Below are 72089 nucleotides of genomic sequence, written 5' to 3'. Positions count from 1 at the left end.
AGATATATAAAAATGAAATTATAAAAAAAATAATAAAATATAAAATTCTGACTCACCCTTTTAGACGTAGAAATATATATCAAGGCAGAGAGCGCCAAGATTTTTTTCTGAAAGAAAGAAAAATAAAATATTTAATTTTATATTTTTATATATTTTATTAATTTATCTTACAACCTTCTAATTAAATATCAATTAAGTATGCTAATTAACCAAATTAATTAATTTACAATTTTATAGCAATAAACATAGGCGCTGGCAAATTACTTTGCCATAAAAGCCTACAATTAAAATTCTCCGCTAGCCAAAGTAATGAAATCTAATACGAAGAAATCTAACATAAATATCACGCTAATTGCGCGACAAACTTAATTTCTGTCAAAATTTATGTCACCACACGCAATTTAATGTGCAGTTGTTGAATTTATAATTTTCGATTTCGATTTAAGCCAAAACCACATGAGTGTGAGAGTTTCTTCGCTTTCAAGCGAATCATAAATGTTTTTTTAGTAAATATAAAAAAATAATGTGAAACACCAAGAAAAACAACAAAAACAATCATAAAAAAATTTTAAGTGATACAACAACATAATGAACCGTGACAAATGGCAATGATTAAGCATTGATTAAAAACCGGTTGAAAGTGATTGTGGCAATACATATTGGCGAATGGAACTGGGGGACCGTTGAAGAGCGAGAAGAAAAATGCAAATGAGCTGCAAAAGAAGACAAAACTAAAATGTTGAGGAAGCGAAATTGAAAAAAAAAAATGTTTTTTGGTATTTAAAAAATATATATTTTTTTTAATTTATTAACCAAAAAAACTTTAATTTTGAGGAAGGAAATTTGAGAAAAAATATTTTTGTAATTAATATTTGTAAAAATATTTTTTTTTTACATAAAATAATTAATTTAAAAAAATATTTTTCTTAATTTATTCAAAATAATATTTTTTTTATTATAAAAATGAAAAAAAAATAAAAAAAAATAAAAAAATATTTCAAAAATCCCTCAAAAAGTTATCCACCAAATTTAATTATAATTGCATTGCGCATAAAAATTACAACAACAACAATGACAACAGCGACATGCAACAAGCCCGAAATGTCTCCACGGCAATCAAATTGAAGCCAAACGATGAACAGGGCCGATAAAGTATCAGCAATAAAATTGTTGCTGTTGTTGTTGTCGCCAATAACACGTAGCCGTCACTCATGTCCAAAAAGCAAAAACAAAAACAAGAAAAAAGTGGAAATTTAATGAGTAATCTCATTACAGCGAACGAGTGACAGCACAACACGGCGTAAAATACTTGAGAATTATTGAATTCGTTGCAACGCGGGAGTGGAAACGCTTGCCACAGCCAAAGCATATATTAAAATACAATAAAAATAACAAAAAGTACAAAAAAATATATTTAAAATTAAGCAGCCACTGCCTTGTAGAAAATTATAAATGGACTAAACGCGCCGGCGTTGTGACTTTTGACTGACAGCTTAGCCAAAAAAGACACACGCACAACAACAGCAACAGCAATAACAAGAAAATGATTTTGACTTCAAAAACACAGTCATGAACGTGCTGAGAACATGGACAACAGTTCAATACTTCATTGGCTATTTTTGTTTTGTTGTTATTATTATTGTTTTTTGTACGCTTCCAACTCTCCACACACCGAAATCACCGAAATTCATTGAAATTAGTTGTGTATTCAGAACACGTGTCGCGCAAAAATTGTAATAAATTTAATCGTTGTCCAACATTAGCTTGATTTTCACAATATTTTTGACGTTTTTTTTCCCTCTTTACAGTAATGTCAAACGCAGCGCTCAGTGTCACCCATGTCTGTCATGTGCACGTACAATTTTATTTCGTTGATTTTTCTTTTCGACTTTAACTGAATTTTAAATAATGTTAATAATGATTTTTTTCTTCGTTTTCACTTCTTATTAGCGCTCAATATTTGGCAGAAAGTCATTAAAAGTCTTGTAATGCGTAAATTACGCGCAATTAATTTAATATTTGAGCGGGTAATTAAAACATTTATGGGCCATAAGGAGTTCTGCGAAGTGCTAACTGGTTTTGGTGAGTGTCGGATTTAGCTTTCTTGAGCTTTAACTTGCACTGTTTTGTGCTGTTAATGTATAACTTTCGGCGTAAATCAGGCGCTTAAGTAGGCCAGGGGTGTTAAAGATATTATCACTTCCAAACAATGAATTAAAGAGCCCTAAAGATAAACGAAATGAAACGTAAATGAAGAATAAAAGCTTAAAAACAATCCTGTGTTTCGAAAACCTAGTTCAAAATCCAACACAGAAATTCACTTAACCAAATTTGATAACCGATTAATTAGGTTAAGTTACCAAAAAAAAGTTGGGTTAGGTCTGACATGCTTAAGTTTAACAATACGATTCTTTATGATATCTCAAGAAAATTAAGGAGAGAATACGGTACAGCAAAAGGAATAAATAAATGTTGAGAACAAAACTCAATCGAAGTTTCATAAGCTGCTACGATGATAACCTAAAGTATTTCTCCCTGGTTTCTTTCTGAAGTTCAGAATGGATAATTTGTTGTTCATCAGATTTCTGAAGAATAATGGTGAAATTAATTGCAATCGAATTCTTTGTGTGTTTAGTTGAGGTTCATCCGTAGTTTGGGTAAATTTAGTACCTGACCTTAAATATAGGTAAAGCCAATCAAATGACCCGAAAAGTTAAAGCACAGTAGGAAAAAGTAGGTAACTTACTGGAAACCGCTGGAACTTGAAATATACTTCCTCAATATAGGTTAGGTTAGGTCGTTTAGAGGAGTATAGAGTAGTCAAAATTTAGAATGCCAGGGCTTGGCTCCTATATTAAAAGGTTATGTAACCTCACAACTGGACAGGAGTTTCTTGCAGTTTCTCATTCTGTAGTCCCTCCAAATGCTTGAGATGCTCCATTTTTCCTGGTATCGTGATTTTAACATTTCCCGTAGTTTTTTAGATCTGTCAGCCACATATTACAGGTGTGTGCCACCACCAGACTGTGACCAGTTAGTATACTAAGCATGCTTCTACAGTCCGTTCTATCAGGGGAAATAGGAATTTCGGTAATTTCTGATCTACCGCTTTACATTTGACTTTCGCGGTTTGGTATCCCGGTAGATCCTTTGAAAGCACTTTGATCTTCTTTGCCATATTCCTGTCCAGATCATCATATATACAATGTATGGGATTACCAATGTCGGTCACGTTTATGCAACACACTTGGTCTACTATCTCCATACTTTCAATACTTTTGTATTAGAAGTAGAAGTGAATTGTTATTTACGACATTCACATTTGACAAGCTGATATGAATGCCCGATTAACGATTCTCAATACAATACATTTTTTTTCTAAGTTTTGGGGCTCCTTAATTTAAGTGCTTGTTCTATAGCCAAGTAGAAGAATAAGTGTCAGGAAACTGAAATAGATTGTTGAGTTAAATTTCTGAACAACTAATTTCGAATTAGAGACCATACTCAAAATAATAAATGATTATTGGCTATATTAAATATGTATATCGAAAAGAAGAGGTTTTTTAACAATCCATTATCCAATCATTGTCTGAACATAAAGAACTGAGCAGAAACTCAGTGTGGTATATGCTCAGACGACCTTTACTTTATCTTTGAGACTAAGGTATTAAGAAATACAGAACACAGCCTCTACACCATGGCAGGCCAAAATGTAAATAAGGGTCTTTAAGTACCAAAGAATCTTGCTTCAAGAATAGCATGGAACGAGCCCCCTATAATGGTTGGTTAGAGGGGGAACTGATAGTGGATGAACCCAAAAACATATTAAAATAGAGTAAAGTCAATTATAACTATTGCTATAAGAGATATCTTTTGAATATTTCTAAAATCAAAATCACAACCAACGACAATTCTCCCTCTGAATCTAACCTGAATAAGTAATAAATAAGTAATAATGATATCTATTGAATCTCTGGGAATATACATAGTATAAACCATAACCCTTAAATCAAAAGCTAAGTATTTTCAATTTTTTAATGGGTTTATTAATAGCTTGGTAAAGAATCGGTGTTTTAAAAATGTTACCAAGATAAAGAGAAGAATATACTTTTGATGTAAGTGTTATTTTTTCGACTTTCAGCCTATTTCTCTACCAATCATTATACTTATATATCTACCTACCGCCTATATGTATATATAACGCCTGTAACCATGACCACCGCCTGGAGACATTTTTATTGTAATTTAAGCCTGATATCTGACTACACGCGTAGTATACACTCGTTTCGGCTTTTGCCGTTACATGTGCGTGTCTGCTGCTGTTGCTGCAGGCAATATTGTTGCCGATATCATAAATTCACCATAACATATCATAAAACTCGGCAGCGAAGTAAATAAAAGTGCCGCAGCTGGGGAGGGAGAAGGTGGCAATCAGGAGACAAGAGTGGTAGTGGAGCCTACTTGATACAGTTACAGGATATATTCATACTTATACAAATATATACCGTTATAGCAAATAAAGTGTGTAACAGATCCGACGGAAAGCGATGATAAAAGAAGCTATAACTCGACAGTACTGGCACTACGAAATTTATATGGCATTTTTGTTTTGTTTTTAAGGGAAAAAAGTGAAGAAAATATATTATTTTTCACTCCAACCGCCGCTTAAGCTCCGAGCGCTTGAGCGAGCGTGTGTGTCACTCTGTCTGGAATCAGGAAGCGGACATTAAATTATGTAAAGTAAAAATTATGAGCGTATTAAGAACGCAAGCTCACACGCTGGCTGGCAGACGTACGAAGCGAGCAAAGCGGAAAAGCTGCAATACACAGGCAGGCAGGCAGACACGGTAGACCGCCAACTGGAGCTAGACGCAAGGACTAAACTCCTGTTGTGCGGCCAGCCACCTAGTCAGTCGTTGGCAAAGCTTGGGAAATTCTTCACATTTTGCGGCAAGCAGAAAATATTTGTGGCATGCTGCAGTGCCTACCCGCAGCGGTGCCGAAGCGTAGCTATTTCAGTTAGTTACAGTTATTTTATTTTTACTTTTTGTTGCTGTTGTTGTTACTTGTGGCAAAGCAGCGGGTAGGCCGCCATGAATGCGCTGCTGCTGTTGTTGTCATTTGTTAGTATTACTGTTATTACAGTTGGTACAATTGTGATGTTGGTGGTACTGGTGCTGGTGGTGGTGGGTTAGGCGTTTTTGACAGTCGCAAAACGGGCGAATGATTTATGCGTCCAGGAAGTTAATTTATTAATTTTTGTTAGAACAACTGCGCCTGGCTGCTGCTCGCACGGCGTTGCCAACTACCACTGCGGCTGCTTATAAAGTAGAAAGAGTGAGAGTGAAAGCTATAGAGTGTGAGAGTAATAAAGTCGCAGACCTTGAGGGAATGAGAGAGGAGGTAGAGTGTGGAGGAGTGCGTTGCGCTTAAGCGTCTCCGTGTGTATGTGCTCAGCTGTTAAGTGTCTGTGGGTTAGAGGTCAAAATTAATGGGTTCGGCCATTAGCAGCAGGCGGTAATAGAAAGTAGTTGATGTGAGAGTATTTTTCTTATTTACACTTACGTAATTTTTTGGAAATATCAAATTTAGTGTGTTAAAAAATTAATTTTTTATTTGATTGCAATTTATTTGTATTAAGAGGAACATTATTTTTTATAGCCGTCTTCGATTCGGCACTTTTCTGTGAGCTCTGCATTATTCATATACAATGTGAAAGCAACACTGGGTTCCTATCCAAAGCGGAAACGCGGAAAATTGTAAGGCTGATGAGCTTGCAAGCACGCCAGTCTGCAAGGAACGTCAGTCTCACTATTGGTGGCATGGAAACATATAGAACACCGTTGTCCTATTGTGGTTTACTACCTACCCAGATGGACCTAGTCTTAGCTTGGAAAACGATGGTCATTTACTAGTACTTGCGCAGTCGCCAGATCCTTCTAGCCTAAGATGAATCGCGCTCTTTACCGAGCTCTTCGTCCTCAGTAAAGTTTACCTCGTCTTAGTCGTAGGGGTTCTAACTGACCATTGTCCCAGCGGGATCCACGCTGAAAGGTTAAAAATCGTATTGGATGCTAGCTGTAGCAGCTGCAAGGAGGAGGACGAGGTGGAACCATCTCATCACATTCTTCTGGAATGCCCCGCCTTTGTGAGATCCAGAAAAATATTTTTCGGATCTCACTTTTTCGAAGAACCGCGCGAAATAGCGTAAATAAGTAAATAAGTAAGTGAAAAATCTTCGGAGATTTGTAGTAGGTTTAGGGCGCTTTGTCGACTCCTAATGCCTAATCTAGGCGGGGTCCTGGGTTTACAAAGCACTGACTTTCATCGTCCACGTGTTTCCCTCGGGAACAGTCAGCCTTACAAGCTAACCTAACCTAGTCCTTAAGAAGGTTTATTGTCGTCGGGTGCTTACAACTTTTGTTTTTTTTTTTTTATAGTCAATTTTGTTTCCATAAAGGACGGATCTATGGATTTGGGAGGAGTTGAGATTTAGTTCCGAAGAAAGATTGCAATCTCAGCTATATTCAAGCTTTTTTTTAGTATTTTGTTCCTTTACAACAACAGCAATAACTGCCTTATATGAACCTTGCATTATAGGAAGGTCGAGCTTCCTGTTTAAAACCTCCGGTACAACTTCTGAACAATGAAGTAAGAGCGTTCTGAGAAAACTGTGCTACTTTATGAAATTTGAACTTCTTCGAGATTAGATTATTGATTAGATACCCGATAAGGGATCCTATATCATCCATATATGTATATGCTAGAAACAAAACGGGTTCCACGGTTGAAAGCAGGCTCAAAGTTAGAATCTAATGAACATAATATTGGCAAAGTAGATGCTTTCCAAAGAATTTGTGTGGTCTCTTCATTAAAGACTTTCACGATCCACTTCTCTATGCCGAGGATAGTGAGATTTAGAAAGGCGTATTTTGGTTTAAAGTCATGAGTTGCTATAGTTTCTTCTTTCCTCTTTTCCCTCGATCAATGGATAGTCTCCAAAGGAGTTAAGGAAGCGAAATGTATATGTAGTAGTTGCCATATAATGAATATACAAATCCAGGAAAAGTACAATAACAACAAACTACAATAGTAATCACCATGGGTACATAACGCACCATGACTCATTACTTGCAACATCCGCCATCTTTCCTTCCGCATCATTCCATAACTGCCACTTTAGCAGCGACATGTGTGTTTGATAAGTGTGAAAGGTTGCCTGACACCATTGTTAACTGCTGCCACAACAGTATGTACAACGCCACTAGTGGGCACACAACGAACATACTATATTATACAAGCAATTGTTGTTGTTGTCGAGTCTATTAAAAGTGCATAAAAATAATTTCCCGTTTATGACTGTTTATTATGTGCAACAGTCAAGCAGTGTGGCAACAACAAACAAACGACAGTAACAACAACGGCAGTTATGACTAGTTATAGTTTACACAGCGCTCGAGTGTAGTATTTGCTTGTTACTGTTGTTGTTGTTGTTAGTTTTATTACAGCGCGACGTCTCGTCAACATTTTGTGTGTGATGAGTGCAGATTGACTAGCGCCGTCAGTGCAATTTAGCGCGCAACAACAATGCATGCATGCAGATGGGGATTGAAGCAATAAAATACTTGTAAATGCAACACTGCGTGCAACAAACACACAGACATGCATGCAGATGTGTGCAACAACAAGTTTACGGCGCGTGCGTTTTAATTAAATGACGCCAGTTGAGTTGGCGTTCAACACGTGCGTTCCGTTGCATGCAACGTGCATTTTTTAACAAGCTTCTAATTGTTATTGTTTTTCATTGTTTTTGTTTCTGTTGCAGTTGTTTCAATTGCTATTGTTGTAATTTGAATTTGAATTTATTTTGACTCTGCCACATGCAGCGCCGCCGTTACAGCGGTTCATTAAGCGTACACGCTTACGTAAGTGAGGCGTCACTCGCACTGTGACGGCATGCAACTTTTATCGCGGCGAATTAATTAATGAATTTATTTACTCCTATATATACATACATAGGTAAATATATTTGCATATGTGATGTTCAGGTGATAAGATATGCCAACAATGGTTTCGCTTGATGAATATTCATTTATTTATTTGTGGCTGTTAGTTGAGCACGCACATTTTAAATAATTAAAATTTCTAAGTTGTTGTTGTAGTAGTACTAGCTCTAGGAAATCCGGAACCATTCTGATAAGTGTACCACCGGACTGATTTTAAACCATAAACATATCTTCCTCCGGGACCTCTGCTCTCTGGATTATAATTTAAATAAGACGAAGTGCCCTCCGATTTTTTCTTGAAAGAACAAGTCTTCTTCTCTTCTGGAAGGTGGCTTTTTGAGACAAACAAGCTAGATAGATGAAACACAGACTAAGAACTTGCTGAATAGATCTGAAAAACATGTATATATTTGTTTTCCACATAAAGCTGGCGGTAATTAAAGTAGTTGTACTTGGAAACCTGTAAGGAAACCCCTTCTTTCTGACCAAACCTTGGTCTCATACCATATCAAATAATCCAGGAACGATCGCCTTGGACGAGACACAAGGAGTGCGAAGCCAAGGGTATGATAGGTATAAGAACCGATGATTGAATGGAAGACCAAGAGAGCGAAGCACTGTAAATATTGTCCACAAAGAGGTCAGCAGTGGACCTAATGGTTTCGAAGATACAATCGTAGTTAAAGTAAAAACTGTCTAACTTAGATAGTTAAATTCCAAAATAGGATGATGTAAACTACAGAACCTCACGACCGCTCGTTTAAATATCACAGTTGAGATTTTCCACTGCTTTTTAATAAATACTACATTTGATTAATCTTTAATATCTAAAAAAGTTTTTACAAAAAATACAGCAACAATTCATTAAAAGTTTCTCTGGCGTTTTAGCATTCAGCATTCGTTTTCTGTAGCTGAATAGGTTTTGAAAGGCTAAAACCAGCAAAGTTTGATGTGGACTCCGGCCTCGAAGGATTTTTGTTGGCCAATTGAAATGTCAGCTGAGAACGAAACCTTGCATCTTTTGGTCTACTATTTTGAGAAAATTTGAGAACGACAGCCATTCGTTTTTCCAGATTCTCATTCATTTTTATTAAAATCTGAAACCTTGGAATACCTATATAATTCCATTAAAATAATGCTAAATAGTCATAACATCAATCTCTATGAAAGTTAATCTAAAATTTTGTCTAGAATACTAATATGACCTATGTGAGTACAAAAAGATTAAGACACTGGGAGCAGAAGTTAGTTCAAGGTCAGAAAAATAATTTCTCTTGAAGCCACCGATAGTAAGGTTAATATCTGATGAAAATAGCATTTATCATTTCAGTCGATCAAGAGTTAGTGGAAGATTGCCATAGAAATGTACTAAAATAATGTCAAAATTTAGAGATATGTATGTCTCTGAATCGGTATGATTAGTACGAGTAATGTAGGATATCTCATATAGATCAGTTTCTAATGATGTTATTTTGTAAACCCATTATAAAATATTTTAAAATACTTTAATATTTGTGGTATATTATACAATAGATATTTATTATGTGTGAACCCGGCAGAGGATAGACTATTTTTAATTTATTCAATTCCCCAGTTTATGAGTCATAATAAAGTGTAAAGAGGTATCTATATCCTTGAAAGCAATTTATTTCGTTCCTACTTGGACGTTTGGTTATTGAGAGTTGAAGACTCTGGCACTTTATTATTAACTTTACGAAATATCCAACTAGTCATTTAGAAATTTCGTACAATTTCTCAACAAAAAAATTTGCAAATAGGTTTTGAAAAATCTTCCGACTACACACCAAAATAATTATGTATGCAACTGGTCTTCATTTACCCACAATTCACCACTTCAAATGGACTGTCAATCAAATGCATGTCAGCAGAAAAATTGATGGATTTATTAACCTACCACAAACAACAGCAACAGCAATATCAGACGAGAGGCACCCACAGCAAAACAGAACCGGAGGCACGCAAAAGTACTTGACATATTTTCATGTTTTGGTTTTAAATTACAATGGTTAATGGAAATATTGATTTCTACAACAGCTTCGCTTTTGTGCGCGTTTTGTTTTGGCATTTTCTCACAAACAACAGCAATCACAACAGACGACGACGACAACGAAACACTCCACATATTGGAGGCCTTACGAAAGTCCATGATATGAAGAAATAACCCATAAAGAGCAGCTAACTTAATGTTTTGACTGGTGGCATAACGGCGAAACGGCATAAACAACAACACAACTCAAGCGTATTAAACGCACGCGAATGTTTGTGGTAACCAACTGGCAGATGGCTGATGTGCTTCGTGCGCGGGCGGCAAGTATTGTAGGGTGCTCCGTGTTGCTGCTGTGTTGCATGGTTTTCGAAAATGTTGTTTGAAATCAAAATAAATACAAAATTTGCTGCCTAGACTTTGCAGCTGAAGAACGTGACTTCCTTTGGAATGGAGTCGTAGTGAAAAGCAACGGCGCACTGGCACTACTAATAAAAACAACAATTAAAACTATGAAGCAACAAATAAGAAATCACACAAAATGTGCAGCAATCAGCATCGGAGTGTCTGTAATGTTCGAAAAATGCTTTATTACGGGTTAAAATAATACACTCGAGCAGATGCTGTAGAAATTATGGAGAAATAAATGGAAATAAAAACAAGCAATAAAAATTTGTATATTGAAGAGAAGAAGTATTTGAAAATGACAAGGGTTACGAAACACGGATTTTTATAGTTCATGTGGAAATCCTTTTAATTCGACCAGCTTAGAATTGTATTGACAGTAGTGTTAATAATTGCTATATACCATTCAAAATTTTCGTCTTTAAATTCAATGAGTAGACCATAAACAGCAACTCATGTGAGGCTCAATCACTAATAGGCTCGATCCACTGATAATGTATTTTAGCTCCTTCGATTGTCACTTTATCATAATATCGACATCCATTCGATGGGTTCTGGATTCTAGTTCAGTTTCATGAAAATCTGAATCCTTCTTATAAAAATTCTATGGAGGGAGTGCTAAAATTTGTAGAAACTATAATAGATCTCTATGAAGGCGAATCCAAAATATGGTCTAGGAACCTATTATTAAGTGAGTACAAAAAGTATAAGATACTGGCATCACCTCAAATCAGGACATTAAATCAGTCTATCAGGTATTGGATCAAAATCGTTTACTCATTGAAAATCGTGTTGAAATTGCACTATAAAAAACCAAATTACTTAGTAACGACCGAAGAAAAATGTTTCCTCAAAGTCACAGATAGAAAGCCTGTAAGCATTTTAAGATCGGGCAGAAATGGCATTTAGGATGGCAGTCAACCAAGACTAATTGGAAGATTAGTAATGATAAGTTAATTCCCCTGTTCTGGGACAACTGAGCTGAGACTATTCTAATCCAACTGAAACTGAGCAAAGTTTTACTCATGAGATCTAGTTTGATCAGATCCCTGCTGATCTTTTGAATAGATCGTTATACAGACACTAAATGCCTTATAATTTTGGAGTTGGTGAAAAAGTTTTCTTGAATTCTCGAGCGTACAGTAGAATGACCTGTCCAAAGTTGAAAGGGTCCGAAGCTTTCTGTTCGAAGTACAAGCTGGAATTGAAGATATATCGCTATTGTGACTGTGTCTTGCATTATTTTTACAGAATCTAATCTAATGTCACTCGTCGGCCGGTCCTAGTTGAATTATCAGCATAAACCAGTTGTTGTTGTTTTAACGATTATCCAGTCCTGTTGAAAAGGTGAGTATATACCTAGTAGTCGTCGAGGTCATCTAACGGTAGACCCAGGAAACTTTCTGTTTCGACAGGATCGCACCAAAGGGATAGGTGTGAGATGAGTTAGGTTCGTTGATCATGCAAAGAGGTAGCTAGTATCATATAGGGACTCATTACATGCAGGACATATATTCTGTACGTCGGAATTCAGTCTTCTTCAGAAAGAAGTTGCGTAAGTTGCGTCACTCTGGTTTCACATTGCAACTCGAGCTATGGTTGGCCGTTTGACTCCAAGGACGTAATTCAGTGGTAAGGTGGCAAGGAAAGTGTTAATGGCCCCGTTGTGAAAGGCGTTAAGGCGTGTCTGAAACTGTTCGTGTCCGCAGTCTGATCAACGTCGACGTATTGTAGCAACGACCTCTTTGTGTACCTGAGAGGCGGTTCCGCTTCCAGCAGATGACTACAGATTACAATCACAGGGAGATTACATAAACCATAAAGGTGGTTTAGCGGAGTCCACTCATAAGACACACTTGTCGAATTTAGATCTAAATGAAAGTCGGCTTCATGCGCTGTAAGCTTTTTAGTACGAGACTAATGGAACAATTAACAAATATTTGAATGATAATTTACCAATATTTACTGAATACAACTGTCCAACAAAAAAAATATTTTAGTAGCTGGGTTGATAGCTAGCCCTATAAGACTAACCTAACCCATAAGTAAAGAACTCTGTATTATTTAATAACTTAAACAAGAAAAAACGTTAACTTCGGCTGTACTAATATACAGCTAATATACCCTTCACAGGTGCATTTCTTTTAGTAACTATTTGTTTAAGCAAATCTAAAGACGTAAGAAAAAGTAAGTAAAAAAAATTACGTGAAGATATGTAGTAAAATGCGGAAGTTTTCCATACAAGCCCTTGATTCTGATCGTTCAGTTTGTATAACAGCTATATGATATAGTGGTCCGATATCGGCAGTTTCGACAAATGAGCAGCTTCTTGAAGAGAAAATAACATCTGCAAAATTTCAAAACGATATCTTAAAAACTGAAAGAATATTTCGTATATATACTGACAGACGTACACACAGACGGACACACAGACGGACATGGCTAAATCGACTCAGTTCAACATACTGATTATTTATATATATACTTTATAGGGCCTCCGACGCTTCCTTCTGGGTGTTACAAACTTCGTGACAAACTTAATATACCCTGTTCAGGGTATAATGAACAGTTGATTAGTGAACATTCTCGTTTGTGAGCAACTACGAGATATTTTAGAGCTCAATTCTTGTCACACTCCAAGTGGCAAAACTAAGCACATCAAACAACCAATCAGCAAACCAAACAAACCAACGAAATTTGAGTTTCCTACACTAGAAGTGAATCAAATCCGTGCGCTTCTCCGGCGTAGACCGCTTATCATACTTGCATACTCAATTTAAAACACAACTTGCGGAAGTGTCGTGGAATACTTCTGGTGCTAATTCATTAAAAATGCAATTGGCTGCGAGCTGACAACGTCAACACCAACGCCAAAAATTAAGAACACTACACCGTGCAACAAAACTCAAGCGAAATTGCGAATTGCGCAGCTTAGACACCACCAACAAATGCAAATATGCAAAACGACACAATCTGCTTAGAGAAAGAGCAAAAAGAAAAGTGCAACGGAACTAAGCATGCAATGGAAAACGGAGCGTTGTTGTTTTAGAGCGACAGCAACAAAATTTGAGTGATGTCAGCGAATTTGTGGACGTCGTCGATTGCATTGGTTGGTTGACTGTGGCAGTCTAAATTTCAAATAAAATTCAATTCAACCGTACCTACATATTTATATAACTGAGTTGTCAGTGTCTATATACCCACGTTGCAGGTTTTTTTGTTGCTCTGTCACATCAAATGCTGCATAACGGTCTCTCGTTGGTGTACTTTTCTAACGAGCTTTGCAATTTTTATAGAATTTTATATTATATTTCAACATTTTATATTTGCATAAGTTTTGTTTAATTTTATTTCAACTACTCCCATCCACCGTTGTCCATCCATCCTATGTAAACAATGTGGCCGCAGGCGTGTTCGGGGCAGCCACAGCATCCGCTGTAGACCGCAATGTCAACACTTGGATTTGGGATTTTGTGAAATTTGTGGAAATGTCAGCTATGCTGAAAATTTCAATTAAAAATTCAAACCAAAATTAAATACCATGAAAAGTTTAAGTTTTTTCAGGTGTTTATTCAAGCTGAATATTCATGTAGTAAGTGGCTTGTTCGGGTGTATGGAAGAAATTCTCTGAAGCTGCAGCTAATTGGGACAGTGAAGGGTCGTGTATTTGAGTTTCGGCAATGTTATCGTGCATTCAAGCGTCTAACTACAATATATTAGCATACTTTGTGGCGATTTATAGTTGTTTTCATTCGCAAAGCTTAAGTTTATGGAATTCTCAGAAGGTTCATGGTATTTGTCGCATTATATTGGAGAGCAACCAACATTGCAGAAATCGAAAATTAAATACTTGCTTTAGAGGAGTACAACTCTATACACAGCTTTCCAGGATTTGTTATCTCAAAGGGTTATATTTGAGGGTGTAACTAACGGAGCAGTATTGATACTTTCAGACCCTGACTTGTGATAGGCCTTTTATATTTTTTTGACCCAGCTCTGTTAGCCTGTTTTGATACTAGAGGATCTCTAAAAAACGGTATACTTGTGTATGTTCTTACATATTTAGCCCACTATAGATCTATTATAAAATAAATATTTCACTATATTTCTTAAATTGATACCTAACTTTTAAGGATGGTCCTGATCTTTATAGTATTTGAGATCTCTCGAAACAGTCGACTAATAAATATTTAAGATTCTACAGAATAATATAACTTGCTGTAGGTCATCTATCAACCGTTTAAAAGAAATTTGTAAACGTATGCTGATCGTCGGTGAAATCGTAGAAAAGACGAAGGCGAAACATCCAATAGAGGATAGTTCCTTGACTTATCCGATAGAGTTAGAACGTCCAAAGTAGAAGACCTTGTGGTCCTCAATAGATAACGATGTAAAAGTATGTATGTGCTGAAGAAACTTTATTTTCTGGACTGTTTAGGATATTCAATGTTATAACACCTTCTGTTGGATGAAATCGAAAAAATTTAGAAATATCGAAAATATTGAGGAGAGAAATATTTCAAATTGGTGAAAGTGTGCAATGATTTGACAATTTTCTCGAGCTTTTGTGAAAGCTTAAGAAGATAACTAAGCTTTGTCGAGCTTTAGCGAAAGCCTGCTAAGATATGGAAGCTTTTTAAACTCTTGTGAAAGCGTTTAAGAAAATGTTAAGTGAATGTTTAATGATCTTCAATTCTATATGTATTCCTGGATAATTAAGAGAGAAACAAACTAATTGGCATCGAAAATATTAAGAAGAGAAATGTTTTTGTGAAAGCTTGCAAAGATAAGTGAACTTTGTTAAGCTCTGGTGAAAGCTTTTGAGTCAATTTTAGTGTAAGTTTTATCACTTTCACTTAAGATAATAAATGCTTTGAGTTGGTTCGAAGTCAGCCTTTATGAAAGCTTGCTAAAATAAGATTACTACGTCGAGTTTTTGTGAAAGCTTTTTAAAAAAGTTTAGTGAGTGTTGAGGGAAAGTGGTGGTTTGTTGAAATTTTTTATCGTTCGCATATTATACATATATGTGCTTGCTTGTAAACAACAAAAAATTATATATATATATTTCAAGCTGAGCACAAAAAGCACCCTAATTTTGGCATATTTAATTATTTTAATAAAATTACTGTGTTTTGTTATACGATCACAAAATCCCATATAAATTTTCCTCAAATCAGTTTTATGGAAATCCGGGGTATAGTTTCATACACTTTAAAAATTAGGTAAAAATAGTCGAAAGATTTATTTATATTTATACTTTGGGGATTACTAGCAAGAGAATAATTGTATATATATTCCACCTTCCGTAAACTTCCTCTCCGCCTAACTGTAATAAAACTAAATTTGTTTCTAGCTTAGCTCCTCGTAGTGTGCGCCGTAATGACAATTTAATGACAGCGTCAATATAAAACACATTTACGCATAATTTTTATTACATTGATACTCGTATCTAAGCACATAAATACATAAGTGAGCATAATTGAGCATGGGAGCAAGCGCAGGGTTGGTTGGCTTTAAATGGCTGTCAGACTGAAATAAATAGAAATGCAGTAGTTTCCAGCGCATATGTAAGAGAGTGTGTGTGTGTGTGCGCGCCATTAAATTAGAAAAATTCACATAAATGTCAAAAAAAGACAGGCCCACAGAGTGATGGGTAAATTTACATATATATATGTATGTGTCTGTATATGTGTAAATAAAAAAATTGAAATGCACATTCCAGCAAACGATGAATGTGAGTGAGTCATATATGTATGTATGTATGTATATGACTTTTCGACGGGGTTGAAATTACCACTTTCAGTCTATCTAGGGAGCACACTTTAGTTATATCCCGGTGTCATGTTAGTCTAAGCAGGGGATTAAATTGTTGAATTTTTATTTTCACTAAGCGTTTTTAAATTGAATGAAATTATTATGGATTTTTATGAATTAAATTTAATGCCATAATAATTGTTTAGCCATAAAATGTGTCAAGCGCTTGATGCGATTAGCTGTGAGTAGAATAGGCATTCAAATATGTATAAGTGGATGTGAGCTGAATTTATGTTGCTGATTAATATCAACATATATTTTTTTACTGATTGAGGAAATAATAAAAATTTTAAAGGCAGATTAATTTATATAAATTAAAAATTTTTTACGACAGAAATTATTCTAACGAAAATAAGCTAAGCGAAAACGTGTGGTCTTCGTGGTTATGCTAGCTATTCATAGCATATTCTCTCTATCGAAAGATGAATACTGTTGACGAAGGTTTATGACATGTCCAGTACTCTTAGTACCGATGTAGTAATTTGAAGAACAAGATTTAAATCCAGGACCAAAAATACAATCTCAAAGGCTTGGAAAATCTATAGTTCACATTTTTTGAATAAGTGCAAAACAGGAATAAAAGTTTCTGCCATGAATGTATTCTGTAACTCTTCCAAGTATCAAAATCTTAAAAAGTTAACACTGCTCTGGAAATAAGTTATCGAGGTATAGAGCGAAATATGAAGAATATGTCTTATAGCTAAACGCTATGTAGAAATAATGGTCTACACCTATACTCGTATGTATCCATGGCCCGTTGTCTTCAACTTTAATAATGAGATCTATCTCTCAAATAAGACATTAATCATTCCTATAAAGAAAGTTCAGCTTTAGTCAAGATAACATCATTATTGATTATAGAAAAGAGAAGTGCCTTTGATTGAGTTCCAAAAGGATTATCAGCGTTTTTTATGTACCTCTAAGACCTCTCATATCCTTTCTTCCGATCACGCACTTAATTTCTCTTAAGAGCTTAGCTTTTAGAGAGAGTTTTAGACCCGTTTCAAACTACCGGATCACTGCAGTATATTTCAAGCGGAGGTGTTTGCAATTGGAAAAGCCGCTGAGCTATCCTTAAGCGCACCAACAAGATACTCCAAAGTCAACATATACGTAAACAGTCAGGCGGAAATCAAGGCAATATCCCCCTTCAGCATATCGGCCAAAAATGTCTCGTATGGTAGCTGTCCTAGTGGATGATATCGCCAGAAATAGGCGACTTCAATTCTACTGGGTGCCAGGCCACAAGGACATAGAGGGTAACGATATAGTGGACGAGATTGCCAAACGAGGCGTAAAACTGTCATCTGAAAGCATGATCAACGTAGATAAACCTATACACTGTCTATATGATGATCTAGACAGAAACTTGGTAAAAAAGTTCAAAGCGCGCTGGAAAATATACCAGGATGCAAAACCGCAAAAGTTATGTGTGAGACGGTAGATAAGATGTACACGAGATTTCTATTGACGCTCGATAGAAGCAAATGTAGGAATATTGTCGGCATACTCACTGGTTACTGTTTTGTGGCGGCGCACGCCTACAAGATTCCATCGCTGATAGATCGCGAAGACTACAGGGAATGTCAAGAGCAAGGCACCAGAGAAACAATGGAGCATCTCTTCTGTGAATGTACCGCATTTTCAAAACACCGGCTTCAGCATTTGGGGACATCACGTTAATCTGAAAGAGATTTCGTTGGTGAAGCTACAAAGCCTTTTGAAATTCGCAACAAGCGCAGGCATCCTAAAGGATGACTACTCCTCATTAACTACGTGACGACATTCCATCTGGTATCGCAAAGGACCAAAACTGGTTTATGTTTTGCTTTATAGCCTACCAGAGTAACCTAACCTTTAGACCCGTTTAAGTTCAGATTTAAATCGGGCGTTCTTTGCTCTTAGTAAAGTCCATCAAAAACAAGAGATTATGTTACCGAAGTATTAAAGTGACAATCTCTTGGTTGTATTTAGTGAGATAGATTCTCTCTCTTTTTTTTAAGATTTTTCTGTCTCTATCTCACTCCTGTTGGAGCGACATAAATCCCTAAAATTATGATATATACGGATAGTATTATGAAGCTCCCAAAAAAACTTCACCATATAGTGGTTTGTAGACTCAAGTGTATACTTTGAATCTCTTTATGTTTAATTTGTCTATCACTTATTAAAATTATAAAATTAAATTATAAATAAAAAAAATGTTTAAAAATTCTTGAAAAATAAATCTAAAATCTCATACTTAAAAAATATTTTTCTAATCAAAAAAGTGTTTTTAAACTGTGAAATTCCCATCCAACTGCCAAAAAGTTCACTCAACAAATCTACTCAATCAAACGGTCCATCAATACGCACAGCAAGCATAATTATATACAACAACAAACATACAAACATACATAAATATAAGCAGCTTCCATTCCTGCCTCCACCCCCACAATTACTAACCCAACCGATTTCCTGCTTTCTTTGTTCTCTGCCTCATCATTGGCAAAGTGATCCATCAAGTGTTGGGCATCCGTTGATCGATCATTCGGACGCACTTGCAAGCAATACAAAATGTTAATCTTTAAATGCTTTGTTGTTGGTTTAAGTGTTTTATTGTTTCTTTACTGGTGCGTGTTTTTAAATATACAGTTTTAGTGGATTTCTTTTTGCTTTCATATAGGCCGTTAGGGTTTCGTGTTTTCAATTTCCGCCTTTTATTTTATTATATACACGGTTTTATATATTTTTGTTGTAGCTTCCGCATATAAAGTTTTTTAAAGCTTAAAATCGCTATTTTATTTTAAATTCTCTAAATGCTGCAGAAGATCAAAGTGATATCTGTTGTTGGGCACTCAAGAATTGTTGTTAATGTATCTTACTTAAATGGTGCTGTCCATCTACGTGGCAGATTATTGATTTGCTCGGATTTAATATTCAATATGATTTCGAAAATATTTTAAGTATTTTGAAATAAAGTTATAACGAGTGGTTTACACTATACACTTAAATATACATTTCATTTTAAAATCCATATTAATACATAGGTTAAAGCTCAGCTACGAAGAGAGCTGAAATTGTGTAAAAGCTTTTCCCTGAAGCTTTCACATTTTCTTAATCAAAACATGAGTAAAACCCTCGAGTGAATTTCTAACACATCCTCATTAATAGTAATAACCATATATCATCTCAGACGGAGTGAGCTTTCAGAATAATTTTTCATGCAGATAGAAGTTGTCGATGATTCCACTGAAAGTTTGGAGCTGAAGTATCAATTATAAATTTTCTGCAATAAGAGGTTTTGTATTTCATTGAGGGTCTCGTATTAAAAGTGAAGCTTAAGAAAGCTTCTTATCGTCATTTTTATCATGTCACGATAAATAGTTTTAAAAGCTTTCGAAATCGTATACTTCTTGAGCTTTTATAATAGTAGCTTTCGTAGAAAAAATTAAGCTTTGGGAAGTTTTTCGTTAGCTTTGTAACTCAAATCCCTATAAATAGTTTTAAAGATTTTCAAACCCGTTTTATTTGCCCTCTAGCAGAAAATGAATACACTTTTTACCATTTTCAGAAGTAGGTTAACCCTTTCAAACCCTTCTTTCAAAGCCTTATAGCAAAGCTACAGCATGTTTTTCAAATCAAGATATATTATTTTGATATTACTCGAGCTTTCATGAGCTTTTTGGAATAGTAAGTTAACCGTTGTATTAAAAGTGGAGCTTTTGGGAAGCTTTTCGTTAGCTTTGTATCTCAAATCTCTATAAATAGTTTTAAAGCTGTTCAAAACCGTATATTTTGACCCCACAAAGTTTGTATATTTTTAACCATTTTCAGAAGTAAGTAAACCGTTTTAATATCTTTCTTCGGAAGCTTTATCGGAAAACAACTTGAAATTCAAAAAAATTAAATGTTTCAAGATATTAGAAGACTGTAATTTACTTCTGTGGCCTCTAATAGCATGAGAACTCTTCTGAGTATTAAAATCTTCACAAAATGTAATGTGATTCCTCTGGCAAAGAAATCTTATTTAAATGGTGGTGTCAGACCGATGAAACACGTAGTACGTTAAAAAATAAAAGCTAAGACTTCACTTCGCTTAAAAACCAACAAAATTAACTAAATAAATATGCGACAAGAAAAAGCTCTAATCCAAGCAATAAATTACATTGCAGTCAACTTAAAGCTGGAATAGAATAAACTAAAAACAGTGCGACAAGTTTTTTGAAACGACCGACTGTCGTACTTAAGGGTGACAGTTTCCTGGTGCCGTAGAAAAAGTCTCTCCGACTAAAAACAAATACAACAAAACTTCCCTTAACTACTTGCTGCATTATCTAAATTTCCTTAGCATTTCACTATTTCTTACGCAATTTCGTATTCTATTTTTGTGCTACCGTGTTGCGGAGTAATTTTTCAAGGATAGTAGGGCTGGCATTCTATCCACAGCAAAGACACAAGGGTGAACCCAAGTGCAACTACTTTCGCTGGATTTTGAATATCCGTGCTGCAAGTATGGTAGTGAGAGAAGGCAAGGAGCGTTGTACCGTTAGGCAGCAATACCCGCGTGCCACATTTGGAACTTCACGACGCGGAATGCCATCATCAGCGTCATTATTGCCGGTCTTTCACGCTCTTAACCCCCAAACACTGCCCAACTCCTTCATTGTTTTTGTTCTACTCGCTACCTATGCCACCGTTGACAATCAGTCATATCCCTTACTCACCGCTCGTACGTCTCTCAAACGCTCATGTTGTTTGTTTCATTTCACTTCAATTTTCATGACCACCATTTTTACTCGACTTCATTGACATTGAACTTACTGCTTCCGCCTTTGTCGTTTACCACTGCCACATCGTCGGCCACGTCGTCTTCGGCAAAGATTAATGACTATTTTTTGACAAGGAAAAATTAGTGAAATGTGATTTAAGGGTTGGCAGCGTAAATGACACGAAAAGACAAATAAAAATCAAAAGTAAATATACCGAATTATTTTGAAACAAAAAGCGGTAGAGCGACAAGGAAATCACGCAATTGGGGACCTCAAGTGGGGGGCAGGAGTTTTGGTAATTTCGCTTTTTTGTTCTTGGAATTTTTGTATGCTGAAGGACAGTTGAAAACGCGTTGTTTAATTAGTTTCTTGGTGACAAATAACAACCAATTTTTTTAATTGAACTCGTAAGTAAGTATTTTAGTACCTTGGGTAGGGGTAATAGGTAAGCTAGAATGTATTTAATATTATATACTAAGCTTTGAGGAAGTCAAGTGCTCAGCCTTACGAAAAGAGAGAGGATATTGGTAGTATTTTTGTGGCTCCAACTTAATTCGACTAGAAGCACTTCTGATATCAGTAGTAATATCGTTCGCTCTGCTGATTTTAGAATTGATTTTCACTCAATTAGAAGACAAGAGAGCTCATATTGAGAATTTCACAAAACTCTATAATTTAGTCAATTAACAAATTATCTAAATTTACACCTACAATTTAAGTCCTTCTTAAGTGTGACTACCTTCAGCAGTAGTCTAAAGGAGCCTTCGGTAAACTTTTTAATAACATAATTTCTAATTAAGTTAGAGGCTATTTAATATTTAATTTAAGCCAAATTGAAGAAGAGTTGTAGATGAACCGAACCCATTTCTCAGGACAGTACAATGAAAAGCAATATACTGTACTATATATACTAAAGTCCTAAATGGATGTCATCCCATTGAAAGCTACACTTTTCCCATGATTGGGAAGTTCCAATCTACTTTTCCACGCATAAAATACTGATGGAAAATATGAGAATAAAAAGGTTTGAAATCTCTGAAGTTCGCATTCAAAAAGCCTCGGTCTCTTATTCACTTATCGAACCTATATTTGATGGATTTCAAGACTCCCGCATCCCTGCAACAATTTTCTAGTTCCCTCTTCGGTTATAAGTTGGTTATAAAATATTAGATGAATAATAATTCTAACAGTAATGTGAAGGATCTCCTTTAGTTGGTGATGTTAAGTTGGTCTTCAATGACTGGAACAAACCATTACATGATAGAAATATACTTTGATTTTATTGACTTAGGAGAGCAAGACCTGTACAATTTATATGTTTGATCCGACTAGAATGGGAACCATTTTACTAATCACCCTCGTCGGCTCATAAAGCTGGACTTTGGCATAACCGTTGATTTTATATATGCCATCCAAATATACCGCATAGTCATCGAATATACTCTATTCCTATCAACCTTAAGGACAGTTTAATGTCATCGTGTATTATTAGTCGTCCACTAGATAGTCGGTTTTACACTATGGGAAAGGATCCCAAATTCGTAGTGAGAAGGATTATACAGAACTGCCGTCAACTATTCCAGACTTAGAAATATATGAAACCTATGTTCAGAATCACTAAGGACCAAAACTGATATATACATATCCTATTGGTCTAACAGATCAACCGAACCTATGTTCAGAAAAACGTTTGTTGCGACTGTAAAAGACAGTTCAAGTTCTCAAGATTGTTGGGTCTACACAATCAAATCTGTATCGGATTTAATTGCAGAATATTTTCTGTTCCAAGGTTTAATAAAACACTTTAAGCATACATATGTCAAAATTCTTTAAGCTCATTTAATGCAAAATTTGTTTGAGAGAGCGAACCGATACTTGAATAAGTAATTCGAAGGTCTCAGAAACGAATCTATTAGACTCCAAGGTTAAGAAATCGTCTTTATTTCAGCTTTCGAGTTCTGGAATAAAGAAAGTTTTTCTACACTGTGGGTTCGCTCAAAGTGGATTGGGTTTGTTTTAAGTTTTATATTAAGAAGGGGCTTTTAAGATGGACCGAGGGAATGAGCCGAGTTTTATATGTCTTCTATAGAACTGACTTAATTTCAACAAACTCTTATATGAAACGGAAACTCGGTTCGGTTTTCATATACAACATCTTCTTTACCTAACCGCTGAAAACATCAACTGAAGTTAAAGCCAGACCAAGAAATGTTGTCTACAACAAATTATTTACAAGTTTATTGATTATTTCGAACAACCTTCCAACAACCAATCCAACCTCATTCCAACCACCTCCAATCACACAAATATTTCCAAATTCCATATTTATTTAAGGAATACAAGGGTGTAGGACCTTATTTTACCCGCAAACTGGTACAAATTCTTTATGAGACCCACAAATACGCCTGAACTTTATGCAAGCAGATGTATATTTTCTTCAGGGCATATTGAAGACCAGAATTTGCGCGCATAATTCAAGGCTAAGGCGAGGGCTAAAGTTTAAGTAAGACGAAGTTGGGAGTAAAAGAAAAAACTTGCCGTTCGAGGGTTGTTGCAATGCCAAAGGAAATATACAAGCATTAGAAAGGACTGTATGTTTGGCTGCCGATTTTAAGTGGGGGTGATTAAGGTGGATATTGCGGTGCTTATGCGCTGTCAAAGAAAGCAGACTACAGTGAGAGAGGGTGTGGAAGGAACTTCGTACAACTTTTGGGCGACTGCTACTTGGTCTGCTATCGACATTTCATATTTATGCGATATGCCGCATTTGTGTTTGGAATTTATAATCGTGCTATAACTACAATATAAGCAAGAACAACATATACTATATAAGCAAGAACAACAATAATAACATATAGCCAACAATACGATGCGGGTGTGCGCCACAATTGCGGCAACGGGTCATACTCTAACAGAGAGATATGTACATACAAGCCTCCACTGAGTACCGTTATTCCTGCTTCGGTTCTTCGTTTTTTGCCACTCGCATTTGTGCGATTATTGCCGCCATTAGAACGCTTGGCATTGCGCCCAATTGCACAAAGGCCAGCACATTCATATTTCGATTTTCTGTTGTTGTTTTTGTTGCTTGCGCTTACTCAAGCTGTGGGGAAATTTGTAATTGAGTAATTAACATAAATTACCGTGCATTATTTCTCTGTGTGTTTTTTTATTCACCGACACTTTGGAGGAGATTTTTTGGCGCGCACACCAACCAGGGTGCGCCGCGAGTTTGAGTATAATTAATGCGATGGGCTAAAATTTCACACTTATTAATGTTGGGCGCAAAAAGCAGTGTTGGCGTGGCAGCTGGGTAACTTGAGCAGCGACCGAGTACCAGCTAAGCGCCAAGTGCCAAGTGCCAATTTCACGTCAGCTGGGCTGAAAGCTACTCTCCGGCGCTGCTGTTGCTCACGAGTACATTAGGGACAGCGCGCCGAGTGGTAAAAAGCAGCGCCGAGAGTTGGTAGGAAGTAGTTAGCTTGCCAAAATTGTTGTTAAGCAGCATGTGTTTTGCTGTCATACTATTTTTTGGGCTAATGCCAATTTTGGTGCTTGCTTTGCATGCATTTAATTGTAGAGATTTGAAATTGTTTGGTACATTAGGCAGCTGTCAAGTCTTCTAGTTAGTTACTAGGCTAATTGTGTGGACATAGTTTTTAAAACCCATTTAAAGTCCTGCTAAGTCAGTAGGTAGTCCAACCAGAATTTACGGTATTCACCGTTGTCAATGTTCAAAGGACCATGCATTTTCTCTCGTCGAATGTGGACATCGTCCACGCTTCTGCACCATAAAGTCGGACGGGAACTTGTAGAGTTTGGTTTTAGATTGTCGATACTCTTCAATTTCCTCCGTCTTCCGAGGCATTATTCTATTTTCATTTAGGCAGGGTCTTAAACAATCATCGACGAACTTTACATACTGGAAAATTAACCCGGCCAAATATGTAATGGAAGACTAAAGGGTAGGCTCATGGCTGAAAAAACTCGGCAGACTATACATATAACCCCTTGAACATTTTCTTCATTATACTTTCCCTTATGAATGATTACAATCGCGACCAGACGTGAGTTCTTAACAATCTTAAATCCAACTTCATTGTTGTTGGATTCGTTCTTCACAACTTAATATAATATATGTATAGACATTGGATTAGGATAAAGCGAGAGGTATATTCATCTCAGATCATCGGCGAGAGGTTTGTGTTGGAGATTGACCATTTCGATCATTGACATATTTGGACGGTTGTGAAACCGTCATTGCGGAATTGGGACTTGAATATGTAAGATGAGGTAGTTTTTGGCCTGATAAAAGTCAAAGACCGATCCGGTTACGTAGAATCTACCGTCTTGACAACGAACTTCAGTCAATCTATGGGTCCTAGTGGTTAACTTTGTCTGTTAATAGTCTTCTGATATGATTAATCACCAACGAAATGGCTTTGCTATAGTAATCTCAAGTACAATTGGAAGGCTTTGGTAGGTTAGATAATTATAGACATTATACGGAAGTTAGTTAAGAAGAAATCCAGTTGAATGGCAAAGTGTGTCAAGAAACGTTATAAAGTGACCTTACAGAGTTCCGTTGTCTGGGGACTGCGAAACTACTGATAAAACGAGACTTTACATAATTGCTTATTACTAGACTTGTCGAAGTGTTTAAGAATGGAATGGTTTAAGAGACTCTATATAGAGAATTGGGAAAGTTCCGATGACAGAGAACGGCGAAACGAATAATATCACGTCATTTTATGAGTTTGGGGAGACAAGTAGATTGAGTATATGAGCTTTTCTTCTTGGGTAGCAAAGAATAAAGTATCTTTCAGCATCGCAGGCAAATCTAACATTTGATAATATCTACGACTTGATATAAATTAAGAAAAAGGTATAAATAAATCGGAGGAAATTTTTAGCTCGTGGAATATTTAAAATTTACAAGAAAATTCTAACAACCATAAAAAATATTAACAAATATATTTTTATGAAAAACTTTTTTTCTTCTAATTCCATTTCCATTACAACTTATAATTTCTTTGCAAAGCCTGCCTATGTTTACAAGCGCCGAGATATGAGCCACCTAAACGCTCCCACCGTTTTATTTATTTACTTCTATATTTACTTATTTATTTGTAAGCAAACATGTAATACGCACATTGCTAGCCGACACTTGAAAAATAATCAAAAGCGCCGCTTTGCATAAATCTCTACACACTTCACGGCGAACAAAACAAGGAAGAAGCTACAGAAGAGCCAGCAAGTGGTTGGCTCGGAAGACTTGAGAGACGGGCCACAGGCGGTGGCAGAAGTAGCAGCAGCAGCAATGTGATAAATACAAATGAAGGTATCACATATACGTACATACATATTATGTGAGAAGATAAACAAATAGATATGCATGTGTATGCGTGTGTGTGTTTACTTTATCATACATATGTTGCAATGAACTCATAATAGAGCTGCACATTGTCAACGGCTTTTAAGTACGCTTGCACCCAGCCAACCAACGAAGCGGCTAACACTGCAGGCATGTTGCTGTTGCTGTTGTTGCCATTGCCACCTGCAACTCGCCACAGATATTGTGTGCCTCTCGACGCTTTGTCGCACCGACACCGCTTTGATGTGATTGAATGCAGTAATGTTTGCACATTGCTTACGGTTAAATATGTGTATGCTTACTTTTAGAGAAACAAAAACAAATGTTGCCACCTACCGCCTACTGGCAACCTATGTGCAACATACACACAATTAACAGCAACAACAAATATCAACAAGCGCACGAAGGCCCGACAACAAACGACTTTATTCACTCGTTTGGCATAACAAATGATGGACGAGGGGTAAAAGAGGGGAAAGAGCGCGGTTGTTGCAACAAAGTTCAACAAGAGTCAGCCGGCGTAGTCGGTAGACAAATAGACGGACGAACAGACGGTGGGACAGACAAAACGGCAAACAAATAGACAGACAGTGTCAGTGATAAAAACAAAAACAGTCAATACAGACGACAAAGTAGAGACAGCTAGAGAGATACAAAGAAGGAAAGAGCGCGAATGCATGAGAGAAGTGATAGCTACAGAGGCTTTTCAGGAGTCCACGGAGTTCGAGGAAAATTGTAAAAGAAATTACCTAACAACCCCAACAACTTTGTTGCAACAACAGCGCCAGAAATAACTGGCTAAATGCAACAGCAACTGGTTAGATAAGCAAAATGACTGCTGTGTCCTTTCGAGGAAGAGTTTGACTCCCAGTTAGAGTTATTAACCGCCGACAAGCGGCAACTTTTGAGAATAGACGCATTGAAATATTGGCGCGATGTCAAAAAAGATAAGGTAGAATTCAGCAAAAGTTGTGCGAGACTGAAGGAAGTATTTTATGAAATTTTGGCAAACAAATTATAGAAAAGATAAGGCTGGGCTCATGGAGGAATGAGTGCGGATCTCCGAAGCAAGCAAAGTCTGAAAATGTGAGTAATTTTACTTTCTGATAGTAAGAGAGGTATGAAGCTTCGACTTCTCTTCGAAGAGATTTCACTCTCCTGTCTGCTCTGAGCTTGAAATCTTCTTAACTTTCTCCAAAAGTATCGAATAACTCTATAACTAAGAAATGACGAAATAATGCATCAAAAGTTGTCCACCCCTGACCCTGAATTCTCATCATTCAGCATCAAAAAAAAAACTGCCGTTTTGGTATTCCAGCGAGCTTGAGCTTATTCCTTGATTTTAGGTTGCAAAAATTATTATGAGTCCTTAAAATTTCGGTCAGTTCCCAAATTGAGACATATCCCAAATCATATCAACTCACAGATCTCGAAACTTATATTATTAAGTCCCTAGGAATTAGTAACCTCTGAAAGTTCTGCACTTGGGATCGTCAGTAGAATCATACAAGTAGTGCGGTCTTTCCAACGGAGTGGATGCTTCCTCTTCTTCTTCTTCCACCAGCGGGTACTGCATCGGACTCTTTCAAAACTTGAGCTTTTCGTTCATTCGAGGGATGGGGTCATATGTAGAAGTTCATACAAGTGAGGGAAGTTTCTGACTGTCATTCAATTAGAAGTGGCCAGGAACGATTCTTTTGCGTATGGTTCAAGCAGCTCACGACTTCCGGGTTTAGACCAAGACCAAGTATTCTCTTGGTAGCCAATATACATCCGTTTGGAGGTGAGCTAAAGTGAGAAGGCGAACCCCGCTTCTGCGGTTTTGGGTAGGGTTTGGGACCCACCACATAAAAAACCTCCCCAATAAAAAATCAAACATATCCAAGTTTAGAATAGAAGAAAAACCTAGCAACTCTGGAAGACGTAAAGCACTTAAGTAGGACTGTTAAAGTACCAATCCATAGACCTGTATACTGATGAATGAAAACTTCTTAGCTTACTCATCGAGCCACAAAAAGTGGAGTGACTTTGGGTCGAAAGCTTGAATCATAATGGAAAGAATTAAAAATAAGAAAGGTGATGGAAAAATTTCATCCCAATAGATACTGCAGATCAATCTCAAAGGTCTAAAAAATTAAAACTATTTCGTCTAGAAGAAAGAAAATATCAAATTTATAATCTTGGCAGTATCTAGTAAAGAATAACAGAAAACCAGGGACTAAGAACAGCAATGACACCCTGTTCAAACCTCCACGCAGAGAAATAATCCGTTATTTGTTTCGACAATAGATGCAATCCTTCACTGACTTCCTTTATTAAGCTCCATATAAACTGGCATTAAATTTAATACACAAATATCACCAACTAAACCATAAAATATTTCTTACCAAATCAAAAATAAGATAATTCATTAATCAAACCTCGCACAGCCTCTAGAAAGTAGCACAGAAAATAAAGTCCCTAAAGAATTTCAACACAAAAAATTTTCAATTTAAAAATAAATGATTTTTCTTTACATTTCACATTTTATTTCGCCGTTTGAGGATAGTCGAGAAAAACTTTCACACGCACCCAAAGACTCTACCCAAACGCGAACTCTTCGCTTTCACTGAACCTATTGGATGATGGCCCCATCAGCATGCATCACACCATCATTGTCACAACTCGCATTTATTTCCATCTTTAAATGTCAGTAATACACTACAGTGCAGTGCAAAGAGGCAGATTCGCTGTGTGTTCCTTGTATTCCCTTAACGCAGCGCATGAATCATGTTCACAGTTATCTAACGGTGGAAATTAATCAAAAAACTTTTCATCACTTTCAATTGACAATTTAAACTTTTCATCAAGAGTTTGTTGGGCGGAAAAGTTTTCTTTGTATCTATGGAAGTGGAGGAGTTAGAAAGAGAGAGATGGCGGTTAGACAGAGCAAGCCAGCAGCTGTTAGATTTATTTGCGGCATGTAATGTGTAAAAATTTGTTTTTGTTGTTTTAGTTTGTTTTCGGTTGTGTTCGCATGTTCATGCAAAATAGCACAAAAACAATACAAATACATATAGTGTATGCATGTAACGGCACAAAAGGCCAAACTCGCTGTAATGACAATTGTCTACAAAACCACAAGACATGAAAATCGACAGAAAGACGCACAAAAGTTGGGTTCAAAAGTTTTTTTGTGTTATAGAAAATGAGGAAGAGCAAATATGTATTGGTTTTAAAGTTACAGTTGTGTGCAGAAATGTTGTAGTTGTATTATAGATTAGAATCCCAAGTCAATGCTCTCCTGGAACTAGTTACAGATCAAGTGATTTCATTGACAGTTATATATGTAAAAAGTTCCCAAAGATGGGTTCCAAGACAAGCTCTTGAAATATATAAGTTCTAGACTTGGAAATTATCTCTTTATAAACATAATATTCAAATGTCATGAAAGGGAACTCGGATTACTACTAAAAGTAGCTAATTGCCACATATGTTTACAGATACTAGCAGAATGCATGGTACAAGGAAGAAACCGAACAGTTTCAAGGGAGCGGGAACCGAATTTGATGAAGAAAAGGCTGACAAAGTTTCAGTTCATCTCAAAAAGGGGTACAGGCGAGGACCATTTACGAAAGTAATTATTAGATGGAAACTACCGAAGATTTGAGAAAAGTATACCGACAAATAAGAATTCCCTGTCGGAAACTTAGCCTGATTTTGAAACACCATTATATAGTGTGTGACTGATTTGGAAAGATATTGACCTTGAGTTTTAAAAGTAAAGAATATATTTATGTAGTTCTTTAAAGTAAGCTATAGTTATTTCTCACTAATTGCCAAAGTTGCTTAGAGGAAGGCGAAGAGGAATCAGCCAAGCATTTCTTCCTGCAATGTCCAGCATTCGCCAGACTAAGGATAAAACACCTCGGTAGGCAAAAAGTACAAATTGCTCTCTTTTTTGGATTTTGGTGATCCCAGTGAAGTGACTGGAATAGGCATTAACCGACTTAAGAACTTTATAACAGATTCCAAGTGCTTTGTTGAATCATACGGGTCTTGGCGATACGTGAGGAGGATAGTTGATTCTGTCTAAGTGAGATTCGCTGTAGATGCGGATATCTAACCCTCGACCTAACCTAACCACAAATTGGTGGCGGCGATACAAATAGCTTCAATACTGAACGAAGTTCTAATTTCCGATTCTATTGTCTAAATCATTAGCGCGAAAAATACTAATATATAAAGGTTTAAACATAAATCCTTAAACCTTGAACCTATTTCTTCTTACATTCTATAATAAAGTTATTTTTGAATAATTTTTCGTTATGAAGAGGGGGCTTATTCCCTTCCTGAATTCCTCCTGGAAAGTTTTTATCATATTGTGAGCCCATCCATTTTCTGCAAATCACGTTCTCTTCTAAGCGAGTGTCAAACGAACACTCTCGAATATAATAAAATAAATCAACAACTAATAACTACAAACTTTTCAAATAGTTTTTAGCATAGCTTGAATATCGAGCGGAAACACTTATCTTCTGCGTTTTAAAAGGCCTTCTTCTTCTAATTTAAATAAATCTTATTTTTGATTGTAATCAAATTGTTTTGATATTAAAGCTATTAATGGGATTATCTGACAATTAGACGATAAAACTGCAATGTGTTCCAGACCACAGTGACAATCCGGGAGACTGTGAAGTGGATGAACTAGACAGACTATGTAGCACTTTACAAATAAATACGATATAGGGGGAATATACATGCTTCTCGCCAGGTTGGCTGATGAAAGCTGCTACCAAAAAAAATTAAATAACTTTTTTTCTATTTAATGAATCTGGTTAATTTTATTTTATTTTGCAGATTGCCTTTTACATTTAACAAAAATGGATAACTGGGACACTGAAACAAGAATTTGGATTGTCCGCCGCTATCACGCACTGGAGTCCGTAGTTTCGGTTCAAATAGAGTATAGGCAATCCTCCGAGCAGATGGACCATAATGAGACTTGTAAACAATGAAACAATTTTGCCGAGCATGGGACAGTCAACAGAAGACCTTACCATCGAAACCCTTCAGTTCGAACAGAGGAAACAATCGCTGCTGTAGCTGCTGCCATACAAAAGAAAAAAAGGTAAGATGCCGCACATGCATCAACGGGGCATTTAAATTCCATTATTTTTAAAACTAATTAAGCTACATATATTTAAAAAAATATAATGAGTTTTAACATGAATAAAAGAAAAATGAATTCCATACACTGAAAAAAATTATTTGAGTTTCTTAATGTAGCGTAGCAAAATTTATCAGCCACCCTGTAGATATTTAATCGCCAAATACGTCGTTGACATAGCCGAGTCCCGGTGGAAACAATCCATAACTTGCTCAACAAGCATACAAACGTGAACTGGATGGAATAACGGCCGCACATTCTGACTATTGAGATTCAAAAGGAACGACTTAAAGGCTCTAGTAAAAGTGCTAAGAAGTCAGTAAGAAGACACCATGCAATTACTATTGCAGAAGCTGTCAAGAAGTAGAAGAGGAAGATACAGTAGAACATCTTCTATATGAATGCAAGGCCTTGCAAAGGAAAAGAAAAACAAAGATCGGGCATGATTTTCTTTAAGATATCTCCGGGTTGTATTTATAAAACTTGTTGAATTGAATAACTTTATCAAGGTCGCAGGATGGTTTAAAGAGCACATGTTAGTTTGAGGAGATTCTAGTCCCGGTGGATTCATAATGGGCCTCCTAAACATATTTCTTTACGGCACGGAGATTTTTTGAGCAGTCTGACGAGCTTTTTATTAAAAATTGGTATCTGAAAGTCATTCTACTTTTAAATGACTTGACAAAATCGCTCGAAAATCGTTGAAAACTAGTTACCTCGAAGGAAGTCGAGAATAATCATAGAGAGTTAATGAGTTTCGAGAGCTTCGAATAGTTTACAACTTATTTCTATTCTATAAAATATTGAATAATTTTAATTATAGAGTTGTCTTTTAAAAAGCATAGATATTTCAATTAAAATTGGATTTTACAGCAAAACATCTTTACTGCAACAAATTACAACAAAAAGGTAAAAAATACCGTTGCAAAAATAGCAAAGCTTGTATTTATAACTCTAAACTTTCAAACTTTCACCACTGGCGAAGTAAAGTGAAATATCATACAGGTGTTAATACAATAAATTATTAGAAATACTAAAGTACAGGAATTGGATAAATCAGCTGCAGCAATGCAAAAGCATGAATGAATAACGGAAGTTAGCAAAAGAAAATGAAGATAAAATTGCATTACAACACAGAGAGGGGTGAACACAACATGAGAGCGGAAGTATGAATGCCGTACGCCGCTTATTATGCTACATAGAAGTATACAAATCAGCTGAAATGTGGCAACAACGCAAAGCAAAAAGGCAATAACAACAACACAGTAAGGCAAAAGCGACAGCAACAACAACGCAAAGCAAAAAGCGACAGCAACAATAATGTAGACAAACCGTAAAAAACAGCAGCGAAAAGCTAACTGAAATCAAAGCGAAGCAGCTGAAACATACAATTGCGGCAGTAGCTAACATTATAAACAACAATATTGGAAAACAAAAACAACACACACATACATATGTATGTAAAGTAAAAAGCAATTGAACACAACAAAGTTTTTACACAGTCAAAGCGCCGCAATGTAGGCAAAGGAAAAGCGAAACAATTTCATAACAACACACATACATTCATACATACAAATGCATAGATTTGAAGAGGGAAGTGAATGGTGGAAAAAATGCGGCGAAATGCCAACGCATGTATACAAACATATTCGCCGCTTAGCCTACTAGACTGACTGTCACATTGTTCGACGCTCAGTCGATTGGGCGTTTTGACGCTAAATTGCGCTGTGGTTGCGAGTTGTTGTTGTTTTCATTATTGTTGTTGTTGCTATTTCGTTTGAGACCTTTTCCTTCTTTCCTGCATGCGTTGAGGGTTGCATAAGAAAATTTATTTGTTGCGTATTTATTTACATTTAGAGAGCGACATTAATGCTGAGGCGACGCATGGAACTGCTGAAAACGCCAAGGCACACACATACTCATACATATATACATACATACATACAGGAACGCATACTGTAGTCTGGAAATGAAAATGTGGCGTTTGAAGCATAAAAACTTTGGCAACAACAACCCCGAGATGGTGGAAAGACATACTGTATACATGTATGTATGTATGTATGTATCTATACATGAAGGTATGTATGTATATCTGAAATCCATCGTCGGCGAACTTTGTTGCTCTCTACAGCAAATGCGTTTATTTTTGCCAAGCATTTTTCCTCCATTAACTACTGTAGAGACAGTCGCGCGCCAGTGTTGCCAGACGTACTTAGTTTTCCAACCAACAAGGGGAGAGAGCTCATAAATACTACAACAATAACAAACAGCTACTACTAAACAGATTTCGCATGAAAATATTTGCGTGTCCTTTGTGTTTCTATGCTTCCATATGTTGTTGTTGTTTATTTGTCTATATACATATTTTATTTTGTTGTGTTTTTGTTTCTGTTCCTGCCAAATGCGCATATATTTCTACCGTATTTTACTCCATTGACTGTTGTGCCATTGCCGGCATTTGAAATTTATTGTTTTGGTACACTTTTCGGTAGATACATGGTCATAATTTTTGGATTTGTATGACCAATATATCAGCGTGTAGTTATATGCAAGCGCATATGATTGTATGTAAGTGTATGTGTGGTGAAATTTTAGATTTCTATGAGCGGCAATAAATTTGGTTACGAATTTTATAGGCCACTAGTCATTTGGAATTAGCCAGTAGAATGTGGCTGGGAATTATCGTATTGCTCTACGGGGTTTACTGGAAATATGTTACTGTGTTTTTAGGAAAATTTTCGTACAACTGTAAGTTCTGTGCGTACCAGAGTGTCAGACTGTTGATAATTTGGGAAATAATTCTTTATTTCACTAACTTTTCTTAATTATTATGATAAGTAACAATATACAATAATAATTGCCATGTATAAACATGTATGTATCGAATTTACAAGATTGACAGTACAACACTCAGTAACCTTACTAAAAAACTTGTGGTTCCAAAGAACTCGTATTGAAACAAAGAAATATAAATTCCTCTCCCATTTCTTGCTTAAATTTTCGGTATCACAATCTTCTATATCACCAACTTGGATATAAGATAAGGTTAAGAAGACTTATCGGAGCAGTCTTATAAAACTATTTATTAGAATTTCATTTCTAGAACCAACTTAAGTCGCTGTTTAGAAGGATAAGATAATGAAAGGCTGCTTTGGAGAGTCCGGAGTTCTTTCTTAACGATAGATGATTTAAATTATAGAAGCTTGCCTTCATACAGGGGAAAGATTTATGAGTAGTAGAGTTAAATTGAAGCTTTAGGAAGGTTTACTTAATGTATTTACATATCATCCATGTACAAGTCAGAACTTTCAAGAAACCTCAGACTAAGAAACAGTCATCCGTACAAGAGATAGAACGTATACTCGTTTATGATGATTAATATAAAGAGCGTTTCAAAAAGCACGTTGCAAAAGTCGACCGATAGGGACAGCAAATGATGCCATATTTTTTACAGCGGTTTGCCATTTCATCGTGGAAAAATATACGTTCTAACAATGAGTCGAAATTATTAAAATTTACTACCAAAATTCGGAGTCAGTGGCCTCAACATTAAGAGCTACGTCCAATAAGCAAAATATACGTTAATGTTCAGGAAGCAATCCCGTAATACAATGGCTCGATGAGTCACCATGAACCCCAAACAATTTACGGTTTGGTGCGGTTTATGCGCCGGCGGCATCATTGGGTCGTACTTCTTCCGTCCTTCCGTGATGATCAAGACCGGCACGTTACTGTGAATGGGAATCGCTACCACTCAATGATAACCGAATATTTTTGGCTCGAATTGGATGATATGGACTTGACAAGTTTGGTGAACGGGTTATCTCACGAAATTACCGCCGATAAGCTGATTTATGCTTGAAAACCGTCGAAAATTGGTTTCAGCTTCTGAACTTCTGCAAGCATAATGGCATTTGTAGCGATCTCATCGAAAACCCCTTTACGTATACTCGTATACGATGGTTAAAGGACCGATGATTTAGTCCAAAGATCTCATAATTAGATGACAATTAGAAAGAAGAACCAATAAAGGAAAGCAATTGGTACTTTTGGGAAGATTAAAAAGAGGCCACGAGGCTCATGGGATATAAAAGTTTCTGGAACATAACAGTAATGACATACTTCAATCTTGGTAGAAAGTATAAATTTACGAATTACTCACAACACAAGAATCATTGCCAAGTTAGAAGGAATAAAAAATTTAACTACGGAGATGATACCTTTAAAGAGACTTGATATGATTTTTTTTTTTTTTTCTTTCAATATACATTTATTTACTGAATTTGCTCTTTAAAGCCTAACAATAAGTTATAAAATCTTAAAACTAACTAAAAACTAGACAAGCTCAACCAGGTGATTGAGTTGTTTTGGTGAAACGTTGCTTTTTAGTGTGCTGGCATATCTCTTCTTTTTAGACGTGATTGATTACAGGATTGTATTAAAGCATTAGCCAATGGGTTTGGGTGATCACGGAGTTTAGATATATATTTCAATCTGCTGTCCTCTACTTCTTTCTTCACCATTGGGATACCAAGATCTTTATGGATATTTTCATTGCGCATGTACCATGGTGAGCACGTGATTGTTCTAAGCATTTTCGATTGGAACCTTTGTATTATATCGATATTTGTTGCACAGGTCGTACCCCACAGTTGAATGCCGTACATCCAAATCGGCTTTATGACCGCATTGTATAAAAGTACTTTGTTGTCTAGGCTAAGTTTAGAGTTTTTATTTATAAGCCAATTTAAATTTCCAGCTCTTATCTTCATGCAAGTTATTTTACTAGATATATGTTTTCTCCACGTAAGCCTTCTATCTAGGTGAATACCAAGATAGGTAACTTCATTCGCTTGGGGCACCAAAATATTGTTCATTTTTACTGCCGGACACATTTTTGGTCTTAGAGAAAATGTAACGTGCTTACACTTTTGTTCATTCACATTTATACGCCAGTTGGCTAGACATTCTTCGACAGATCTTAAGTGCTCCGCTAATATTCTTGATGCTATAATGTGGCATTTGTTACGGCTCACTAAAGCTGTGTCATCCGCGAAAGTTGATGTCAAAACATTATTAGCTGTTGGGAGATCAGCAGTATATATGATGTACAGAGTTGGCCCCAAAACACTGCCTTGTGGTACACCAGCCCTTATTTGTCGTTCATCAGATATGAAGTCTCCTACTTTAACCATAAATTGTCTATTATTTAAATAAGACTCCAATATTTTATACAATTCTAAAGGTAGAATGTTTTTAATCTTATATAAAAGCCCTTCATGCCACACCTTATCAAATGCCTGAGCAACGTCTAGAAATATAGCTGAACAGTACTCTCTGTGCTCAAATGCTTTTCTTATTTCGTTAGTTAGTTATTCTATTTACTTGCTCTATCGTGCTATGTTTTACACGAAACCCGAATTGATGCGCTGGTATTACATTATTTTCGTGGAGGAAAGGAGACATCTTTGATAGTAACACCTTTTCAAATATTTTAGAAAGGCAGGGTAGAAGACTGATTGGTCTGTATGAAGACAGCTGTGTCAGGTCTTTCCCAGGTTTATCTATCAGGATAATCTGCGACTTTTTCCATGAAATCGGATAGTATCCAAAACTAAAAATCGCATTAAAGAGCAAAGAGAGCACCTCTACAGCAATATTTGGTAACTCTATTAGCATTTTTGGGGTGATATTATCATGTCCCGGCGACTTTTTTTGATTTAGTTCTTTTATGATGCAATTAATTTCAAAAGGTGAAGTCTTAAAAGACTCGAGCGACTCATTTGCTGTGTTAGGTAAGATTGACAACATAAAGTTGTTCTTTGGGCAATTAGGTTGAAATACCTTTTCCAGGTGATTTGCAAAACAATTAGCCTTTTCCTCGTCACTTCGAGCCCAAATTCCACCCAAGTCTCGTATAGGCATGTTGGAGTCGACAGGAGGCTTCATGGACTTTTGGGCTTTCCACAGGGAATTTTGATTTCTTGAGTTTGGACATAGCTTCTTTATATACATTTCGTTGTTGAATTCTTCCTTGATATGATTTGGAAAATAATACACCAAAAGAAACTCGAAAAAAATAATAAGCTGATTATGAAGAAACAATACAGCGATTTAATGATAAAAATGGGAAACTTTTCAGAAAACAACTCTCAAAACATCTGATGGTTGGGAGATAAATCAAGGACATCGATGAATAAATACAATGAAAAATCTGCACAGTAACTATTCTGGATTCGAATATACAAAGTACTCCAACATCATGGAACAAGAAGACCGTTAAAGGATACACTGAAGAAAGTTTAACCGTATGGGTTGAAAAATCAATTATTAGACCATGAAGTTCATTCTTCTGCGTTATTTTGATTTAGTGCCGAGGGATTGTTGTATTAGTAACTTAAGACACCCAATGCTTCGAGGGTTTCTTTTACTAAAACCATAACAAAGACTTTGGAATGATCTTTCGTTTGTTTGAAAGTACGAAACAATTTATCTTGATGACGATTCAAAAATACAGAAGAGACAAATAACAATTCAGCATGTTGTATTGAAAAATCATAAGAAAACATGTACAGGACTTAAAAGAAATTATAATGCTGGTTGCAACTCGAGAACAAATTGAATTAGCACACTCTGAAACATAAACCATCTTCAATGGCGTACTTACAACAGTATTGAATTGGTCACTTTAAAATCGTCTGTCGATTAAAAATCCTTAACTTAAACCGCTTAATATTTCTGGTCACGCTTTAAATTCCCTTGAGCAAATATTACAATTGTGCTTTGGGAATCGCCACATAAGTTATCCTTAGAAACGCTCTAACGAACTTTTCACACCAAATGCAACACTGCAAGCAATTTACGAAAGTATTTGTTCAAGCTTTTTTTTTATATTTTCTTTACTGTTATATACGATTTGCTACCGAATGGTTGCTGGGCGAACTTTAAGGTCATTGCTTTGACCACTTTGTCATAATTCAGTGGTAATGTACGAAAGAAAGAGGGTTGCAAACGAAACACCTTTTTTTTGGGGGTAGCAAGAAATTAGAAACGGCACATATTTGGCACGTAAACTGAAAGAACAACTGTGGAAGCAAAGAGTGGAATAAGTAAATATTGTAGATGGGTGTAAATATATATGGAGTATATACACAGGGTTAGGTGTTGGTATTTATTTTGTATATTATATATATATATATAGATTAAATAGGTATGAGTTCAATTGTCTCCAATTTGTAGTCCACACATTTCCGTAGCTTTTTAGTCATTATTACTTAATGCTAATGGCTAGCAAATTGCTAATGTTGTTGTTAGTGTTCATAATTGTTGTTGTAATTGTGTAATATGAGCTAACTTGATTGCATTTGTGCTAGAAAACCAGTTGTTGTGTGTCTATATTGGGGGTTCCAATGCGTTTTTGTTTATATCTCGAAGTGTTAGTTAGTATATGAGGTGTACACAGTACTAATAGCAACACAAACATCCTTTATTTTGGTTCGGATTTCAAATAATAAATGCTTACGTGCTTTCTGCGATATTCATTACTCTATATGTGTAGCTATATATTATAAACTACACTCTATCATACAATACTGCACTGTGTTGTTGTAAATTACAAGCTACAAAAGCTACAACAACAACAAGTTGGCAGCAAATACAATTGCAAAAGGGTAAAAGGTGTGGTTAGCCGCAACAAATTTCGAAAGACTGTGGTGTGAGCGCTCCAATGGGTTCACAAAGCAATATATACCGTTAACCCCTCTAAGCTAAAAGAGAGAGCGCGTTAGAAATTGTTTCTGTAGGGTAAGTGAAGCTACAGTATAACCGCAACAAAATCCCTTTATAGCAAAATTAGTTAGCTGCAATTTCATTTGTACCGTTTGCAAATATACATACATACACCCACCAACAACAAATACTAAACTAACTGTCAACTAAAGCTGGCGACCTTGTTACACTGCGCTATACTTCTGCACCACCAAAGGACAGGACATGACCATCCGTCAGCTACAAAACTACAGTTCAACGACCAGTCCAACACAGAGCAGGTATGCCTGTGGCAGCAGATACGGATACAGAGATATTGTCCCACAACCTTTGACCTGCTACTAACTCACTAACTAAGCAGAGAGATAAAGGTAGTAGTAGTAGCTAGCCAACCAACTAACTGTTTGGTGTGCCAGCCAAGAGCGTAATGAACCTAACCAGCTAGTATTTGGCTGGTCAGTGTTGGCTGGCAAACATCTACCACATTGTCTCCCGTACAAATATATATATACAGAATTTAGTATTTTGTAATTCGCCTGCAGTGCTGCTGCTTTGAAGTGTTGCACATTAATTGCCTGCAATTAGTGCTGAGCATGATTTTACACACTCACACTCCCACTCTCGCGCTCTCTAACTCACTTTACAACCAGTCTGACCGACTCCTTCATGTCCCTTTTCTCTATGCAAGCTCATTATTCTCTTCCTCACTTTGTGCTTCGTACTTTTGTATGAAATAATGCCGAAAAATTGGAGCATAATGTAATTAAGTGTAATTTGTAATTTAAAGTAATAATCATAATAATAATGGCTTCTGGTTTATATATGTATCCACGCACCTACCTTTGTTTTTGCACTGTGTTGTTGCAGGAGTTTAGGTTGCTCCTTGAAACTGTTTCTCGTTTATTATTGCTGTAAATAAAGAATATGAATGGAAATTATTGCAATGAAATAATTAAGATTAATTTATTTTACTTTCACAGCTGTTTTTTAGCAGAAATAAATTATAAATTGTTATGGAGAGAATTGGTGCATGAGAATTGTTGGTTGAGACCTTCGTGGGTAGACTTAGGAAATAAGGTACGACATAAACTGGAGCATAAATTTCAATTATTTTATTAATATTTATTTAGCTAAATTATTTGGCCGGAAGATGACCCCATTGACATTGCTTAAGAGTCGCTGAAGAGGATAAATACTTGATGAGCATTATGAAATACAAGTTATATTTTATAAGTTTTATATAATAATTGGTCCATTTATCTTTTATTTATTTATGATATTTACAAAATATGGTTAAAATGACGGACAATTGTTTAAAAACATACAACATATCAAAACATAATAGCATGAATTGGTGGAGAACTAAAAACGCGTAGGCTTGATAAAAAAAGAAGGCTTCTGAAGTTATATGAAATTACTTCAAGAGCAGCCTGCGTAGGGGTTACCGGAGCTATTAGGTCCTGCCCGACCGAGGCTCTTAATGTGCTTCTATACCAACTACCCATAGACATCTATATCCATAAAATAGCTGCATGTTCTGCTATAAGAATTAAGGAGTTAGGTGGATGGAAACAGAAAATCTATGGACATAGCGACATTCTGAACAGAGTTAACGTTAATGCCATTAAATCAGATTACATTATCCCAGAGTTAGATTTCAATAGTGAACTCCAGGTGAGGATACCCTCTAGACAAGAGTGGAGAAGAGGCCTAATAAGGGAGGAAAATACCATATCAGTCTATACCGACGGGCCAAAAATGGACTGCGGAGTAGGCACAGGTGTATACCCGGATGACCTTAACATTTCTCGCTCCTTCCGTCTAACGAACTTGGCTAGCATCTTCCAAGCGGAAGTACTGGGTATAGAGAAGGCCTGTGAAGCTCTATTGGCTAACTATCAAAGGATACAAAAAGCAATAATATATACCGATAGTCAGGCGGCGCTCCTGGCCTTGTCGTCGCCACTGACTAACTCCAGCGTAGTCCATAACTGCAAGAAGGCATTGAGCACTCTGGAAGACAAAGTACAATTAGACTTGGTCTGGGTTCCCGGCCACAGGAACATCTTCGGTAATGAAAGGACAGAGTTGGCAAAAGCAGAAGCCGTTCTAGGCGAATCCGATGCTGAGCTAATACCATACCTGCTAGGAACGATCAGAAGAGAGCTCAACATACAATTCGAATAATTAGCAGAGAACAGATGGAAGAATACAACAAAATATAAAATAACTAAACAGATATGGCCAAAATATGATAAGACTAGATCTGAGGTATTAGTAAATAGGTCCAGGAAAAGTATTTTCAGCTACTCTAGCGGGTCATTGGCCATTTGGAGAACATACAATTAAAATGGGCTTTTATATCATGGGTCCTCACAATTTTAAGTTGACCACTCCACAAATTATTTCGGTGGCTCAAAAATAGTCCTATGTGTAGCCATCTAGAACCTATTGTTGAAACCTGGAACATACACAAAGTAGTAAATACGAAGAAATTAAAAAAGAAATCAGCTCAGACAGATGTCTAGAATTCTTATAGATAGTACTAACATATTATTCCGTCCAAAGAATTTGGACGATACCGATTTTCTTAAGAAGTCCAAAAACAATTTTGGTGGATATTTTTGTATACTATGAAGCAAGTTCCTTCAGTTCTCACAGAATCTCAATATATGTATATGTATCTCAAGGATCAATTACTACATTCGCAACTGATGTTCGAATGTAGAAGGGCTTTAAAATTACAACAAAATAAATATGTTCCGAGAGAATCTTGAGAATGAGACGACCTTGGAGTATATATTTCTTCAAAATTTTTTTTATAGATAAAATATGTTTAAAATGGCGTGAAAGGCAAAGTTTATATTTTACATAATTTACCAACTTTTTGATTTTCTATAGACTGATCAACAATCAAAGATTCTAAAATATAAATGAAACCATAATTTCAGCGAATACAACATTTACTTCAACTCATTTCATTACATTTAATCGCAATCAAACAGTAAATTGATTGTCAATAAACGACAAATTCCGCTAACAAATTGCAATGCTGACAAATGGACAATCAAGTGACAATTCGATGCTTATAACTTTGCGCAAAGTCAAAATGACAGATGAAGCCTGACTGACTGAGGGGGAGAAAAATATTATACGGAGAAAAAATCATACGAAAAGCAACAAATGAGCAAAATGAAAATGCCGGATTACTAGCGAAATTAAGCGATAATTTTGTTGCAAAGCGAAGTTAGAAAAAATTACACAGAAATAAGAAAAATGATTATCTGCGCGCAGGCATAACTTGTGAACTGACAAAGTATTTATATGGGAAAAAATGCCGAAAACTTTTCACGCGTTCAAGCGACGCCGAGTCACTCAGCCAGTACAGTCAATCAGTGGCGCAATCGACTCACTCACTCGACGTTAATGAAAACATATTTAGTGCAAAAGTTTTGCAAGCAGTTCGTCTATAATGTACAGTTATTTAACATATGTATGTGTGTGTCAGTTTGTGTTTGCTTGAAGCAGCTGTGGCATAAACTACCAGCGATTTGACTGCCCATATGCTTAAGCGCCTGTGCGTATACTTCATTTTGATGGCAATAAATAACAGTAACTATGGCTGAAAGCCATCAAATACAATGCCACTCAAGCAAAGTTCTTGGGAAAAGGACAACAACAACACAAATTGTATAGAAGATGGCAGGAAATAAGCGGACTTGTGCTGAAAGCTTTATTTTTTCCAGCAAAAATAAAAAAAATATTTTTTTTTTTCATAATTATATATATGTATGTTTATATGTTTGTGTCGCATATCAAATGACAGAAATATATCTTAAAACTCTCAAAAAGTCGTTTGTGTTGCAAGCGCGCCTATATGCTATAGTTGTGCCTCATAATTCATACTTGTTGTGCTGTTGAAGCCGCTGACGCGCTTAGGCTTGTTACGCCATTATATCCGGCTGCAAACTGTTATATTTTTTTCTTGATTTTCTTTTGGGTTAATAGTTAGTTGACTTTCATGCTTTTAACGGCATATTCACAGCTATCTATATCCAACTTCTTCTATCATACTCTTCCTTGTGTATGTCCTCCAACCAGTTCCGGCCTTTTCTCTACTACTCATTTGCAATTTTTTTCTTCTGTTCATTTTCTCTATCACTTTTCGGCTGCTGCTGTTGCGCTGTCCATCGCTGGGCTTTGTTTATTTATCTCTATTTTGCCAGTCAGCGTCCATAACCTCAATTGTAGGTTCAATTTACGCGCAGTTACTCACTCTTATTGTATTGCTCGCAAGATTTATTGCCGCTTGTCAGTTTTCATAAACACACGCATACACTTATGCCGACCAACAAAGCAAGATATATGAAGATATATGCAAGGACATTTCCCTATGTGTGTTCGACTTCCGTTTCTCTACGCTCGTGTCATTGCTCTGCCGCAAATGTGTTTATTTTTTTTTTCTTCTTTCGTATTTTTTCCAAGAGTATCTTCAGTGCCCATTTTCTTGTCATGCTTTTGGTCATTGTTGTACATTAAATAGCAAGTGTGACTTAATGGCCAGTTTTTTGGTACTTTTTACCTCCATTTTTGTTGGCAATAAAACCGTTAGTACACGTGTTATGGTCGTATATACATAACGGTATTTTGTTTTGAGAACCATTATTCTTCGCAAGACATTATTTAAACTATAGCACCGTGCACGTGCTATCAGTTTGAAGGTTAAACCAAAAAGAATGATTTATTGGCATATAACAAATTAGTACAATAGCATAAAAGATAATACAAAACAAAACGTCAAAATGCATGGTTGCATTAGTAATCAAAAACTTTTAAGCTTTATGTGGTGTTGCCACAGATTGATAGTGCTGTCCTTGGGTGTTAGGTGTGTTCGCGTACTATACTGCCACAACCAGCCCCCCTTTCAATCTGTGTGTACTTACAGACACAGACGTTTAGGGAATCGAACTCTTCTTCCCAGGCGAGTTGTGGTTTTTACTTGAGAGTCGCTGATCTCAGCTGGAGTCGGCCCTGCGTTCTCGTCGATGATGTTGTTGTCGTCGGTAAATGCCGCTTTCAGCCTGTCGATTGAAATTTTTCTAATTTTGTTTCGGATGTCCAGCGTGAAATATTTCGGATGACGTTTTATTACTGTGAATGGTCCGTCATACGGCTGCTGCAGTGGTGGTCCCATTGCGTCGTTTCGCACGAAGACTTGCGTACATTGATGGAGTTCCTTTTGTATGAATGGTTTTGTTTTTGTGTGTGTGCCGTTTGCGTCGGTCGTATCGATTCCATTGCATGTCTGAATTCTTGAACAAACTCTGCTTCGTTTGGGTACGGCTTCGGTTCGGTAAAAAAATCTGCTGGTAGTCGCAGGCTTTTTCCGTAAACTAGTTCCGCTGGTGTTGCCTGTATGTCCTCTTTAAATATTGATCGAAGTCCAAGCATGATGAGCGGTAACTCGATTGCCCAGTTTCGCCGATCTTTACATTTTAGTGCTGCTTTTAGTGTACGATGAAAACGCTCAACTAAACCGTTGGCTTGGGCATGATATGCGGTTGTGCGCAGGTGACGTATACCTAGTCTTTCGTTGAGCTGCTTAAAAACTTGACATTCAAATTGTCGCCCCTGGTCCGTTGTAATTTTAGAAGGTACACCAAATCGCGTGATCCATGTATCTATGAGTGTGGTGGCGACAGTTTCAGCCGTTATGTTCTTGATAGGTGCTGCTTCTGGCCATCGCGTAAATCTGTCGACGATCGTTAGTAGGTATCGGTAATCGTTTGAAGGCGGTAGTGGGCCGACTATGTCGATGTTAATATGGTCGAAACGTGACTCTGTGGTATCGTAACGTCCAGGTATGGTCTTATTATGCCGCTGAATTTTCGATTTTTGGCATGGTATGCACTGCCTTGCCCAGGTTGCAACGTCCTGGTGAATGTTGGGCCAGACGAATCTTTGTTTGATGAGTCGGGTAGTCGCTCGAATACCAGGATGTGCAATGTCGTGTATAGCGTTAAAAATTGTTTTGCGACATGACTTCGGAATGTAAGGTTTGCATTTATTGTTTGAGATATGGCAATATATCTGTTTTGCTGAATTGAGCACGGGCATCTTAGTCAAAATTATGCTGTAGCGGTCGTTTCCTTGAAGAATGGATTTCAGTTCACTGTCCGCATTCTGTTCTGCCGAAATGACCTCGTAGTCGATAGGTTCGCGTTGCATTACATTGATGCGTGAAAGGAAATCAGGAACTGTGTTTTCTTTACCCTTTACGTAACGTATATCGGTCGTAAATTGGCTGATGTAATGCAAGTATCGGAGATGTCGTGGCTCTGCCTTTTCGGGTTTCTGTTTAAAAGCGAAAGTGATTGGTTTGTGGTCGGTGTAGATCGAGCAACATCTACCTTCGAGTTGGTCGGCGAAGTATTTAACGCTTTTATACACGGCGAAAAGTTCTCTTGAGTATGTACTCCAATTACGTTGAGATGTTGTTAACTTGCGGGAAAAAAATCCTAGGGGCTGCGCTTCGTCGTTTTTTATTTGGTGCAGCACGCCTCCGATACAGTTGTCTGATGCATCGTCTGATAGTGTGAGTTGTGCGTTTTCTTGTGGATGCGCAAGCAGGGTTGCATTGGCTAATTTTAGTTTAAAATCGTTGAATGCTTTTCGCGACTCTTCGGTCCATTGAATTTTGCGTTTGTCGTTTTTGATGTTGCCCGGAATAAGCGCTTGCAGGATATCTTGGGTACGTGCGGCGCCGGGTATAAATCTTCGGTAAAAGTTGATAATTGCTATGAAACGTCGTAGGTCCTTTGCGATGGTTGGTTCCGTGTAAGCGTTTATTGCCTCTACTTTTTCAGGCAGTGGCAAAATACCGTTGGGTGTGACTAAATGACCGAGATACCTAACGTTTGACTGGCCAAAAACACATTTATTGCCATTAACGGTTAAGCCGTTTTGCTTTAAACGCTCGAACACAATTCGAAGGTGTTGCTTATGTTGAGCTTCGGTGCAGGACGCGATGCAGATGTCGTCTAGGTATGGTACGACAAAGTCTAATCCTCGAAACACACTGTCGATGTGTCGTTGAAATGTTTGGCCCGCGTTGCATAACCCAAATGTCATGTATCGAAATTCGAATAAGCCGAACGGAGTTGTTATGGCCGTTTTTTCGATATCGTCGGGATGCATGGGTATCTGGTGGTACGCCCTTTCTAGGTCGATAGTGGAAAATATGCTTTTGCCCGCAAATACTTGATGAAATGTCTGGATATTTGGAATGGGGTACCTGTCCTTTTCGGTGACGGCGTTTAGTGCCCTATAATCCCCGCACGGTCTCCAGGTATTGTCCTTTTTAGGGGCCATATGAAGTGGCGAAGCCCATTGACTTTTGGACGGCTGGCAAATACCCTTCGCCATCAGGTATTCGAATTCCGCTTTGGCGGCTTTTAGTTTTTCGGGTGTGAGGCGACGTGGTTTTGCGTTCACTGGTGGACCGCTCGTGACGATGTGGTGGAACGTTGCAGTTTTGGCAATGCGTTTATTAGGTGACGGTGCGAATAGTTCCTTAAATTCTGAGAGTAATTCTGTGTATTTGTTTGTACCCGTAACAAGTTTAATGCCAGTGGTAGCTGTAGCTCGCGTTATACCATATGTATGTAATCTCGTCGTTTTATCGATTAATAATTTGTTTTTTAAGTCTACTAGCAGGTCGTAGTGCGCTAGGAAATCCGCGCCGATAATTGGCGATTTTACGTCGGCTATGCAAAATGTCCATTCGAATGGGCGACGGAGACCGAAATTTAGTTTAAGAGTTTTCTGTCCGAATGTTTGTATTGGCGTTCCATTCGCCGCGTAAATTGACTGGGTAATCGTCGGTTTATGAGTGTTGTTTGTTGCGGTTGCTGGGATCACCGATATATCTGCTCCGGTGTCGATGAGGAAATGTTGATTGTCGTAAACGTTTTTTATGAAAAGGCGGAGGTTGTTGTTGCCGTGGCCGAGCTGGCAAGCGCCTCCAATGGCTTGAGCTGGGGGTACTAGTTTTTTGGGTCCTCCTGTGTGCTGCCGGCCGTACGGTCAAACTTGCATGGTGGCCTGCACTTACGAGCGCTCGTCCCGTATTTGTAGTGATACCAGCATGTGTCGTGGTGTTCGCGACTTCGTGAACCCGATCGTGTAGGTGTTGGTCTTCGTTGGTTGTCGCGGCGTGGCCATTTGATGTCTCGGAGATCCCGTGAGAGCGCATTGATCTGGCGTTGCATTTCTAGAATTGCTTGACTTGCAGGTTCATTGCCGGCGCTTTGCTGTGGGTGTTTGTTTACTGTCTGCTGAGGGCTTTGTTGAACGGCGTGTATGAATGAGTTACTGTCTTTAGTAGCCTCCATGATACGATCGGCCATCGTTGCTGCGTTGACCAATGTTATGTGCTCGTCTGCGGATAGAATTGCGCGTATTTGTTCAGGCAGATTCCGGAGCCATAACTGCTTTAGGAGCTCGTCTGTAACCGGTGTAGCTGCGGCCCTTGTCCGCATTTCGGCTAACAACTGTGACGGTTTGCGGTCACCGAGTGATAAGTCGCTGAGGAGTTTTGTTAGTTTGGTCTGTGTGCTATCGGCAAACTCGTTAATGATTCGAGCCTTTAGGTTTTCGTACATTTCGTTGCGTGCTGGTGGATTGGTACGGAAATCAGCTAGTTTGTACATAACGCGCGTAGGCAGTTGTCCAATTATGGTATAGTATCGTTTTCTGTCGGACACGATACCTGCTGCTTCAAATGCCGCCTCGACTTGCCAGAACCATAGGTCGGTATGTTCCTCAACGAAATCTGGGAGCTTAACTTTCCCTTGGTCCAGCGTGTCCACCCGCATTGGTGCCTGTTGCTCTGGAGCCGGTGTCTCTTGCTCGTCGTTGAGCATATTTTTATTTTCGAAAGATTTCTCACTTGTGGGGGTAGCCAGTATGTTCTGCCGCTTCGTCGGGGTCACCAGTATAGCACCGTGCACGTGCTATCAGTTTGAAGGTTAAACCAAAAAGAATGATTTATTGGCATATAACAAATTAGTACAATAGCATAAAAGATAATACAAAACAAAACGTCAAAATGCATGGTTGCATTAGTAATCAAAAACTTTTAAGCTTTATGTGGTGTTGCCACAGATTGATAGTGCTGTCCTTGGGTGTTAGGTGTGTTCGCGTACTATACTGCCACAAAACAATAGAAACCATATTTTTATATTTTATGCACTGATCTGACAGAATAGTGAAGGAGGCTCTCTTTCGAAGTCGCTTACTTAATGGTTTTAGTGTCCTTAAATAGAGTTGAAGATATCTAGTTAGTTAACTAGAACTGGCACTGAAGAATGTTATGCTGTCTGTGGAGAATTTTTACTTCTAATCTACTTGAAAATACTTGCATAATGCTTTCAATGTTGCCATACAAATTATAAGGAACCTTGAAGGACATTTTCAAAAAGCTAAAAGCACAACTCTCTATTTATTTCTCTCTCTCTTTTTAAGTTCCATCGATTTATATTCATTCAAATCTGGTGAACATGCAACAATCTTTTTTGGTGCCAGTACTTTCACATTTGTCAGGGCTTATGCCGAACTTAAGGCTTTAATAAACAGACAAATGCAGGTGGCAACGCTATGCCACAACTCTCTTTCTATAAGCCTAAAAAGAATTTTCTAACACTTTACGTTAGAGTATTAATATTTTTTATCAGTTTTATCAGTTTTATATATTTGAATGGGTGGCAACACTTGCCTAAACTAGAGGATTCCCGACTACCTTCCATAGGTTTACCTCAATGATTTCCTTTGATACAAATTTTTTAATATTTTTCTCAGTTTTACTTATTTTGATGTGGTGGCAACTCTATTCTGAATAAGTCTGAACCAACATCGGGTTAGGCAACTTCTTATGTGACAACCTACACCTAACAAGACTAAACAATGACGCATGTCATGGCTTGTGTTGTCTTTCCTGTCTGTCTGGCCTTGTCTGAAGAGAAGTTGTCGAACGATTCATGTATTTTCATACAGAAGCAAATTGACCTGTACATCGGAAATCGATTGAGGATCTAAAACCAGTTCGAAACAGAAAAATCTCCTTCTTAATGGTAATATTAAGGTCCTCAAAAATTTATTGAATTCTGACCTCAAAGCTATCTGTACACTGAAAAGTATTGAATATGCTGCTGAAATGGAACGAACTCGACGCATTTTTGAACCGAATGGTGACTGGCGACGAAAAATGGATCACATACGACAATATCAAGCGAAAACAGTTGTGGTCGAAGGCCCGTTGAATCGTCCCAACAGGAAGGGTGTAGTGTTCCATCAGGACAACGGCAGACCATACACTTTGTTCATGACTCGTCAGAAGCTACGGAGGCTCGTATGGGAGGTTTTGTCGTATCCTCCATATAGATATAGCGCCAAGTGATTACCCCCCTGTTCCTGTCCATGGCGAACTCCCTTGGTCGTGCAAGGTCGTGTAAGGAGTGGGGCTTCTACGAGGGGGTATTATGAATTTGCATCTTGAAACAGGCGATCGACCAGAAGCGTCCAGAATTGAATTATGAAATGTAGAAAAGAAGTGTATAGAGTTAAAGGTTTATACAGTATTTTCTTAATATGAGAAGTATGCTTAATATTTCTGGGATAAACGGAGAAGATTTCTGGTCGAAAAAGATAAAAATTTTCATTTCATGGTTGAAGAAATAAATTTTCAATATTATTCATCAATATTTCATATTAACGATGGACTACACTATAGAACTAAAGAAGGTTTAACATTTGGCAGACTTGAAAGGGCCGAAAAGAAATTTTCGTTATATGTATCTGTTTCAAATATATTTGTATTTTCTGTGTCTTCACCCACATTATCCCATACATAACTTATAGTTTCCAAATTCAAATGATCTAAGTAACATTGTACGTGTAGTTCTGTCATTCTTGCTGCCTCAAATCATTAATTAAATTTTTTTTGCTTAAAAAAAATCGCAACAACATACAATACAAATTTGCGCACACCAACAACACTGGCGTTTTTGTATTAGATTTTATTTTATATTGTGCTGCTGCTGCTGCTTTGCTCTCTAATGGCCAATTTATTTGTATTTGACCTTTGTGCGCAATTTTCATGGCACTCATACGCACTGTACGACGCTGATAAGCGCGCTTAAGTGCAGAAAGCCAGCAAACGATTTGTCAGTTGCTTTTTTCGGGGGTTTTTTTGCGAATATATATGTTTTTGTTGTTGTTATCTTCGTGTGTGTTTTTTGTTTTCATTGAGTTGTTTGTAGTTGTTTTTTTCGTGAATTTTGTTGTTGTTTTCTTAGTGTGTTTTATTTGTTGTCATTTTTTGTTTTTGTTGTAACTTTGTTGTGTTTTTGTTGTTATTGTCGTTTTTTATATTTTTTCGTTGAGCTGTTGAGTGGCACAGCCAGAAACTTTAGTCATTTCAAGTGCGGAAATGAAAACAAATGAGATTTGTGCCACACATCGAGCCGAGGGTGTAAGGCTTTGGGGATTTCATAGAAACTAGGGATGGGGAATTTAGAAAAAGTTAAATGAGTAAATAAATGTGATTTTTTGGTGATTTAAAAGTTGTGCGCGGAAAATTTTCGAAAATAACATATGCATTAAAAATGTTTTCAAGCATTATTTGTTAAGCCAAATTATTTTTATTGCAAACATTTTTATTTTATTTTTTTATATTTTTTTTATCGTTTAACAACTTATAAGCTCTCAGAACTTAAGCTTGCTGCTAAAAATATAATTTATTTGCTAGTTTTAAGCACTAGAGTGGCATAAAAAATGCTAGCACGCAGTCTACAGGTATTTATTAGCGCTTGAAACAACAAGAAATAATACAACAACAACACTAATGCGTACATTTCCTTCTTTGCCTTCTTCACCACTTTACTAATTCAATGATATTCTTAGTAACGGCAATCTTCCGTTTGCCCGCTTTTAACCTTAATTACTTTCACCTGTTCAAAATTGGTTTGATTCACGCAACTACTTAAGGTGCATACCGTGCAACATAAATAAATTTGTAGCCGCGTAATATGTAAGTGGCACGACCACGAAAGGGTTCACTGCACTCCCAAGACACTTGAGATATACGATATATATTTATATATGTATACCGTAAGTGCTTTTTATGTCCTTTGACTCTGTCAACTATCTGCCGCGACTTGCTTGCTACACCAACTTGCCACATACGTATATTTGCCTATATAGAGAGAGAAGCTCCTTGCTTTGTATGCAATTAACTACTTTACAATTTCATAGTCGCAGGTTTTAAAAGCGTTCTGTCGCTGCGTTGGCGGTTTATTAAAAATGCATTTAATTTAAACTGTAATTTCCATAAATTACTGTGTGTAGTGAAGAGTGAAGAAAAGGTTGTAGGTAGGTGGTGGTGGTGGCAAGTATTTACAGGATAGTAGAATGTTATATGTAGGTGTATGTATGTCTATATATATATGTATATGTATGTATGTTTGTATGTATATTTATCTATCTATTTGTTTGTAGGTATGTAGCGCTGCTACAAAGTTTCATAACCTCTGCCATGAAAGACAACCATTTTGCCTGTTCATCAAAAACTTATAAAGCACAAATTGTCTACGCCGAAATTCTAATTACACATACGACATGGCATAGCAATGTGCGGCGCGTGCTCTGGTATAGGGTGGTTCATATTTTTATTGAATTTTTGTTATTGAAGATATCAGTTAAAAATTAAAATTTATTTTTTTTTTTTTAAATAAATTGAGTCGCCTTAAGCTGAAAGAAGCTGAAGAAATACTGTTTTGATCAAAACCAGACAACCGCCTTTGCTACTAGTTAGAAGTTTGTGCAAACAGTTTGACGGTCTGTTCGACCAGGCCACGGTTCAATCCTTCGAAGGAATACGTGGTTGCTACAGTATAGGCTGTTCGATGCGTTTCAGAAATATAGAAATCCCGATTCAGCTCAACGATCCAAGACAAGAGTTCATTTACTTTATCATCTCGAGTCCTAGAGCAGCTTGAGGGAGTTTGACAGTCTGTTCGACCACTGTGAGTGTCCTGATTCAATCATCATGGAATCATTCACTTAGCTCGAGACCTAGAACGGTGTGAAAAGGACTTTGTCCGAAAGGACTCCGTCGAGGTTCATTTTCAGCTTTGTGACTTTGATAGAAATTGAAAAAGTCATCACTTATAAACAGCAGAGCCCTTAGTGACTGAAAGAAAGACAGTTTTCAATGCTCTGAGCTCTCTTTATAAAGCCTTTCAGTCTGATCTCTTGAGCACTACAGAGCTCTTATTCCAGACGGACGAACTTATATTGTAGAGTGGTCGAAAGGACCGATCAATTTTAAATCTAACCAAAGCATTGAATATAAAACCAGTGATTTCTGAGAAGACGGGTGTTTGCTTCGAGTTTCCGAATAATTGCATCGAAAGTACAACTCTCACCAGTGACCCGCACATGGCATCAAGGAAAGGACTGCTCATGACATCTCAGAGCTACAATCTTATATCAAGTTAAACCCTTGAAATCAATATCAAGTAATTAGTAATTTCTACAGCAGAGCCAACAACCGTAATAGAGCTCTGAGCACATTGGATGAAACGTCATCTAAACCGTTCGAGTCTGCATTTGCAAACTCTTTCATATAAATCAGTTAAATCTTCACTAAGTTTCATACCTTATTCCTTAAATTCTACAAAGCTACAAAGCAACCGCCATTCGAACCACCTTTTATCAATATAATTTGTCTATCAGCACTTTGCTACAACTCTGTAGCACAAGCCTCTTGCTTTCTTGCTTTTATTTCGCTTGTCTTTTCGCCAACTTGTTTTAAATGCGTTTATATAGTAGCGTGTTTGTACAGATATGTGTTGTTGTATCGCTGTTGTTGCCGTTGTTTATACCATATTTATTTCTTGAGCGCGAGTTGCATGTGGCATGCCAACGCATTTCAGTAAGTAAATCCATAAATAAAACAGCTGTCGTTTTTCTCATAATTTTAAGTTTGTGCAGACTATTTGACAGCCTTAGACGGTAGTTAGTTAGTGAAAGAAACAACAAAAGTTTCGCATTTAGCCGGAGCGTTGGAGTTATTATCTATAAGTATTATATTTATGAAGTAAACAAGGTTGATTCTATGCCACCAATCAAAGAAAGGCTAGAGTTTCTCATTTAAGAGTAATGTGAATAATTCTTTAGTAGTACTATCTTTATTTTTGAGTACTATTCCTAAGAATTGCAAAGAAATGTTTCGAGCCTCTTTGAAGACTTGATTAATATTTTGTCGGAACCTAAATAAAAATGCAGAAATTTTTGTCATCCGAAACCAAGCGACATCTTTCTTCGGAAAGAGTTTCCAAAAGAGAAGACTAAATGTAGGTAGGTTGAGATCCCGGAGTCTTAACTAGACGATGTCTAATGAAAATTGATTTAAATCGACTATTTTGGCGGAGAACTTTTGACCTTTGGACCACCGTGGACGCTGAGTCCTGTTCAACATTTTCTTCCAACCCAAATGATTTAATGAAAATCATATTGCTGTTTTTAGGAAATCATAACTACAGCAAAATTCTCCGTTCAAATATCGGATTTATTCTAGGAGTCGGTCTGCGAGGATCAGAACAATGAAAGTTCTGTAAAAAAGATGGATTTAAGGAGGAATTGAGAAGAAATCAGTGGAATTAAGAAGGACTGAATTTCGGGTCGAATCCGTGAGCTATTTTATCAGGCTGCATTATCTCTTGTCTCTTATCAAGGGTACCGACTATTTTCAGTGAGAACCTACCGATAAAATTAGGGTAACAGTTTTGAAGGGTTTTCTTCGGACACCCTTTTAAGGAAAATCAGTTTTATAGTCCTCTCTTCGAAGGAAAAACGTTGACTCGGGTGAATAATTTTCGGCTTTAGTAAAAATGTTCGGGGATTATGGATCATACAATAAATGCCGATTGTCTCAATTTTTAATGAGATCAAAGAATTCTCGCCTTTTAATAAAACTTGGCCTGGAGATTCAACTTTAATAAGTGATGTTGATAGTTTTGTCTAGAAACCTTTAGTGGTCTAATGATAAGTCGCTCTTTAGCTGCTTTAGGAAAATTTTGTTGGGTCTTTAGTAGACGTTCCTCACTCTCTTTGACTTTTCTCATGGAATATGATTTTGAAAAGAAAACAGAATGCTGAGTCTCTTCAACCTACATAATTCTGTCTGCAATTGTAGCATTCCAAACAAAAAACTTTTGTGTTATTTATTAAAAAAATCAAAATAAATTGTAACACTCAAGGAAGTTCTACCTTTTCAGCAATAAAAAAACACAACAATTCACAAATGAATTACATTCCACCTGCAGACGAGTTCAAAAATTCATAGCAATTCTCACAAGTGCTGATAATACAATGAATTACCGGAAGCACTAAGAGTACATTTCAAAGTTAGTTTACTCCCCAGCATCATAGTTGGCAACACACTTGACTCATTTGCGCTTAATCTTTACAACAACTTCGTTGAAGCAACACATTTAAAACAAATATGAAAAGTTTCGCTCAAGTTTAAAATATACATAATTTTCACAGCCAAAAAGTCTATGTAGTTGGTGTGAAAAGGGTGTTGCGGATGATGACTGATGACTTAAGTTGAGGCAAAAAGGCGCCAAAAGTCGACAATGGCATACAGGATGGCAGGAAGCGAAGTTGAAAGGCGACGAAGCGTGAGTGTGCACGAAGTGCGTAATGAGAATACAGGAGACGAGAGAACGATGGAAAAGTGACGAAAATCAGAATTCAAATATTTTATTTTTAAAGTTTTTATGAGTGTGTGGGAGTAATACGGATGGATGTAGGTAGGCAGTAAAATTAATGGTTAGTGGAGGACAAGAAGGATTGTATGAGGATTCAACAAAAGGTAGATGACAGTAAATGAAAACTCATCAGACTGAGCACTTTTTGTTTCACAATGTGAGTCGTGTAGTGATAGGTTAGATAAGATATACTCTCTGTGGTAGGATAATTCTTACCTTTCTTTTGCTTCTATAGCATCAGTGACGGCTGCTTTCTGTTTATTTTCTTAAATATATTGCCACGTTAAGGTAACAGGCTAGGACATATTACAAGGACGGATGATTCAAGAGCCCAAAAGAAGGTAATGGACGCGAAAGCATTCATCGGCGAAGCAAGAAAAAGGGCCCGATCAAGATGGAAAAACGAATTAAACGAAGATTTTTCTTTTTTGACAATTATTCGTGTCTACCTTTTTTCTGATAACGACCTCAATTCTTTACTGAACCGTCGATTACCAACAAAATTATAACCATTGGACGTCAATTGATAAAAAAAAGAATCAAGAATTATTCCCAAGACAGTCGGCCTATGTCACTGGAGCTAATTTTACTGAACAAACTCTTCTATTCTGCGAGGTACAAAAATATAAACTCTTTCTTCTCGTCTATAGCGTTATCGCTTATTGGGTATGACTTCGATGAAACCGATAAATTAGCTGGAATCAAAATTAGTCGCGTCTTTAGATTCTTAATAGGCTAATTCTTATAAGCTCAAAGCAGTTCCGAAAAGTACTCCAGTTCCAACCATTAAGTAGGATCCTAGTGATCTCTGTTGTGAGAATCGGTTCCAAAAAAGGACTCGAGTTCCAACCATTATGTAGGATCCTAGTGATTTCTGATGTAGGAGTCAGTTCCGAAACAAAAAAAAACGGACTCGAGTTCCAACCATTAAGTAGGATCCTAGTGATCTCTGATGTGGAAATCAGTTCTGAAAAAAGGACTCGAGTTCCAACCATTAAGTAGGATCCTAGTGATCTCTAATGTGGGAACCAGTTCCGAAACATAACCTAACCAAACCAAGTATTATTATTCTCTATGTTACTATTAACCCTATCCGTTACGGCGAAGTCGCCAATGGTCAAAATGTCTCTGCAGCTACCTATGACTTCGAAACAAAATATTCGTCCTATTTGAAGAACGATTCAAAACTAAGTCTCCTAATGTCTATAAGGTATTGATGATTAAAATCTAATTTAATTTACAAATTCCACTGGAAGTTCAATATATGTTCGTGGATCTCACTACAAGCTTTAATTTTGTCGGATCTTTAAGCTGATTTCCTTGAACAGAGAAATCGTCTTCGGTTGATCTGATACTTCTTTGTCGGTATGATGATTAAGCTTAAGGAAGAATTTTCTCAAATCACTCGAGTTGATTGCTCATCTCTCTTAAAGTTCCAAAACGAAGAAAGTAGACAATTTGAGAACCATAAGCCGTTCATAATATCACAACGGTCCCAAAACAACTGTCTTCTATGAGTTTAGGATCGGTCGAATCCTTGAGTACTCGTTAATTTCTAATTGCAGTCAATGAGGACTGATGAAGCTCATGTAAAATCTTTCGGATCCGTTGTTTGGGGATACATTCTAGGAGCAGAAGTAGGAAGGAAGCTTCGAGGAGAAAATTGTGTGACTAAGAAGACCTCGCAAGACCTTATGACTCAGCAAAAAGCATCGAATACTTAATCACAGACAGTTATTATTCACATATTCCTGCAAATGTTAATCCAGCAAAAGCAGAAAAAGAACCACCCACAGGATGTTAGGGGAAATGCGAGATGGTGTAGATGAAATGAAAATGATAGCAGCGACTAACAGCCGGAAAACGGGCGACAGCTATTGTAGCAGCATAAGCAAACAGTTAGATGAGGGGCGGAATAAGGCACAGCAGTTGTCGGCAAGCGAGAGAAAGTTAAAAAAAATCAAGCACCCACAGCAGTCAGGCAGTCAGCGCACAGCAACTTCACTTAACTGCCGCTTTACTGTTGTGCTGCTGCCTCACCACTATGTCGACTAGACACTACACACGCTCTCTCTAGCTGCGAGCTACTCCAGCCGACAGGATATGATGTGGAAAATGCTATTTATTTAGTTGAGGTTTACACTGCTGATGCCATAGCTCTTTTTTTAACGCCAGCTTTGCCGACTTCCGTTAGCTACGGTATATTATTCGTGTTGTTTTTTGCATTTTTTAATGTGCTCCACTGCGGTTTAGATCTAGTGGAATTTTATTTAAACTTTAGCGTCGATAACTCTATATATATGTATGTATGTGTATGCATGTGAGCAGCACAAAAGCGCAACAACATACATGCTTAGTAATGTTTGTTGTAATGAAAGTTAGAAAAAAATTGTGAAAAGCAATTTCTGTGGTCCATGTAAATACTTTTATATGCGTTAAAACAACCGGTATGTTGTTGTTTTTTGTTGTTGTGCAGGCGCATAGTTATAAAAAGGATCAAGGATAATGTGCGCATATTCACACAATGACACTAACAGTAGTGCTTACACTTAGAGTTGCTCCTACATTAAAAATTGCTCATACACAGCGTACGTCGGCAGATAGTAATGCTCGCTTGCGAAAGGAAATTAGTTGTTGGTGCTTGGTGTGGGCATTTATGTGTATATATTACTTACTACACAGACTATTAAAATCAAAGTAAGTACCGTTAAGGTTCAACACTTGTTATGTATATGCTCATATGGTACATATGTTAGTATGCATTGGATGGCAGTTCGGTTGGAGCTTCCTTACTGGACACTTGGTTCACAGGTCATGTCAGGTATTGGAGCCACTATTGTCTCAATTTTGTATTCATAACCATTCTATCTATATAGCCGGTTCGAAAGTGACTTCCTTTGGTGGATATCGAGGTCCAAGCGACAAGCTCTAAATCTATTTTCTTACGATTCGGCATGTATGGTCAATAACCTGTCAATATTTAATCTGGATCATTGCCAATAATCTCTGTAGATACTTATGATGTTGGAATAAAGTTTAGAGACAATTTGAAGGACGATTCATAACTATCTGGAGCTCAATAAGCCACCTATAGTTATAAGGTAAAGGCAAAGGTAAGAAATTCTGAAATTTACAAATATCAAACTAAGCTGGTTGTTCTAGAATTCAAGCTATTAAGTTTGTCTGGTCTTTCAGTTTAGAATAGTTAGAAAATCCGACCACGAGAAACCCAACATAGTTCAAAATCAACTGTCATTCTGCAACAAGGACCGATCGATAATTAGAAGATCCGACCATCAGAAACCCATCATAGTTCAAAGTAAACTGTCATTTATGCAACTAAGTCAGTGAAAACTGTTGACGTTCATAGAAAAACTTTAATATCCGTTGTACAAAGAGAAGTTCCAGAAGTAGAAGTGCCTCCCTTCGTTTAAGGGTCTGAAAGATCGTTTAGTTAAGACGTCCATTCCATTTCATTGAAGTATCACTGGTTTACGAAAGTACCACCAATTCGATTTGATAATAATGTTTGATAATAACTCCGAATATACATCTCTTACTATACCAGAGGAATTTGGCTACAAACTCAGCCCCAAATAACCGTCTATGGAATTTGAAGGCGGTCCATGATATCTGAAACACCAGACTCTACGCACCAGTTCCCAACGTTAGGAGGGTTATATGTCCCTTCCGGTTTCTCCCGGTAAAGCTCATGTACCGCTGTCATTGACTTTAAGCTCGGCCGCTGGGACCACCGCAAATTTATGGAGCTTGAGCACCAAACGAATGAATTCCTCGAATGAGTTACTCATGCTTTTTCAGTGTCTTTTTGGACGATCACTTTTGTGAACGAGCTCTCTGAAACGTCCATTATGTCAAGTTTGCAGCACCAAGCAAATGAGTAATCCCAGATACTGGTAGATGAAAATTGTTATGAATCCAACCGGAAACAATCAGGTTTTAATGAGGTTAACATGTTTGAGGTTATCTGACGTGGAAGCAACTCTTCAAAAGCCTTATTGGAATCACATTTTGGCACACTGAGTTGAGTCAAGAAACAAATCCAATAACAATCTCAGAGATATTTATTCTTTTTAGGGTGGGTACTTTATAAAAATTTCTGTAATGGTTTGTAAAAATTGAACAACCCTTTTATTAGAGTCAAACTCAATCTAATTTAGTAAACTTTATTACTCTTTTACATCCCTAATCTCCAATCCTGTCCTCATATTTTCGCAATACATTTCCCTCCGGGTATTTCCTACCACTTCCAATAATCACGGCAGACACATATTTCCTGTTCTGCTCTAATGCTTTCATATCTATGTAATGGTGTATATTAAAAACTAAAAGTTTGCTTGTAATTTGTAAAATATTTCATAGTTATTTTTGCCATTATTATTTGTTACATAGTTTCATCTGTTTTTTTTTTTTTCAGAACGCGACTCATTAAAATAGCGCAGTCTATACATAGACAATTGGAGTGTTATGTGAATTTCAGACGCATCAAAAGTTATGCCATAGTTATGCAGTTGGTTGGCTCAGAATTTGTTTTTGTTTACCGCTGATTGTTTTCTGCTTGTATGCATTAGTAGAATAGGCGGTGAATAGAGATGTGTAACAAATGTTAGCAGAAATGGAAACTGAAAAATATGTTTTTAGGCACTTTTACTTTCGTTTGTAGAATTTTTTTTTTCATTTTAACTATTTATAACAAAAGTGGGAGTGAAGCTATACTGGAACTGGAATACATTTCGAGGAGAAGTGGTTGAGAGGATTCAAGTGTATATAAAAGACATATAAACTTAAATTATTTAATATTCAAATCAGTAAAAATCGAACTAGTAAACTAGTGACTTCGCGTTGTTCTTATTAGTTGAACGAGTTTGATTGTGCTAAGCAGATTAATCTTTGGTTGGTCCAGTCAGGTTTCAGGTTTCCAGATGGCAAAGACTTAGCTTCCAAAACAACTTCCATTAATGTCAGAGTTAGAATTTTTCAAAGGCTTCAAGGTGGTAGTCATTCAATGACGGAACCTATATAGAAAACAGCTGGATACAATCTAGCTCCTAACAGATTATGCTAAGCTATGAACAAATAGACGTAGTCGAACGTACTGTGGACTTGAGTACCGTTTGATTTTACAAAAGAGTTTCCATTAACTACCGTTCTTCATTCAGATTGAAGAACCGAACTTCCAAAAAATGTTTTTATATATTAAATTTCGGAAGATGGAAAAGCGAACTTGACCTGCTAATTCAAGGCAAGGAAAACTAATAAGATGACTGGGACATATTACAAGAATGTATGATTCAAGAGCCCAAAAGAAGGTAACGTACGCGAAAGCATTCATCGGGAGAGCAAGAGAAAGGCGAAGATCAGGACGAATTGAACGAAGATCTGAAGAAGCTCCGACTGGAAACTTGGAGAAAGACCGGAAAAGACAGAGTAGCTCGGAGGCGTATTGTTCAGCAAGCCAATGCTCACAGATACGTGTTGAGCCAAATGATGACTCCGGATGAGGTGTTAAAACACTTAAGACCCTCTCATAATAGCAAGACATACAATGCTAGTAAGGGGAAAAGATGCTCAGTCAATTAATTAGAAGAGGTTTAAGTGCCAAGAACCCGTAATTTATCTCTACTCTTTTGATTTTACTGCAGAACCTTTTTTCGAATAAATCTTTATTGAGTTTTGGAGAAAAATTCAGACTCAGGGGTATAAGGGTTAATTCTTATCTTATGTCTGGTCTAGCACAAATTAAAGCGATCAAGTTTCAGGTCTATTCAAGACAAGATAAGATAAGTAGAGCTTGTAATATCTACCCTAACCAATTTTGGACAGTTTTTGCCGAAATAGCAACCCTTGGTCCTGGGAATTCTTAATATATATTCACTTATGTACCGTTAGATAAATCTTCTTTGTGTTCAAGCGTAGGTTTGCAATGAACCCTCTAACTGATAATGGCCGCTGTCACCCAGCATGCACATTCTCCGAAGTAAATCATATGTTTGGCGTGTGCTGTCTGACGCTTTTCTTGCCATTATTACACCAAAATGCCGCGTTGTTGGTGTCACTGTTGTCTCGCAACTAAAAGCTGCTGCTATTACTAACGGGTGTCGATGATGTTCCTAGTGAGCTCATGAGCTTGTTTGTTGTTGCTCGTGAGCTTGTTTATTTTCGTTGTTGTTGATATTTAGGGCTCACGCTCAAATTCGTGCTGCAGACTTTTGGTTGTTAATTTTCAGCGCAGCACCACGCTTGTTGTTGTTGCTATACAGCTTAGTTGACATTAGTTTGGTTGCTGCTATCTCCTATATATGCCTTCCATAGTGTGTGACAGCATATTGTTGTTGCTGGGAAAAGCACAGTTGGCGTCATTTTTTGCACTTAATTGAGAGGTTCATAATTCGCCAAATAAGAACAACGCGACAAAATGCAGTGAAATTGAGTAGTTATGGGGGTAAACATATAGACTGTTAGGACATAGAACAACGTAACGTACCCTTTAGAACCTTTAGAAAGGGTAGTCCTCTCCTGCGCACAACTTGTGTGCCCTTCATTGCTACCCACCCACACACATATGAGTTAATAGTTCGTAGCTGCAGTTCATATAGATTGTGCAAATAACGGTATACTCTGTATGTATGTATTTCTGTGTTTTGTTGCAACATGCTGTTGCACAAGTGAATGCGCATTTAATTTAGTGCAAAACTGTAAATGCCATCAGCCACTAGCCAATGTGGCGGCGGCGAATTTCGTGGCTACTGACACAAATTGCTGTAATACGTGTGCGGTATGCGGGAATGTTTGGTTACAGATGTATATATATATGTATGTATATTGCTACATAAAACGCATAAAGTGCAGCACTTTGGAAAGTAAGTAGAGATGGGGTTAACATATGGCTCAACTGAAAATAATGAAGCTGAAGACGATAACCATATCCTGATTTAAAAGGTATTCATAGACATTATTAAGATAAAATTTAGAAGGTCACTCAAGGTCATGGCACGATCCAAGTACATAGCGGAGCCAGGTCATACTTTGAACACATTTATTGTAATTTTTTCGGCTTTTTGGTGTGAGTATACTAGGGTATATTCTTCTATTTTCATATTAAAATTCTACTGAAAGATGTCATGTAGGCTGCTGAAGAGAGCCTTTTTCGAAATTTTTTTATGTCACAGTAGAAATTTACCTAGGTTAAGCTAGGTTAGGTTCAAAGGCTGACCCTCACGACAGGTTTCACAAGGGATCCGGGATCCCACTTGGGCAGCTAAAGGTACCGGTGTCCATTTTGATTTCAAAAGAATGGATCACACAGTAGACCTTTACGTATCGCCGAAACCCTTTAACTGTATTATAAATTTTATGAGGCGGCTAATGTCAATTTCGGCATGTTCGACTGGTTCGCCAAAAGTATGGCTACCGAAATGTTCCAAACTCAGATTTTCGAACGCTGTACAGTGAAGAATTCGCCTAACGAGCCACATAAAATTTATTTATTATTAATATAAACCTTAAAGAATTCAAAACAAATTCACTTAGTTTTACAACTATTAGAAGAGTATGTAGGACAACAACGAATCCCAGAGCAGCATTAGACTTTAGTCTAAAATACCATCCTACATCCGAAGCCCCACCCACGCAGATATGAAGTTAGTCGACATACAGATAAATTTAAGTTTTGAAACAAAATTCTATACACTATACATCAGGCCTCTTACTTCCACCTTTTAGAACCTCATAAACATAAGACCGTTGCTTAAACACATTGAACTGACCCAACCACAACTAAAATAGTTTTATCTCAACTTGATACCTTACATTTATCCTATAATAAAGAAATCTTGAAATGGGTCTTTCAGTAGAAAGTAGTTTTATGGATTTCCCAGAATAAAGTTCTTAAGAGTTTTGTAAGACTTGGACTTGTTACACATTTAGTGAAATATCAGGATGCCTTGTTTTTCACCATAAGTTCTCGAAGTATTAATGCACAAACTCATATTCTTCAAGACAACTCCTAAAAAGTATATCTTACAAACTCAAATCGGCACACCGTAATAGTTGAGATCCCGACAGTCAGGCTTGGAATGCAAAATGTTAAGAGTGTCACAGTGCGAACTCTAACGAACTACATACTTGTCTAAGGAAATTTCTTCAATTACCGGTTTAAAAAGTAGCGAATCAAAGTCATATCTTGAAAAGCATTTCAAAGAAGTTGGACTAAAAATAGTCAGGTGTCCCAAATACGCTCTGAGATTCATTTGGTATCTCCGTAGCGTATTGGAGAAGGGTCGAAATCAATTAGGGATCGCACATATAGGAGTACAGTATATGCTTAAACAGCAGTTTTTACCACATTTTGACGTCATATCACCTACTAGTCACACACCAAGCTTAATGAGAATAGCTTTAATGGAACTGACGAAACTTACATCATACAATTTGCAATCATTGGTGAATGCATTAAGCTGTGACCTCGTAATATGCACATGAAATGGTTAAGAAAACTTCTAAATGTATAGAACTCCATTAAAAATTAGTATTTAAATGAGTTTTAAAATACAAGAATATGTAAAATATGTTTATCGATCACCTATGACTATGACCACTTTGTCGTTAATACACACTTCCCACCACTCTTTCTCTGCACTAGTTAAATTCGCATTCCTCATTTCCATACGAAAGCCACACGCTTAGTTGCCACAAAGTTTAAATATTTTATGCAAATTATCAACAATTGAGCTCGTTACAAGTGTAAATTATTACAGGTGTCAGTTTGTTATTGTTGCTGCAATTAATTTCATTTACTGTTAAATAGTTGCAATGTTGGAGACAGGGTGTGGTTTGAAATACAAAATTAATTGTGGTTTGCAGTGGAACAGCAGTTATATATATTTGATATATTTCGACCGGAATAGATATTTGTGTAGCGATGTGATGGAATTACCTCGGGTAAAGTCGTTTAAACTTGCTTCAATAAGCAATTCGCAATATCAGGATAAAGTCCAGAATATTGGAAAATTGGATCCCAAAGATCGCAAATGCTAAACAATGATCATAGCGAATCATATGATATTATAGCAGTTGTGCCAATGCAGAGCAGGGTAGGCCTTCGAGGAGAAGCTTCTCCAAACAACTAACCTTCAATATACATATTCCTAAATACAAACTTGAATACTTCAGCACAAAAAATAATTTCAATGTCTTAGATGACCCAAATATTTAATTACAATTTTATTGTGAAATCTTTTTATTCACTTGCAAGTACATGAAAACGAATGAAAATGGCGACTAGACTAAAACTAGTGAAGTTAAAAAAATGTTAATATATTCAATAATCACATTTCCATTACTTTGAGCATTATTAAGGGACTTTAATAGTTATAAGCAGAAGCTTTCTTAATGAACACGTAGCCAAGGTAAAGCGGGTGCGCCAAGACCACCAGCTCCTCCGGCGCCACCACCCCAAGCGTCTGCACCACTGGCACCCGAAATGCCAGCACGACCATCAATACTAGTAGCGCCACCCGCGCCACCAGCACCGCCTCCACCACCAGCACCAGCAGCGCCGCCGCCACCACCGCCCCCAGCACCGAGATGACCGCTACCACCTCCACCACCGCCGCCACCGGCACCACCACCGGCTATTGCAAGACCACCAGCACCACCGATTCCACCAATACCGCTAGCTCCACCGGCACCACCACCACCTCCAGCGCCTAATAGACCACCAGCACCACCGCCGCCGCCACCAGCTCCATCACCTAAGAGACCGCCAGATCCACCTCCACCACCACCACCTCCGGCGCCTAAGAGACCTCCAGCGCCACCACCACCGCCACCGGCACCGCCAGCTATTGCAAGACCACCGACTCCACCAATACCGCTAGATCCACCTCCGCCACCACCACCGCCAGCGCCTAAGAGACCACCAGCACCACCACCACCACCGCCACCAGATCCACCGCCAACAATAATATAAGGTCCACCTAGTCCTTCAACTCTAATAGCGCCACCAGCACCACCTAGTCCCGCAACTCCAATAGCGCCACTAGCTCCACCTGCGCCACCTAGTCCTCCAACTCCAATAGCACCACTAGCTCCACCGGCACCATCGCTGCCACCTAGTTCTTCAACTACAATCGGGCTACCAACACCACCGGCACCACCTATTCCCTCAGTTCCTATGGCACCAACAGAACCACCTAGTCCTTCGACTCCAACAGCGCTACCAGCGCCACCTAGTCCTTCAACTCCAATAGCGCTAGGAGCACCACTTCCATCACTAAGTACTCCAGCTGCAATCGCACTCTTTCCAGCGTTTCCTTCAATCACATTTAAGCTAATTCCAGCTACAGCTCCACCACCAGTACCACTGCCATCTCCGGAGTCAGCACCAGCAGAAATACCTTCGACTACTGCGTGACCTGCAGCGCCTGCATCTCCAATTGCGCCATTGATACTTCCATCAGAGCCGTCACTTGATCCTTCACTGCCGGAGACAACAGCTCCTACGTCTGCACCAGCACCAGCACCACCACCAGCTGCTATCGCTGCTGTAGAATGTGTCGCACTTGGCTCAACAACACTTGTTATTCCAACAGCATTCACAGATCCAATAGTAGTTGCTAAACCACCAGTAGTTGCTAAGCCAACAGCACCTGGTAATACAGCAGTAGTTGCTACGCCAACAGCACTTGGCACCACTATACCAGTAGTTGCTACGCCAACAGCACTTGGCACTACACCAGTAGTTGCTAAGCCAACAGCACTTGGTACTACACCAGTAGTTGCTAAACCAACGACACTTGCAGATCCATCAACTGCTACGAGACCACCAGTAGAGCTGACTACAGCTCCTCCAACAACACCGTTGGTCAATACTCCTGTGCTGATGACATTGGTTATGCCTGCATCCTCGATGCTCGGCACATATTCACCCTCTAAACCAGGCACTGGTTTGTATTGTCCATCATCTTCTGGTCGAACTACCGTCAAGACAGTTGGTGCACTCACCACATAAGGTAATCGATGTACGCCCGTCACGGGCACAATGCTGGCGTTATTTTGAGCAACGCACAACAACAAGGTAATTGCAGCTAAGGAAAGAACCTGCCAAAATTATAAAAACATTAATACTTCTTCTTCAGTTAATTGTAAAAAGCGCTAACCGTTGCTGTCCTCATCTTAGTTTACTATTGAATTTCACCGCACAAAATACACATCCGTTGAGTTGAACTGAGTTGAGCACTATAACACAAAGTCTAACTGATCTCGCCGTTTTTATATCGGAAGGCGCTATTTTAGAAATATAATTGATTTATGCATATGAGGGAAAACTAAACTGGTCAAGAATTTTCTGCAATCCAGTTCTTTATTTGCAAACAATTAAAGAACAAGTCTAGCGTGGCTCGAGCTCGGGCGTTGTACCCAATGCACAGTAGAGAGCAATAGGTTTGATCGTAAATTTTAAGATTAAGCTGTTATATATTGCGGTCAGCGATTGATTTGTGGATAAACTTCGAAAGGTTGAACCAAAAGTCAGCTTACATTCAAATCGGTAGCTGACTCTAGCAACCATGTGGGATTTTTGGATCCAGAACTAATGAAGTACAATGAGTTTAGTCGATACTTGTGTCGAGATATAGAGTCGAATAAGAATCAAACTACTCTTTGTGATTAGGGAACTTTAGATCAAACAATCTCTAAATAGGAGACCCTAGATTCAAAAGCTTTTTTTAGGAATAGTTTGAAAGAAAGGTTTTAGTATCTTAAGGGAAGTTGTCGCTAGGGACTAGAAATAAAATCAGGAATCATGGAAAGGCTGTTAGGATCTCATATAGATAATAGAATTTGAATCTCATTCACATAGTTTCTGTGATCGGTTGAATGGCCCACCCTTTGTTTCTTCACTTATAATCCACCAAGCCTCTAAAATAAAGGGTGATTTTTTAAGAGCTTGATAACTTTTTAAAAAAAAAAAACGCATAAAATTTGCAAAATCTCATCGGTTCTTTATTTGAAACGTTAGATTGGTTCATGACATTTACTTTTTGAAGATAATTTCATTTAAATGTTGACCGCGGCTGCGTCTTAGGTGGTCCATTCGGAAAGTCCAATTTTGGGCAACTTTTTCGAGCATTTCGGCCGGAATAGCCCGAATTTCTTCGGAAATGTTGTCTTCCAAAGCTGGAATAGTTGCTGGCTTATTTCTGTAGACTTTAGACTTGACGTAGCCCCACAAAAAATAGTCTAAAGGCGTTAAATCGCATGATCTTGGTGGCCAACTTACGGGTCCATTTCTTGAGATGAATTGTTCTCCGAAGTTTTCCCTCAAAATGGCCATAGAATCGCGAGCTGTGTGGCATGTAGCGCCATCTTGTTGAAACCACATGTCAACCAAGTTCAGTTCTTCCATTTTTGGCAACAAAAAGTTTGTTAGCATCGAACGATAGCGATCGCCATTCACCGTAACGTTGCGTCCAACAGCATCTTTGAAAAAATACGGTCCAATGATTCCACCAGCGTACAAACCACACCAAACAGTGCATTTTTCGGGATGCATGGGCAGTTCTTGAACGGCTTCTGGTTGCTCTTCACCCCAAATGCGGCAATTTTGCTTATTTACGTAGCCATTCAACCAGAAATGAGCCTCATCGCTGAACAAAATTTGTCGATAACACATTTCGAAACCGAACACTGATTTTGGTAATAAAATTCAATGATTTGCAAGCGTTGCTCGTTAGTAAGTCTATTCATGATGAAATGTCAAAGCATACTGAGCATCTTTCTCTTTGACACCATGTCTGAAATCCCACGTGATCTGTCAAATACTAATGCATGAAAATCCTAACCTCAAAAAAATCACCCGTTATATTATCTGTCGTATAAATTCTCATTAAGTAAAGAGTTATGAGATTGCACGCTGGGTGTAATAACTAAGAATTCTTAGTAACTTTAATAACAAAGGTTCCAGTTTGCCTGAGTGCGGTTTGGATTTGCATTTAATCAATGAAATGCCAGAAGTGACACCCTCGCCCGTTTCCAATAGCATAAATTAACTTTAATTGCAGCGCAATCACCTAACATGGTGTGAATAACTTGCTCAGTGCCTGGTAGAAAGAAATCACAACTAGCTCAGCAGCAGTCCAATTAGATATGGAGCTCATTAATAATATTACAGAGCGCTTATTTTTAGTTTACGAGGGTGGTATGAGAAGTAAGCGACTTATTTGCTTTTATGGTTACAAACTACTAGAGGTCTGCTTATTGCATAAGTTATTTACGTCTTATCCCAATATCTGAACTTCAAAAGCCACGATAATTAATTGATAATTAAATTAATTGATAATTAAATTAATTGATAATTAAAGCAACCCTGCTACCCCGTAAATATCATAGGGATGCGACGAAATAAGATCAAGATCTGTACCGCCATGAAATATGCGCCCATTTTCATCGTTTTAAGCTCAAACCGATGTTCGAAGTATATGCATTGTTTCCAACTATTCGTCACAGCTAAGAATGATTACATTTTATGAAAAGCCAACTCTTCGGGACTACTGACATTGTAATTCTTACATATTTTGAGGGTTAGTTTTCAATTCTATCCTATCCTTTCCAATTTGAATCCTAAAGAAATATCTTTTTCTAAGAAAAAATCTGACTAAAACAGTAAGTATTGGATCTTTCGAAATGCCTATAGAGCTTAAGGAAGGATGCGTATTATCCAATCGAACCTCGTAGCTATAAATTACATGTAAACAAATATGGTATTAGAATATTACTCATATAACGCTTGTCGAAACACATAATAGGAAATGATTGAGATGTAACCACATGAATATTCTATATTATGTGGAACGCTGACACTTACAAATTAAATAACTACCAGTTTTGGGTTTAAAACATGCATGCATGCAAATTTTTTGCGAAGTCAAGCAAGTTTGTAAAGTTTGAGAGATTATTTGTCTCGCCACGTCAGTCATTTCTTTATAGCAATAATTTCTTTGGCGCCAGTAAACCAAACGAAGGGGAATATAAATTTCAGAAGTCCATTGCTAACTCCATTTCACATCTCTACCCCTCATTCAGGGTTACGGAGTCAGGTTTCGATGAAGTGCCCAAGATAAGTAATAAAACTCGTAGAGCCATAGACCACCAATCCAGCATAATTTTTCTCTCGAATAACTTAAGGCCTATCTTTGCAAATATTATTGCACCATGCATTAGTTTTTGAGTATTGGACCAAATCAAGTTTTTTGACAGATTAAATCATAAAATAAAAGCAATTTCCCCAGTTTACGAAGTTAGCCTCCACAATTTAATTACGCTTCTGTTACATACATATATAAGGAGGTACTCATAAGGTGCTAAACATTTATCTAGTGCAAAAAAAAACATTTTCTGGTATCCATATAATCAAAGGACCACCATTTCGAGGATTCCAAAACTGTTGAAATTTCTTCAAACTTTAATATTACGACTTTCAGATGGACCATGTAAGGCCAACGCCAAGGTCTGAAGGCCAGTTTATATTGTAGGATTCATTTTAATCTCTCCAAAAAATAAAATTTCAGGCACCAAACTTTCAAAGGATACTGGTATCAACAACTGTTAATATCATCACCAATGTGGTTAGACGAGTTTAAGAAACTCAGAGTTTAATGTTAACTTTATCTGTGCATACGATCGTGATTTGTGAAAATAGTTAACAGTGAGACCACTTTGATAAATTTCGATATCAAATTTTCATTTATTAGAGTTAGATCGCCATTAACTCAATACATCAGTGTTTAAAGTGAGTTTAAGGCAAATTGTTGCGTTTTCAACTCTATGTTTATGAATGGTGTGTTCAATTAAAATTTTATACATTTTCGTTCAGAGTTAAAGAGAGAGTTAAATATTTTTTATAAATGTTCTTTGAGGTTTTAAGTTATTAGTAGTGTTTAAGGCGAGTTGAAGAGCAGCTTTCTATTATAAAATGATTCCTTTTTGTGTAGTGCCTATTGCTAAATACCAAAATAATTAGTAAACTCAAGTTTGTGGCATATTTGGATATTATATTACTACAAACTTTATTTTATATATTTTTTTTCATAAAAACCCTATATTTTTTTACATATCGAGAAGTTTATCAATAATATTATATTAAATTTAATTAAAAATACATCCAGAGTAAAATTATATTTGGAAGCTCAAAAGTATATTACAACCTCTACTGATGTTTAAAGTTTTTCGTTTTATTATTTTTGGTGTATTTTTTCAATTCATTTTATCTATCACATGACACTGTCAAGCATCGATTTCAACATGTTTGTTCATTAGCAAGGACAACATTTTTGACGCTCAAGTGGCGAAATACAATATTTTTTCAACGCAACTAATGAATTCGTGGAAAAAATAATAAATAATAGCAAAATAAAAAATCTCTGGCTATTAAATTGCAACGAAAACTGATTTATATTAAAAAAAAATATTTGTGTATTTTCGCAATATTTGCACAACTTGCTGATTATTTGACAAGTTTTTTTTTTGACAAACTATGCATTTAAACAGCAATATCAGCAATTTTGGTTGTTGAGTGGCAAAAAATATGTAGTGAAAAAAATATATAAAATTTGTATTAATAGTTCGATATGAAACTTTAAATTGCTTTAGGGCTATTGACGCCACAATTGAGGGATAAAAATTCCATGCAATAAAAGAGGCATTTTAGAGTTAAATAAATTCGGATTTTTTCAGGAAATAGTGTGAGAAATGAGAATGAGTTTTTTAATAAAAAGAAAAAAATTTTTACTAACGAAATTGTTGTTAATAAAGCTCTCATTATTTACTTAAAAAAAATAAAAAAATTCTAAAATATTTATTATTTATTGAAAATATTTTTTTGACTTGAAAAAATTAATATTTATTTTTTTTTTAAATATATTTTTCCAAATTTTTTTTTTTAAATAAAAAGTGTTATTGATAAAAAATATTTATTCAGAAAAAATATTTTTTTTATTAATAAAATTGAATAACAAAATACATGAATTCAGAGCCACTTAAAATGAACACTCATCCGAATAAGAAAAAATCACAAAATTCATAAAAAAAATAAAAAAAGTTCAGAAAAAAATTGCCAACAACAAAGAGAAAATTTTGCCGATAATTTTTTTATTTATACATTCGACAGTTTGTCAGTTGCGGCAATAGTTTCAATGCTTAGTTAGTTGATTGCCTGGCGCCGACGAGATCTATAGCAAGTGAACAAGTTTCCATAGAAACAAATATATACATACATATAAATTATATGCAAAAACAAAAAAAACTCTAGTGGACGTGCCCATAGCGCTAACTGCACTGCCAAATGGCCAATTGAAGCGAGCTTTAGTGTGCTGAAGAACGGAGCAGGGATGAATGCGAGCCTCGAACTGTATGTAGGAATGAGTTGGCGCCCCTATACAACATTTATAATACAAAGCATGCCACTGTGGGTATTTCAAATTCCCTGCAATTCTACATATATTCCCTGCAATTCTCTATATATACCATTGCACTACACGCCTCTTTTCATTTCATAGCGTCACATATGCAGCCAAAACTCCGCTGGGAAGCATTTTTGTCCTGCTGACCAGCGCTAAAAAAATGTGAAATATGAAGAGAAAAAATCCGGCGAAAGAAATTGTCTAGTCAATTGTAGCAGTTAGTTTTTTGTTTCGTTCCCTCTTTTTCATAGGGAGTATTCATGGCTTGAATGTGACTCACTGACTGACTGGCTGGCGGGTGTCTGGTTTTAGTGATTGCAGTGTTGCATTCAATGCACTCTAAAATTGGCTAAAATTAATGTACTATATGTAAAAACTTATAGACACTCGTTATTGATTCACATGGCAACTGAGCTTTATAATTTGAAAAATTGTCTGATGTTTTTTAGTTTGAACGGAAGGCTTTAAATTGAATTGTAATTCTGAACTAGCCTTTGGCTTCCTCAA

The 72089-nt window shown here is 37.1% G+C and overlaps 2 protein-coding genes across 3 annotated transcripts; both read right to left on the bottom strand.

The window, feature by feature from the left end:
* Positions 1–47316: 47316 nt before the first annotated feature.
* LOC128921815 (uncharacterized) lies at positions 47317–48424 on the bottom strand. Its single transcript, XM_054230253.1, has one exon. The coding sequence runs from the start codon at positions 48193–48195 to the stop codon at positions 47317–47319; it is 879 nt and encodes a 292-aa protein (XP_054086228.1). The 5' UTR covers positions 48196–48424.
* Positions 48425–64318: 15894 nt separating this feature from the next.
* Positions 64319–66441, bottom strand: LOC105215668 (uncharacterized). 2 transcript variants are annotated; one of them, XM_011189717.3, is made up of 3 exons: positions 66285–66441; positions 65811–66225; positions 64319–65774 (listed from the first exon to the last, which is right to left on the bottom strand). In XM_011189717.3, the coding sequence occupies exons 1-3, from the start codon at positions 66297–66299 to the stop codon at positions 64513–64515; spliced, it is 1692 nt and encodes a 563-aa protein (XP_011188019.1). In that variant the 5' UTR covers positions 66300–66441; the 3' UTR covers positions 64319–64512. The 2 variants fall into 2 exon arrangements, with proteins under 2 accessions (XP_011188019.1, XP_011188001.1); XM_011189699.3 differs by having other exon boundaries at positions 64319–66225.
* Between the last annotated feature and the right edge of the window lie 5648 nt (positions 66442–72089).

The sequence above is a fragment of the Zeugodacus cucurbitae genome, chromosome 4 (genome assembly GCF_028554725.1).
Source record: "Zeugodacus cucurbitae isolate PBARC_wt_2022May chromosome 4, idZeuCucr1.2, whole genome shotgun sequence".
Classification (NCBI taxonomy): Eukaryota; Metazoa; Arthropoda; class Insecta; order Diptera; family Tephritidae; genus Zeugodacus; species Zeugodacus cucurbitae.
The sequence above is the reverse complement of the archived record's forward strand: the minus strand, read 5'-3'. Positions and strand labels throughout refer to the sequence as shown.

Coding starts and splice junctions, on each gene's coding strand:
- LOC128921815 (XM_054230253.1), bottom strand. CDS start 48,195: ATGCTCAACGACGAGCAAGAGACACCGGCTCCAGAGCAACAGGCACCA.